The sequence below is a fragment of the Natator depressus genome, chromosome 1 (genome assembly GCF_965152275.1).
Source record: "Natator depressus isolate rNatDep1 chromosome 1, rNatDep2.hap1, whole genome shotgun sequence".
Lineage (NCBI taxonomy): Eukaryota > Metazoa > Chordata > Testudines > Cheloniidae > Natator > Natator depressus.
Genome location: NC_134234.1, coordinates 165,424,998 through 165,497,086, shown reverse-complemented (window position 1 = coordinate 165,497,086; position 72,089 = coordinate 165,424,998). Strand labels below are relative to the sequence as shown.

The following is a 72,089-nucleotide window of genomic DNA, read 5'->3' as shown; positions in this document are numbered from 1 at the left end:
TCTTATGCTGTGCCCATCAGCACAATATTTATATCCTAACTGTAGTTAAGGTTTTTGGATATGTAGTAAGGTTTATTTCTTTGTATGCATAAAGTTGTGAAGTTTTATCTGGGTGTGAATAGACCACATCTTTCTCAATAGATACCACTCCAGATATACCAATAGAATACCATCAAGTCAAGTTAAAGGTCTTGATCCTTGTCTTCAGGGTGTTTAATGTGTGGTGCCCAGCTTTACAAAAGATTGCCTATAGCTCTGGAATGAATAACTCCATAACTCCACTCCCCAGGTGCAATTAAATTTTCCACCATAAGGGTAAAACAGGAGACAGAGCTTTCTCAGGGGCCAATCCAAAATTGTGGTATGAACTACCGCAGAAACGTAAGGCCGTTACAAAAGTTACCATTTTCTATTCCAAGCACAAGGTATGCCTTCTCTAATATAAACACACAATAGCATGTACATAAATAAATAAAACAAAACACATATACACATACCACTGCCAAACAAAACACTGCATTGCACACAATTTTCTTCCTGGGGAGAGGATGAGAGAACAAACCAAATTTGACAGATGTTAATCATGTTGCTTAATGCGCTCCTGGAAGCCACTGATATATTGCAATAATGAAGATGATAGCAGAACATTTATAGAATAAAATAGAACTCGAATGAAATAGGCACTGCAATCACAATTAAGTATGCAATAGTAAGCCACCAGTCTAGAGTAGTGTTATCTAGTTAATGTTTGACGAGTGCTTGAAACACATAGATGCACTATGTAAAATATTCTTAAAGATTGAATAGCCTTTTCAGCAGTTGTCTCTTCAGTAGCTAGGAAACAGTCTCCATGGGTGAAGGCTAATTTTTGACATTTGCAAAGAAAAGGGTTTGGGTTTTCCTTTTTACACTTGCAGACTGCTGATGGCTCTACTTTAAACCCAGGAAGCAGGAGTATTGATGATCAGGCTTGATTTGTTGCCTGCTATGACACATATACAGCTTTAGTTACTTTAACATCAAGAAATGTGAGATTGTGGTGGAGTTATTTTAAAATTAAATATCAGAGCTTGTGAGGCATAAATGTTTCCTACCATTTGTCTATTTAATAAACTGAAGATTTCAACAGAGATATTTTAACAACACACACTGTACTCTACAGATGTGGATATTTCATAACTAGCCAAGTTTACATACAGCTTACATCAGAAACTTGTTTTGCAGGCTCCTTTGTAGGCAGACAGTGAAGCTTAGTTACATATAAGCAAAGCTAGTGAAAGATAATCTTTAGAATATCTATTTTCTGCACTTCAGGCCTCAGGCCAACATTTAAAAGCAAACAAACAAACGGTTGCTTACCTGACGTGTAACTGTTGTTCTTTGAGATGTGGGTGCTGACATGTATTTCACTTAGGTGTTTGTGCCTAGTGTGCCAGGAGTCTGGGACTTTTCCCCCACCACAGCAGTACCCATCAGGGCAGCAGGCCTGCTCTGCTCCTCCTTGTGGCCCTTCCTGAGTCTGTATAAGGATAATACTGCCCTGAGCCCTCTCAGTTCCTTCCCCCTGGAGAGACAGCCTAGGACTCCAGTGAAGAGGGGATGGACACAGAGGTATGGACTACACGGCTGCAGCCATAGTTACATATCAGGTATGTAACCATTTTTTCTTCATCGAGTAGTTGCAGACGTGTATACCACTCAGGTGACTCATGAGCAGTACCCTCTGCAGGTGGTCCAGAGTCTTAGTTAAACAATGACTGTAATACTATGTGATGCTTCCTGGGGGTACCCAGGGTTGTGAGGCACCTCACTATCACCTGCCCTTAGAGTGAGGAAGTCTTGTCTGTGCCTGCTGTGGGTCAGTTCTCCAACACTACCAGCCTCTGGCAACACAAGCCCTGCCTTCTAGGCCTCCCGAGATCCCACTCTTTCTATCTACAGGTTTACAATAGGCACATGCCAACCCAAGAGCCTCTCCGTGGAGTGTCACTCCACTGGACACTGAGAATTCACAGATTCACTATTCCCAAAGGACTAGTAAACGCCAGCTTACACCTCAGGATCACCACTCCATTCAACATACAGTGCTTAGATAAGTTTATAGTAAAAACAAGAAGTTTATTTAACAAAAAACAGAGATTCAAGAAGAAACACATATAATTAATGGAAACAGATGGTTACATATGAAATAAAATCACAACACACTTTCTAGAGCCTAACCTGAACAAGAAATTCCCGTCTCTCAAAAGTAAACTCATCCAAAGTTTGTCTCCCAGGGTAAAACAGCCAGAATGGCTGTGATACTCCATTCATAAGGTATCCTAGCTGGCAGCTTGTTCCCTTGGTGAAGGATCCAGAGTCTCTCTGTTCCTACAATTATTGTCTCAAAATCCATTGTCTTCACATGCATTTGGTAAATACATGAAGAGCCAATGACAGGACAAACGGAAGTACCATGTACTGGTAATGGCACACACCACCCCCCCAAAAAAGAAACCTCAGGAATTTTCTGTGATAGGGTAATAAATACCACCGGAGTCAATGGTATGGTACTGAGAATTTCCCACCTCAGAACAGGAGAGACACAGGTTAATGTCCTAGCTCCACCCTGGATATGTGGGTCTTGATATCACTGAATCCTTGGTCTGGACAAAGAGGAGTACAAATCTCCCTTTGATTTTTGACAGCTGCAATCCAATTTATGGATCCTTTTACAAGGAACAACTGAAGAAGATGAATGAACACTTACCCTTCTTGGGGGAAATTCAGAGTTTTGGTGTCTGTGTGGTGCTACTATAGAGGTGGAGGGTGCCTGATGCTGACTGAACAATCCAGTGAAGGCACTCGTGCAGAGGCAGGCCTCATAGCCAGCTCCATCAGGTGCTATTTCGAATGAAGGTCCCTAGAAATCCATTTTCTCTTTTAAAAGGAATGACAGACTTTGTGCCTTTCCACAATGTGCCTGTAGCAGGGTTGTCTATTGGATCAGAGGCCTAAAGGTCAGGGCCTGCTGCTCTAGTTTCTCTTTCAGTTTAATGTGTCAGGCACCCCCACAGGGTTCAGCTGTGTCGGCTTTCTTATTGGTAACCCCCTAGTTGTGCCCATCCCACAGCTAGGTATAGGGGAATTTGGGGTGGATTGGAGCACCCAGGCCCTTCTTCTCTAACAGGTCCCAGACTAGGGCCCGGAAAGTGTGACAGCATGGGCTGGCTTACACATGGCCCACCTCCTCTTCAGCTTCCCCTGGGCCACTTCCTGCCCCACCTGATGTCTCAGTTTGGGGCATGATTAAAGTCCTTTGCTCCAAAGCCCCAGAGTCTCAGGGCTGAGATCCCTGTGGCATCTCACACATGGTTGTCCCTACCTCTGGGTTGAAATTTCAAAGGAGGTGTGGGAAAGACTCACAGCCAGACCTCCTCAGCAAGAGCTTGTTCTCTTCCTGTCTCAGGGCAGTGCTTTCCCAGGAAATGGTTTCTCTTCTCACCCTGCCTGGGGTCCTGGAGCTCTTTTTATACTGCTCCTTTCCCCAGGAGCATATTCAGCAGTGCCTGAGCGGAGTCTTCCTGGTCCAGTACTGCTGCAGCCTTTTTGAGGGGTTTGTAAACCTCACCAAGTCATAGTAAGCAATGTCCCTGGGGGTCATTACTAGGAATAGAGACCTCACATGATAGGCAATGCTTAAAACTGAGAGAATGCCACATAACCTACTAAAACTAACAAAACTAACACTGTGCTACACTACAGGTGATAACTGCTAATGGTTTACACTACAAAGTCTCAGCAAGTGGCTGTGACCCAGGAAAGAAACTGTGAGGAGAGAACCTCATGGGGAGCTCCAGCTTAGGTTGCTGACAGTAAGAAGGAACTGAAGACAGTCAGGGTGGCACTACCCTTATATAGCCTAGGGAGGGACCATGAGGAGGCGCAAGGCATGCATAACTCCCCGATGAGTACTGCTAACAAATCCAAAAAATGTATCCAACTCAGTGCACTAAGCACAGACAAACCTGAGCGGAGTACACATCTGCACCTGCTCAAAGAAGAAGAGGGCCTTAAATCAGGCATCTAGTTTTTTATTTAGGCACCTACGTAGAGTGGGCAGATTTTCAAAGATTCCAACTTTCTAAGCACCTTCAAATTCCATTAAGATCTCCTGGGTACCGAGTGCTCCTGAATGTCAAGCCTCTCTATTTAGGTGCCTAAATATAAATTTGAGAGCCTAATTTTAGGTAACTTTTTCTTAAAACCTTGGCCTCAGAACATTATAGATGTGATGCTCTCAGCTATCAGAGAAGACTACCACAGGAAAAAACAAAAAAAGCTTCCTAGTTCTTAAGAGAAATGAAAAACAGATTACACCTGTTGCTTGATTCTTTAAGTAGTTACCGATTATATTATTAATTTCCAAATAATTCAAAATTAATTACTAATTCAAAGCAGGGACTGTAGGGTTCTAGTCCCTGAATAAGGCACAACAGAATTAAGGTTATTAAGTTCAATGTCTGGTTGGGAACTCTGATGTGCACCATGACAACACTCACGCTGAGGGCAAAGCAAAGCTTTAAACAATTTTATTAGCACAATTAGTAAATACACAATTGTTCCAAACCACATGAAAAAGTAGTAGTAATGTAGGATCAAGCTGATGTTCGTTCCTTATGCACAGTCAGACCTTCTCATGAAGATCTAGTGGTGGGAGGCAGGTAGTCATCCATGAAGGTATTACCCTGTTGCTGGCATGCCAAACAAGTCCAATGGTCTAGATCTCCCCCTTACATGGGGTTTGGCCTATTAAAGGGCTTAGGGGCTACCATGAATATTCATACAAATGCCCAGCCTCCTTTGACCATATCTATCTTCCTCATCCTCATAATGTTGGGGTGTCCTTATTCTATAGACCAGTGGTGGACAACCTGTGGCCTGCTGACCGCACACAGTTCAGTGGGATATACCCATAGGGTAACAGGTGCTATAAGAATGGCCACATTGGGTCAGACCAATAGTCCATCAAACCCAGTATCCTGTCCTCAGACAGTGGCTGGTGCCAGCTGCTCCAGAGGAAATTATTGAGTGATGCATCCCCTGTCATCCCAGCTGCTGGCAGTCAGAGGCTTAGGAATACCCAGAGCATGGGGTTGCATCCCTGACCATCTTGACTAATAGCCATTGATGATCCTATTCTCCATGAATTTATCTAATTCTTTTATGAACTTAGTTATAATTTTGGACTTCACAGCATCCCCTGGCAATGAATTCCAGAGACTGACTGTGAATTGTATGAAGTACTCCCTTTTTTTGTTTTACACCCGCTGCCTATTAATTTCATTGGGTTACCCCTGGTTTGTATGTTATGGGAAGGGGTAAATTACACTTTCACTTTCTCCACACCATGCATGATTTTATAGATCTCTATCATATAACCCTTTAGTCATCTCTTTTCCAAGATGAACAGTCCATCTTTTTGATCTCTCCTCATGTGGAAGCTGTTTCATAACCCTAATAATTTTTGCTGTCTTTCTCTGTATTTTTTCCAATTCTAATGTATATCTTTTTTGAGATTGCATGACCAGAACTGCATACAGTACTCAAGGTATGAGCGTAACATGGATTTATATGGTGGTATTATGATATTTACTATCTTATCTATTCCTTTCCTAGTGGTTCCTAATATTCTGTTAGTTTTTTGTCTGAGGCTCCACACTGAGCAGATGTTTTCAGAGAATAATCTGCAAGGACTCCAAGATCTCTTTTTTGAGTGGTAACAGCAATTTAGACACCATCATTTTGTAGGTATACTTTGGATTATGTTTTCCAATGTGCATTATTTTGCATTAGTCAATATTAAATTTCATCTACCATTTTGTTGCTCAGTCACCCAATTTAGTGAAATCCTTCAGTAGCTCTTCACAGCTTGCTTTGGACTTAACTATCTCGAGTAATTTTGTATCATCTGCAAATTTTGTCACCTCACTGTTTATCCCTTTTTTCCAGATCATTTATGAGTATGTTGAACAGCTCTGGTCCCACTATGGATCTTTAGGGGGACATCACTATTTACCGCTCTCTATTGTGAAAACTGACCATTTATTCCTACCTTTGTTTCCTATCTTTTAACCAGTTACTGATCCAAGAGGACCTTCTCTCTTATTCCATGGCAGCTTACTTTGCTTAAGAGCATTTAGTGAGGAACCTTGTCAAAGGCTTTCTGAAGGCCAAGTACATTATACCCACTGGATCCCCCGGGGCCATATGTATGTTGACCCCCTGAAAGAATTCTAATAGATTTGTAAAGGTAAATCATGCCTCACCAAAACTAGGTTGACTCTTCCCCAACAAATCATGCTCATCTATGTGTCTGGTAATTCTGTTCTTTAGTGTAGTTTTAACTAATTTGCCTGGTACTGAAGTTAGGTTTACCAGACTGTAATTTTTAAAAATTGGCATTCTATTAGCTAGCTTCAAGTCATCTAGTATAGAGGCTTATTGAAGCGATAAGTTACATAACACAGTTAGTAGTTCTACAATTTCACATCTGAATTCCTTCAGAACTCTTAGGTGAATACCATCTGGTCCTGGTGACTTCTTATTGTTTAAATTATTGATTTGTTCCAAAACCACCTCTTTCACCACCTCAATCTGGAACAGTTCCTATATTTGTCATGTAAAAAGAATGACTCAGCTGTGGAAATCTTCCTCACAATCTCTGCTGTGAAGACTGATGCAAATAATTCATTTAGCTTCTCTGCAATGGCCTTGCCGGATTGAGTGCTCCGTTAGCATCTTGATCGTCCAGAGGCCCCACTGATGGTTTGGCAGGCTTCCTGCTTCTGATGTACTTAAAAAAATTTTGCTGTTAGTTTTTGTGTCTTTTGTTAGTTGCTTGTCAAATTCTTTTTTTTTTTTTTTTGGCCTGCCTAATTTAACCTTTAAACTTGCCACAGTTTATGCTCTTTTCTGTTTTCCTGAGTAGAATTTGACTTCCAATTTTTAAAAGATGCCTTTTTTGCATTTAACCAGCTTTTTTACTCTGTTGTTTAGCCATGGTGGCATTTTTTGTCCTTTTATTGGTTTTTGTTTTTAATTTGAGGTATACATTTAATTTGAGCCTCTGTTTTTAAAAAGTTTCCATGCTGCTCACAGGCATTTCAGTCTTGTAACTATTCCTTTTAATTTGTGTTTAATTAACTTCCTCATTTTTGTGTAGTTCCCCATTTTGAGGTTAAATGTTACTGTGGTGGGCTTGTTTGGTATTTCCCCCACCACACAAATGAGGATGTTAAATTTAATTACATTCTGGTCGCTATTACAGAGCGGTTCAGTTATAGGCACCTCTTGACCCCGATCCTGTGTGCCAAAAATTGCATCTCCCCTTGTGGGTTCCAGGACTAGCTGCTTCAAGAAGCAGTCACTAATGATGTCTAGAATTATCATCTCTGCCTCATTATCATCTCTGTCCTGAGGTGACATATATCCAGTCAATACAGGCATTGAAATCCTCCATCGTTCTTGAGTTTTCTATTTTTGTAGACTCTCTAATCTCCCGCAGCTTTTCACAATCACCATCACCATCCTGGTCAGTATTATATTGGTATTGTTGGTATTATATTCCTACTGCTATTTTCTTAATATTCAAGTATGGAATTTCTACCCATTGAGATTCTAGGGTACACTCTGATTCATTTAAGATTTTTACTATATTTGTCTCTAAGTTTGCTTTCACATAAAGTGCCACTCCCCCACCAGCATGACCTACTCTATCATTCCTATATATTTTATACCCTGTTATTACTGTGTCCCATTGGTGATCATCATTCCACCAAGTTTCTGTGATGCCTATTGTATCAATGTTCTTATTTAATACCAGGCACTCAAATTCACCCACCTTAGTATTTAAACTTCTAGAATTTGTATACAAATACTTGTAAGATTTGTCAATATTTGTCTGCCTTCATGTGATGTTCATTTGACTGTTTCACTTCAGTTCCTACCTGTACTTTATCAACGTCTATCCTCTCTTCTTTACTAGGACATAGAGAATCCCCGTTAACAAATCCCCCCAAGAGATGTCTCTGGGCATTCTGGCCCCAATCCAGCAAAGCATTTAAACATAACGTTAACTTTAAGTGCCATTAGGTACCATTGAGTTCAACTAGCTTCCCTTTTTCCCCCCTCATGCTTTAAAAAAAATAATATCACCTCCAGGCAGGGACAAGGCCTGCAAAATATCAGCCCAATAGTTGAAAGATGTTTAACATTATGAATTGCTAAAATCAGGTATTTAGAATGGAAATGTTCTGGCCAGATTACCCATAGCTATTGCTAGCACTCCAGCCACAATAGCTTTTTTCCCAGGAGGTAAGGGCATGATTTATTGGCTGAATAGCACATATATTTTATATAGAAAATGTGTGTAATTCCGCTTTGGTAATTCTTCATCAACTTTAGTAATTTTAATACTCAGGATGTATAACTCATTGTTTATATACCATCCCAGCACTCAGACTGCATATTTATAAATTTTACCGAACAATCAAGATGGAACCTAAGAGCTACTACTCGGATGCCAACTGCAACAAATCCATCAACTTTAAATACTCTCTACATTCAGCTACACTAATCAAGTGCCTTTAAATGAAAATCTCCAGCTAGCTGGCAATAATCATTCTGTATGATGAAACTGAATTTTCTTTTTGATTCTCTTGGAAATTTGGAATATCCATCAGTATTAAGAAAATGATTATGCCTATGTACATTTATTTTTCTTGGATACAAACATATTTATCCTGAAGTGGCACTACCAACTCAACCCAGATTTTGCCCACCCAGCAATCTGTAAATGGGTAAGTAGGAGCAGAATTTACAACCAGTTCTTACTTTCATCTTGGGATACCCAATACTCTTCTCTCCTTGCCTCTATCCCCTCCTCCCCACCAGAGGAAAAACTGCTTTCAATAAATTTATATCTCTGTTTAGAAACATGCAGCCTGCTAAATTCCTTGCAGATGTGTCCATGTGCCACTTTCAAGGAGATATCAGCATTAGGAACTAACACCGATAAGCCAGTTAAAATGATGAAAATAGGATTTCACTCAGAACACACAAGGTGAATGATGTCAATGGAAGGCACTGCCAAACGTGAAATTTTCTGCATTTTGCTTTCAGATGCTGCCATTTAGCTGGAAACTAGTGCTGATGAAATGCAAAGAGGTTGTTTCTCTAAGGGATTCTAGATCACTCACTAGGTTCCTGGGCTCCTGTCAATCCTGTAATCTAAGTTATGTCAACCAACATCCCTGCTGTTTTGAAACACAGATTTTTATAGTGCTTCCTGGAAAAAAGGCAAAAAGGAAAAGTAGAACGAATATAGGCAGTCCTTTATTGTAGCCATTACACCTCCTGAAATGGTGTGCTCCACAAGACATTCATATATGCACTCTGGCAAATTAAGAGCCAAAAAATACTGTTGAGAAAGTGGTGGGGCTTTTTTTGAAATTACATAATTTTTTAAACAAATTTTAGAAATTTAGAAATTAGAAATTTTCTGATTTTTCAATTGAATGATTTGTAATTAAAAAATGTCCTTTCAGTTTCGTACTAAACATTCCCTTTTAGATTTGAATGTAATGTAATTGAAATGAAGTATTGTTGTTTCTTTTCCTACCATTCTCCACTGGAAAGGGGGAAAAAAGAAAACACGAAGAGAAAAGGTCAGGGAATAATTTTTTTTTTTAAACCGTGAAATTGAAATGAGTATTTTTAGGGTACACACACACACACACACACACACACACACACACACACACAGAGAAGAAAGAAAAAAGAGTGGGAGAAGGGGCAGAAACAAACAAAACAAAAACCAAAATATTTGTCTTTCATTTTGATGCAAGAAATTTTTTTCAGAGGGAAAAAAATCAGGGAAAAGTAAGGAACTCGCAGCCCAAGGGGAATTATAGGACCAGCGTGACTCTAAGCCACCTTTCCACCCTCCCTATATTGGATAACTAAGTTAATATTAATAATTGCATTTGTTATCGTGTGCAATTGTCTTTTAGCATTATTGCACCCTACAACTAATATGACAGGTTTCAGAGTAACAGCCGTGTTAGTCTGTATTCGCAAAAAGAAAAGGAGTACTTGTGGCACCTTAGAGACTAACCAATTTATTTGAGCATGAGCTTTCGTGAGCTCCGATGAAGTGAGCTGTAGCCTATGAAAGCTTATGCTCAAATAAATTGGTTAGTCTCTAAGGTGCCACAAGTACTCCTTTTCTTTTTACAACTAATATGTATTTTTGGCTAGAACTTCTTTAATCAAGTACACCAAATGCTTTACTAGCGCAATATTTATTCAAATATCTATCTATCAGAACAATCTTTCAGTGCAGAGCTCCTTGAGGTCAATTCCAATTTACACAGTCAGTTTGAAAGCTTCATCAGGTTGATGCAGTTTCCCATTCTGTCATTTGATCAGTTCTGTTTTCAATAGTATTCAATCCTCAGTTATCCAATAGCTCTAAGGGAATTTTCAACTACTTTATGTAAGTCCCAGTTAAGAGATGAGTGATGCTTTTTGTTCATTTATTTATTTTGTTTTGCTAAAGTTGTTGGCATACTGTAGTGTTTACTTATTATTATTGCAATCGCTGAAAAATGTCCTCACTTATTTAATCTGCACTTGCTAGGAACCTAGTGTTCTCTGGAACTTAGAAGCCGGATAGCTGCTCATATACCACCACGATGAGAGTGCAATGGAGAACAAGAGCTGGTTGGAAAATGGCTGCAATTTTTCCTGAAAAAATGTCAGATGATGTTATAAATTTTAAAAAATGTTTTGACCAGTTCTAAGAAGAACCTAAATAGAATAGAATACAATAAGAGAGCCTGGTTTTAGTCACGATTCTGCAAATGACTCACTGTATAGTTTTGGGAAAGGTCACTTAGGGTATTTCTTCACTGCACACTAAGCCCAGCTCTAACTCAGGTTTGAGCCCAAGCTCCTCTTCCGTCCACACACAAATCAGCCTGATTTGGGTCAGCAAGCACTCAGGACCTGGGTCCTAGAACCCAGATAGGGGGTCAAAGTCAGAGTCCCACTGAGTCTGGGGTTTAAGCTTTCTCATTTTACAGTGTGGATGCAGCATAAGCCACAGACCTGAGTCAGAAGGTCTGCTTAGTGCAGACCTGTAAGCATGGCTGAGACCCAGGTCCAGCAACTGTAAATTCACTGTAAATTTTTACAGTGCCATGTAGATGCTCAAGCATGGGCTCAGAAACACTACATCCACAAGACTGGGCCCCACAGACTGGAGCTTAGTGTGCAGTGTACACATACCCTCTGGGTCTCAGTTTATACATCTCTTGCATAAAATGTGAATTATTACATCTGGTCAAATTAGGATTCTTGGTAGGTGTTTTTCTTCAGGGGTAGACCTACATTAGCCTTGATACATTTATGACTGCTTTGATCCATAAAAATACTGAGTTTCAAAGTAATATATAGTACATTCTACTTGAAAGAAAATACAATTATGGTATTAAAGGCCAATGCTACCAAGTCCTGAGCACCTTTATATTGATGAGACTTGAAATGTACTGCAGTCTTTGAGAAGCTTGGGGTTAATGGGAATTAAGGACATACAAAAATATTCAGGAGGAAGTTGGCACCTAATGATGAAAAGTGGAAAAAGAATTAAGTGTCAAGTCTTCAGAGTCACTGAATTTTCAGAGTTATCTAGGAGGTGGAAGTACTGATTGTTGTCAGCCCACAGCATATTGTGTCATGCAGATCTTTTCTCACAGCATAGATCATCCATTTTAATATATGACATCTCCCTAACTGTGCATGATACGCTAGGTAGCATAGTAGAGGCAACAAAGATTCTGCGCTGAGTGCTGCTTACTGTACATGACCCTATTTGTCCTCTTCTGACCATTCAAGTTGGCTCGTGTGAAACAGAGTGAGTGCCAGGGTTCATATTTAACAATTCTTTTGCTACATTTCTGAAAAAAAAATTGCAAACCTCACTTGAAAAATGGAGAGTTCAGATACACTGGGAAAAGACTTGACATTCAAACTTCTTAAAAGCTGCTGTATAGTTCAAGCAAAGAATTTGCCAGAAGGCTGCAAGTGTCAGTAATATTGCACAATCCAGATTTTTTTTTACATGGAAAAGTGATGGAAAATCCTGCTTTAAGAAGATTCAGGCACTGATTCTTAGAAACAGGCCTTGGTAAACAAAATAAAAGCAATCTCTGGGACTCCAGTGACCTCCTTCTCTAAAACCAGGACAGGTGCTTGGACTTAAAATTGAAGCTATCATTTTACTTCAAACACAGTGGGCCAAATTCTGCCCTTCAATAGTTGTGCACAGCTTTCTTGTCAGTAGCCAGAATTGGGTGCAACAAAAGCAAATTTGTGGGGAAAATAGAGTTTGCAGGGGAGGAAGAGGAAAGGAGGAAATAAGAGAAAGGGGCTGTCAATATCGATAAGAAGAAAGTGAGCAAGTGGCATCTTAACCTCAGATCCTGCAACAGACATTCTGTGGGTAGCCCTCACTGAACTGAATGGAGCTTCATGTAGGTGTAGGGGGCTACCAGCATGGAGCTACTTACATGAGCCAGGTCTAAAACATCTGGAAGTAAGGAGCCAAGGTCTGTCCTCAGTTACATCTGTATAACGCAGTTGACTGCAATGGAGCTATCTGGATGTCTCTGAGGACAAAATTTGGCCCAGAAAATACATCTTTAGACCAAAAAAACCTATGTAATCATCTTATTACTGTGTGTTCTACTTTTGTATTACAAGATGAAGAGACATATACATTTTCCAGATAAAAGGGAACATTCTCATTTTCATTAGAACAGTTTTTCATATACCTTTCAGAGAGGGATATATTATAACTGAAGTGAATTAGTTGTGCTGCAGGCTGAAACTTAGCAAACAGGCTCTCAGCATGGTCATAGTTTCACCCCGCTGCTGGCAGAACCTATTTTTGGCATGTGTCTTACCAGATTACCAGATTCCATAGTATGCATCCGATGAAGTGAGCTGTAGCTCACGAAAGCTTATGCTCAAATAAATTGGTTAGTCTCTAAGGTGCCACAAGTACTCCTTTTCTTTTTGCAGATTAAATGTGCCATTCCTTTGTAATCAGTGCAATATCAGCCTGTATTGTACAATCAGTTCAGTAACATGAGATGTGTTTGCCAGACATAACCAGTGTGCTTTGCAGCAGTTAACTTGTTAAAACAAAACAAAATACGTTGCAGGGGAGGAAAAGAGACGTTTGGGAAGAATTTTATGCTCTCATCTAGATAGGCCTTTCTTAGCAAAACCAGCCAGCCAATGTCTCAGTTGCACAGCACCGATTGCTTATTCACAGTCGTGATTCGATTCCCTCACTGAGCTACCACAAAATAAAACATGTTATATTTTGTTAAGTATGTGGTAACTACATGGTGAATACAGTGGAAGATATGATTCTCTTACACAGTAACTTGTGGTGACAGTACCATGTTGTTCTGTGAGATAATAGTAGGGGTCAAAGATCTGCATTGTAAAGTGGGTTGGAGGAATGCAGTGATCATTATGGCTCTAACACAAAAATCAGAACCAAACAGTTATGCCACTTCTATATAATTTTTGCCTGATTGTTATTTTTAAATATTACAAAGACTCTGAGGATGAAATTCACCCCTGTGCAGAGTAGAAGCACAAGGCCCACGCGCCACTTAAATCCTCACTCAAAATCTACTTTGAGAGCTTAAGCAGCACCAAAGTCGCTTGTGAGAGTTTTGGGGGCAAGGACAAAGAAAGAAGGAACCCTTCAAATGAATTTTTCACATGTTTTAAAAGGCAGAGCCTATTCTCAGACATTCTTATTTTACTGGTAGTCGTCCTCTTCGGTTCCTCTTGGTGCTTGATTCCATTTGAGCTGTGGAAACCTTAAGCAACATTCACTTTATGTGGGGAGCTGGGGCAGGGGAGTTGAGCCAAGGGGTGTTTAGAATATTATTTATTTGGTTTGTATTTTTATGTTATCTTCAGTGCTAGAACCGTGTCTTCCTATATGCTTTGAGCTTAGCATGAAAGGACCCTGATTTTGGTTGAGATATCTTGGCACTAACACAATGCAAATAAGCCAAAGTGAAATTTAGGTGCCCAAATATGAACATAAATGGCTTGTTTGGGGCCCTCATGTTTAAAAATGGATCCATGCTGCTAGGACTATGAAGGGAGATGGGGAGAAGGAGGGCACCGGAGGCCAGACCTGGTGCAAAGACAAATGGGTTCTACATGAGTCCCTTGGCATCCCAAGGACCCAACTAGATCCCTAGAGATTTTCCAGGTTTAGAGGCACAGTGCCTGCTTCCTATTCTGCAGCAGGGATTTTACAAAGTGATTGTAAAGATCTTGGGAGCTAGAAAGTCCTATATTGCTGTTAAGTGTTTTATAAAATGATTATACTTATAAGATATAAGTATTTTTCAATTCTTAGTATCAACACTCTTGATTCATTTTAAAAGGTTGGCTACGATGTATCCGTGTCAAGACTTTGATCATGTCTCCCATCTAGACAAGCGCTGCTTCCTCTTCTCCAACCTCTGTTTCTCACTCCCATCCAGTGAAAAGCTAATGAGTATGTGGGAGTAATTGCTAAGTGGTTTTGATCAGGGCTATAGTTGGTCAAAAATGGGAACTGAAAAAAGATCATTTTATTCAGAATCTTACCCTTAATACACATATACCTCCATGGAAACCAAAAGAGCACACAAGCAATATACATTGTATTGCTCATGAGACGTATAGCTAGTGCTCTTCCTTCAGGGCATTTAAGACAGAAATGTTTGTGATAGACACCTTATAACTATTAAAATAACAAGGAGTCCGGTGGAATCTTAAAGACTAACAGATTTAATTGAGCATAAGCTTTCGTGGGTAAAAAGCCCACTTCTTCAGATGCATGAAGTGGAGTGAAAATTACAGATGTAGGCATTATTATACTGACACATGAAGAGAAAGGAGTTACTTCACAAGTGGAGAACCAGTGCTGACAGGGCCAATTCGATCAGGGTGTATGTAGTCCACTCCCAATAATTGATGAGGAGGTGTCAATTCCAGGAGAGGGAAAGTCGCTTTTGTAGTGAGCCAGCCACTCCCAGTCCCTATTCAAGCCCAAATTAATGGTGTTAAATTTGCAAATGAATTCTAGTTCTGCAGTTTCTCTTTGAAGTCTGTTTCTGAAGTTTTTTTGTTCAAGTATGGCTACTTTTAAATCTGTTATAGAATGTCCAGGAAGATTGATCCGATTTGTGTCCATTTATTCTTTTACTTAGAGACTGTCCGGTTTGGCCAATGTACATGGCAGAGGGGCATTGCTGGCACATAATGGCATATATCACATTGGTAGATGTGCAGGTGAATGAGCCTCTGAGAGTGTGGCTGATGTGATTAGGTCCTATGATGGTGTCCCCTGAATAGATATGTGGACACAGTTGGCAACGGGCTTTGTTGCAAGGAGAGGTTCCTGGGTTAGTGTTTTTGTTGTGCGGTGTGTGGTTGCTAGTGAGTATTTGCTTCAGGTTGGGGGGCTGTCTGTAAGCAAGGACTGGCCTGTCTCCTAAGATCTGTGAGAGTGATGCGTCATCCTTCAGGATAGGTTGTAGATCCTTGATGACGCGCTGGAGAGGTTTTAGTTGGGGGCTGAAGGTGACAGCTAGTGGCGTTCTGTTCTTTTCTTTGTTGGGCCTGTCCTGTAGTAGGTAACTTCTGGGTAGTCTTCTGGCTCTGTCAATCTGTTTCTTCACTTCCGCAGGTGGGTATTGTAGTTGTAAGAATGCTTGATAGAGATCTTGTAGGTGTTTGTCTCTGTCTGAGGGGTTGGAGCAAATGCGGTTGTATCTTAGGGCTTGGCTGTAGAGAATGGATCGTCTAGAAACTGTGCAGTTTATTCAGCTGCCCCATCAATTTTTAAAATGTCTCATCATTATGTTAATAATTTTAGCTTATTGTTAGCTTAGAAATAAAACCACACAAGATACATTAACACAATGATATGATTCAAACCCATGAAAACAAGGAAATGAAATCTAAGACAGTGCATACTCCATAATTAAGGTTAAAGCTACCTTCCCATCAGAATGAGTCAAAAACTGGCATGTCCATGCACTACAATATTTAGACATTTGTTTCCTTCCTGAAACAGGTAACAAGTTTAAACATCAATTATTTTTGTAGAATAGAAAGTTCTGAAACATTTCATTTAAAAAGTGACAAAAAAGTTTTGTTTCAGCTGAGTTTGACATTGGCCACTGAGCTGCCATGGTACCTCATGCTTAGGTGCTTCATGCCCCCAGTCTCCTCTATACCCCTGGCACTCTGTGGATGAGTTGACCTGGGACATCAAGGGAGTCCCATGAACATAGTGCATCATGGAACATACTGTCTCCAGCCCAAATAGGACTCAGCAGACAGAAATTCTGATTTTTGCTCAGCTCTTCTTTCAACAAAGGGCTGGATTCTGACAAGCTTATTCAGCATGAGTGGCACTTTATTTCCTAAGTAGTCCCACTACAACCAATGAGACTACTTATGCAGTAAGGAATTAATCTGTATGAGTAAGGTGTCAGAATCCGGCCCAAAGATTTTTTGGCCTATTATGCCAGTCTTCGTTTAAACAACTTGTGTAGTTAAGGTGTCACTCAGTGCTGGTAAGGGCAGCATAGGTGGACTGTTTCTGAATCTACTCCTAACTGATCCCGATTGTGCCTTTGTATTACGAAGGTCTCAGAACAAGTAATCTTACACATTGTGGGTCGAATTGTAACTTTGCTCCAGGAAGAGTACTTGGAGTGGCTGTGCAGTGGCCAAGAAGAGGTGGCCTGGGGCATTCTGCTTCCACAGGGCAGAATACTTAAAGTTTAGGGAGTGCCTAGGGACATAAGTTGTATAGTAGTCCTTGACTGGCTGCAGAAACTGCTGCAGAAATAGTAATACATGATCATGTAATATATGACTCTACTATAGTGCATATGCATGAGGGGGTAGAGTTAAGGTTGCATGAGCAACCTTTAGATTCTGCATTTCTCTAATTTTGGTGCTTCACTTAGCAACCCTAATGTTCCTTTTTTTAAAAGTGGAATCTATATACAATGCCTAGGTGCTAGAGTAACAGATGTTTTAGAAAGCTGATAAATGTTTAAGAATTGCCCAACTACTTTTTTCCTTCTCTCATAAAAAGGAGTGTTTAGCTGTTTAAGTTATTTAACCAGTTTACTTCTGCAAAATATGCCTAGTACATTGGGCAAGTTACCCCCATTCTGTGCTGCTGAGTAAGTTTACTATGCCTAATACTGTACAGTATATATACTGACATTCCATTGATTTCAAAGGATTGTCTCTTGTAATTCAAAAACACAAGTAGAAAATTAGTCTATCAACCAAAGATCGACTTAATAAACTGAGATCATACATGCCACATTTCTGCCCAAATCACATGTATTCACCTGTCATATTTTAAAACTCTGAAAGATAGCATTCCTAATGGGAATTATATTCATATAGTAATGAACAGCTAATGCAAGGACATACTGATTTATTTCCAGTAGAACGACTTTTCTGGCACGTAGGAAGAAGGATTACTATAATGAATGTGACTATTCTTATACTGTACATGTTGAAGCATGTTAAAGTGCTTCACTTGCATAAGCCTCATAAAATAAAGCAGGAATTACAAAAGCTAACATTGGTCAACTGAATGAGAGTTTAAAAGGAAGTATAAACAGGATGTGCTGATTAAATCCAAATAACAAAAGATACTGTTTTCTTAGGTTGTTAAGAGTGGAATGCAATGTAAGCACAGTAGATTGGGTTATTTAATATTATACAGACAAAGTTCTAATAAAAATCTGGCAAAATATAGATATATAAAAATGCCCTTTTACAAAGTTTCATTTGTTTTTTATGACCTTCCAAGCCACCCTCTCTATAAAATATTAACTTGTAAATGGTTAAAGGAGCTACAGAATCTTCCCAAATGATCAATTAACACCTTCCCCTCCCTCCCTCTGATTGTAATTCAGCTGTATTTCTTTTATATAGTCTTTAGGCCAGAGTCTCAGCTGGTATAATTGTACAAATAGGAATATGGCCTTATATAAATCTTGCCCCCTACCTTTAAAATATAATTAATTCCTCTCTCTCGCTCTCCCTCTCCAGAATTCTGGTTTCTGCTTCTTTCCATGCTAATCATCAAATCTAATGACCTTTTAATAAAAGCAATTAACAGACCAACCGTCTTTTTTTTTTTTTTCTGTTCTGTGCTTGGTGACAGTAATAGTGTAGCGGCATGTGCTGTTTTTCCTGTTGTCAGGGGAGAGTGTGAATGGGCCTGCATTGCTGCACTGGGCCGTTGCCAGGTGTCAAATGATTGTGTGTTCCAGACGCTAACACAAAGTAATCTACAAACATAAATAATCACACCATTTTGTTACTGCTAAAATAGATAGCTGGAGCCACCACTATAGTTATACTTTAGTATTTATTATTTTCATTGCAGTTTAAAAACACCCTGGCTTTCAGACAGCCATTTCCCCTTTTCTCTAGTGGCATGCCAGGGAGCACCTAAATGTCACAGAACGTAACTATGACACATCGACCGTCACAGTTGGTGTCAGAATAGAAGAGACCCCCTGTCCCTCCTGAACTGACCACAGGAAAGGGGGCGTAAATTGCCATTGGCACCTCTCTATGTCAAATGGGCAATCAAATGGTGAACTGCATGCCCCCTTGCCTGCTGTTGGTCCCTGAAAGGAAGTTCAGCCACCTGAAGCTGAAATGCAGTGTACTGAAGGCAGGTAGTTTATCAGCAGCGTTAAGAAAGCTAATGTTTTCTCAAACTAGATCCTGTGCATGAGTGGATGTAGCCATCCAGACCCAGGTCAATGAAAGCCAGCTATAATTTGGCAATTTGATACCTGAGAAGTACTGGGTCCTCTTTCAAAGGCCTAAGACTCTTAGTTGTTTGCCATTTGCCCGCAGTCAAACACCACAGCCAGTACTTTTTATCTTGATTGAAGTGGAATCTCAGTAGTTTTCCCCCATACTGTCCTGTGATTACTGTGGTAAATACTCACTAAAAACTTACACCTCTCTGTGAGATCTTGGAGGAAGCTGGCCCATTATCTAAAACAAATGTAAGAATGAATTTTAATCAAATGAATGGTCTTAACAAAATTAGTTTGACTCTAGCATTGTTCAGCATATACAACGTGTTCAATTTATACTATAAACAGAAAAATGGATGTTTAGTCATCTCTTAATAAATTTTGACCTGAATGGACAAGAAAATATCATGCTTGCAGTGAGGTTGTAGCTCCCAAGATATTAGAGAGACAAGGTGGGTGAGATAATATCTTTTATTGGGCCAACTTCTGCTGGTGAAAGAGACAAGCTTTTACGCTTACACAGAGCCCTTCTTCAGGCCACCCTGTCTCTCTGAGAAAATATTAGATACTTTACTGCATAAAATGATTTTTGGGTTCAGAAACATACCACTGTAATTTTCAAAACTTTTTGAAGAAAATAGAATAAGGTAAACCTTATTACTTATCAAAGTTCAACAAGAAATCCCTACCTAATAAGATTCCTGTGTGCAAAAGGGACAACTATAATCTTCTATAAGTTTAGAAAAATTGAGAAATTTGTAACTAGCAAAAAGACTAAATATCTTTTAAAGAAAAAATCCCTCTCTCTCAATTAAAAGATTATTTAATAAACTACTTGCCTTTTGTATATGAGTATGATAAATACATACATTTTCCAACAAAAGCACTGTGCATATTGTCAGTGGAGAAGATGAAAAATATTATTCAAAATATCCATCTCTTGGAATATGTAAGCACCAAAAAATTTGCGAGTAAGAGAGAGAACTACTGTACATTCGGAATTCATATAATCAGTCTAGACTAAATATTTTAGAAATCCATACTCAAATTTACATTTAACAAAAATTCCCCCTAGGTTTAGCATATTTAGTGAATTTCCTTTCTCGGATAGCAATGGTGCACAAAGTTGGAAAGTCAATTCAAAAGGTACACACTATACCAGATTTTCCAAGCTTACAGGAAATTAATCAAGCTCTAAGATTACTGTACTCTCCTCACTGGCCTGCATGACACCCCTAGCGCCCCCCCCTTTACAGTGTTTACAAAATGAAACCGCTAGAACCTTCCTCGTAGTCCATCATGTTGACCCCATCATCCATTGTCCCCTTGGAACACTTCCAATGACTCTCCCTTCTCCACTACTCAGCGTTTCTGGCAATCATCTTCAAACCATACATATTGTCCCATCTACTTAGTCTATTTTTGTGTTGAATCCCCTTTTGTTACCACCCCTAATTATGCCAGCCTTCCTACTGGATGTGACTGCTTCTCCCACAACTACCTCCATGCTTTCTCTTACCCCATTCCCTCTGCATGGATCAAGCGTCTAAAGTGGCTTTTCACAATTTAAATCCCTAATTAAGACCCACTTTTTCAGTCATGCCTACAAGAAACTAGCTGATTAAGGTATCTAAATAGTTATTTCAGTTATTTATCCTATGAGTTGACTGTTCATTGTGATAAGGAAGGAAATGGAGGGTTTGGGGTATAACGTGACTGGAACTACAGCTGAAAATGCTGGTGTGTGGAGAACGGAAGGTGATGATGGTGGCGGGAGGGCAATCTAGTGTATTTTACTTTTAAAAAAGCAATAAGGCAATCAAAGTTAACATTGGTAAGAAATATACCTATACTCTCCTGGTCTGTGTTGCCAACCCCTCTATGAGCCATTGCAGATGTCCAGGACCTTACAGGTTGTCTTCCCAGTGGAGGAGAAATCACTAACACAGACTCTGAGTGTACACGACATTTAACTCACTTTATTCTCTCTCTTTCTCTCTCTCTCTCTCTCTCTCTGTCTCTCTCACACACACACACACACACACACACACACACACACACGAATAAAATGATCAAACTGCAGGCAAATCAATCTTCCAGGATTCTCAGCCCAAAGCCCAGTTCCCAGTGAACAACTCTGCCTCAAGAACTGACTGCTTCTTGCATAGCTATTTGTCTCCCATACTTGCCTCTGCAAATGAAATCTTGGCATAGTTCAGAACAAAACCCCGTCTTCCTAAGAGTCAAAACTTGCTCACATATTAAGAAAAAGAACTTGGATGACTATGTGCAACAGTAACAGCTGCTACCACCTGCCATAACAGTACACTAGGATTCCATCTTACAAGTTTTCTTGTATTCAAAATGGCCACTATGTGCCATTATTTTTGATGGGTCTAACTCAGGCAAGTTGGTCATCATTCCCTACACCTGTACGTGTGGAAGTGAGGCTGCCCCAGTAAGATGGCTACCAACACCTACTGTTATCAGTGAGACTGAAGTCAATATGCCCTCGGGGGAGATGACTGCCACTCTATAGTTATTGCTCTAGCAAGGGCACTATGAGAAGACAGGGGAATGTGATGAGCAGAAGAGAGGACGAAGAGGTCAAGTGGGCCGCTGATGGAATGCAAGGGAATGTCAGGAGAGCAGCAGGAGACTGAGGCTGTGCAGGGCAATGGGGGTCAGGGAGAGGTGCATGTAGGTGCAGGGAGGAGAACTGAGGAATGTAAGAAATAGAGAGAGAGAGGTAAAGAGAGATAGAAGAGACTTAGGCGAGATGCTGAGAATACCGATAATGAAGGAGAGAGAAAGGAATAGAATGCAGTTCTCCCAGTCCAGAGGTTAGGACAGACGTGAAGTCCACTTTGAAGAAGCCAACAGGGATGCCCACAGTTATTCAAGTGCATTTAAAGTTGAATTTTGAATCTTAAATGCCCATATAAACATTGGGGGCAAGAGGCTTCTCAATAAAGGCTTGGAAACCAGAAGACAATTTTTAAAAATAAATAAAAGCTCATTATTTTGAAAGTAACCTTATAATTCCAGAGAGCCTGACTCATGATTTTTGAGTGTTTGGGGTTGGCCATCAGGTTCTGTGACAGCTCTACCACCCTAAACCATTCTCTCCCTCTTTCTCACAAGGCTTCCTTGTTCCAGTTCCACCTGTGCTGGCCACAAAAGTCTTTCAAAATAATTTTATCTCAAACACAAAATCTTGATAGCAAAAGTCTTTCCTCCCAATGTTCTCCTGGGTGTTCCATCCATCTTTCGCTGCCTGGGAAGGGGACCCCAGGTCATCTATTTCCCTCACAGTGTTAGAAGTCCACTGGCAAACAGTCCAGTCCAGTCCGTCCTCCCACACTTTCCACTCACAATAGGAACAGGGAGTTTTTTGTACTGTCCCCTCATTCCCAAGGGTTGTCTTAATTGGTTGGATGATTGATTGGGAAAGAGGAGAACCTTTCCCCACCCTACAATACAAGGCTTCTGGCCCTTAAAGAAACAGTAATCCCTTCTCACCAACACTAAGTCTTCTCACAGGACCACTTCGTCTCCCCCAACATGCGCCCCTGCTGTCCCCAGGGTCTTCATTCAGCTGAGGCTAGTTGGAATGGGGTGGCCTGGACCCCATCGCCCACCTCCATCTCAGTTACTCTTAGCCAGTATACACTGTTAAAGACTTTGTTCACTTTTGCTTATATGTTGTGTTTCTGTCCACAAAGCCCATTCTCTGTCTTTGCCTTTTTAGACTGTATGCCTTTTGGGGCAGGGACTATGTCTTTTGTGCAGCTCCATGAAGGACATTTATCAAAGGTGGCAAGAAGTCACCAATTCCCCTTGCAAGGTTCCCCCAAACAGTGGCAGGAGCTTATTACCCAACTAAATCATATCCTTAAGCTACAGGAAATTTCAGATGTACTACTACACAAAAGACTACCCTATAAGAGCAGAATAATAGTACAGACATGCAAAAGAGAAAGAAAAGGCCAGGAGGAAGATGATCTAGAGCAGTGCTTCTCAAGCCATCTGATGTGGGGGACCGGCAATTTTTTTTCCAATGTGCGCGCAGACCGGCAGCTGGTGGCTCGCGGACCGGCACTGGTCAGCGGACCACCACTTTGAGTAGCACTGGTCCAGAGGATGGAGGATCTGGAGATATTCAGAGATAAAGGTAAAAAATACATTTTTTCTGGGCCAGATTATGATACCCGTACTCATATTGAAAAGCACTTTACTCCACAAGTAGCCTTCTTGACTTTGCAGAGTAAAGTAGTATTCAATGTGAGTAAGCACATCAGAATTTGGCTCTTTGAAAGAACAGAGTAAGAAGGACTTCATTCAGGCCTGGGGAGGAGGGGAGCTTATCCCCTTATCCTTGACACTCAGGAGTTCCTAAAAGAGGTGCTTTCCCTCCTCCCTTCCTTTCCTTTCCCCTCCTCAAATGGATTCTCTCTCCTTGACAGGAGTGGGACTCAATAAAAAGGACAACAAGGAAAAACTGGCTTAAACTCGTGTTTTACACAAATAGTCAGAAAACAATATTGTATTTTAGAACTCCAAATGCAAAAGGAGAAGAATGACAGATTAGGTTCTGGCCATCTTTCATCCTGACATTTCCCTCATGTTCTCATATGGTGCTTTGTTGGCAAGGGAGGGGCAGGGAAATAGAGCCATATTCCAGCCCAGAGAGTTAATTGAACTGAGTTTTTAAGTCAGTGATGTGCCTGGAGCCCTGGCTGTTTAATGAAATGTTCTGTTTTCAAGTGGTCAAGACATATGAAAAAGATACTCAAATGCCTGGCACATTGACCCCATTTCTAACTCTGTAAACATACATTACTAAACCCTTTGAAGCCAAAATTAATTTGGCAGTTTTATATCTGAGAAGCACTGGATCCAAAAGTCTGAGGACATGATATACCCCTAAGGTTTAGATAAGTAATTATCCAGTGTGGTTTTCTATCAAAACTAGAGCCAGACTGCTTTGCAAACAAAATGGACTTAGCCCTAACATGGAAGAGGCAGATATTACTATTACCTCAACAGAGCACCACAGACTGAATTTTGCCTATCAGCCTAACAGAGGGCTAAGCCACAATATCATATTAAGCAATCTTATCTCCATATTTCTCTGAAGTTCGCGGTCTCTTTCTACTGTAATTTGTATAGCAGATGAGCCATAACTACTTAGATTTTCATGCTATGACCGGAAGTAGCATTTTTATTATTATCTGAATAATGACACACTGGCTGTCACTGCACAAAATGTAGAAGACAGCCCCTGCACCAGAATGCTTACAATATAAGACACTGATCCAATGGAAAGCCCATTGAAGTCAGTGAGTCTTTCCATTGACTTCAACTGACTTTGAATCAGGCCCTAAGTTACAGAGTTAGAACAGTAAACAGATCAGACAAACAGTACACTTGCTCATGGTCAAAGGGGTGCAAATTATTTTTAATGGGGAGTACGAGGGGTAAGAGGTTTTATTGTAAACCCCCCTCCCCCATTTCTTTGCTGGAATTATTGTGGAAAGGCCTCATGAAAGAAGTGTGTTTTTAATAAGAGATTGAATGAGTAAGGGGTTTCTGTTTAGTGCTCAAAGAACAATTGGTGTTCCAGATAAAATGGATAGCATGGAAGGCAGTCTGAAAAGGAGAATGATACATAGAGGTCATTTCAATAGGCAGCTTGGGAAGAGCACAGTTAGTTGGGAGAGAAAGAAGGAAAACATGAGCAGAGATGAAGACAGTGTTGAAATTGTGCATAGCCTAAAAGATGAGAACAAAAACTTTGAATTTGATGCAGAAGACAAGGGGAAACCACAGGAATATGAAATGGGGGGGAGAGGAAGATGGTTTTAGCAGCAGTATTTGGGTGGACTGGAAGGGAGAAAAGTAAGTAACAGCAAAGCCAAGGAAGTTCAAGTTATTGCGCTGAGGGCGGGCCAACAGACAGAAAAAGACTGCAGTGTGAATAGAGGGGAAAGAACACATTTTGGAGACATAAGCGCGGGAACTATGGGTGCGGGGCCTGCTACAGCTCCCCCAGGGCTTCAGCTACTGCCCCATGCGCCCAGGGCTCCGGTTACCGCCTGTGTGTCCGGGGTCCTGGCTGCCACCTCGTGCCCAAGGCTTTGCTCCCAGCCTCAGCGATGTGGGTGGGGACAGGGGTAAGAGGCCTGGCTTTCAGAACCCCCACTATTAAAAATGTTCCAGCGTCATTGTTTGGAGATGTTGTAGAGGAACAGGCAATAGGATTTGGTATCAGCCTATATCTGGGGGCGGGGGGAGTGGGAAGTTGTGTCCCCCAGTGGTCTGTACTGGGACCAGTGCTGTTCAACATATTCATAAATGATCTTGAAAAACGGGGAAACAGTGAGGTGGCAAAATTTTCAGATGATACAAAATTACTCAAGATTGCAGTCTGCTTTGGACTTAACTAAGAGTTACAAAGGAATCTCACAAAACTGGGTGACTGAGCAACAAAATGGCAGATGAAATTCAATAAATGCAAAGTAATGCACATTGGAAAACATAATCCCAACTATATCTACAAAGAGATCTTGAGTCATTGTGGATACTTCTCTGAAAAGATTCACTCAATGTGCAGTGGCAATCAAAAAAACCTAACAGACTGTTAGAACCATTAAGAAAGGGATACTTCACAAGACAGAAAATATCATATTGCCTCTATATAAATCCATGTTGTGGCTGTACCTAGTATACTGCCTGCAGTTCTGAACACCCCATCTCAAAAAAAAAAGATATTAGAATTGGAAAAGGTACAGAGAAGGGCAATAAAAAATTATTACGTGTATGGAACAACTTTGTAAGAGGAGACATTAAAAAAACTGGGATTTTTGAGCTTGGAAAAGAGATGATTAAAAGGGGATATGATAGAAGTCTATAAAATCTTGAATAGTGTACAGAAAGTGAATACGGAAGTGTTATTTTCTCCTTCACATAACACAAGAACCAGGGTCACCCAATGAAATCAATAGGCAGCAGGTTTAAAACAAACAAAAGGAAGTACTTCTTCACACAATGCATATTCAACCTGTGGAACTCATTGGCAGTGGATGTTGTGAAGGCCAAAACTATAAAAGCGTTAAAAAATAGGTAGATAAATTCATGTAGGATAGGTCCATCAATGGCTATTCTCCAGGATGGTCAAGGATGCAACCCCATGCTGTGAGTGTCCCTAGCTTCTGTTTGCCATTGGACAACAGGAGATGGATCACTTGATGGTTGCCTGTTCTGCTCATTTTCTCTGAAGCATCTGGCATGGGCCACTGTCAGAAGACAGGATACTGGACTACAGGGAACCACTGATTTGACCCAGTATGGCTGTTCATATGTGCCTGAGTGATGGGGAGGGTGTGAGAACTTTTACAGTGATGAAGAAGGGAGGGAGAGGGGAAAGTTTTAAATAAATAGAAGTTAGTTGGGGTAGGGTAGGGGTTGAGTTCAGTAGGGGAGAGTTATATCTGAGAATCATTTGTATAGAGCCAAATGAGTTTCAGAGAGCTCCCCTTGGGTGAATGTGTATACAGGAAAAAGGAACAGTCCAAAGTGAGAGCCCAGTGGAATGCCAACAGAGAGGGAAAGAAGAGAGATGGAGTCAATGCAGAAATGTTTGAGTTCTGAAAGACTCTGGAGGAGTCGGAATGAAGAAGACAATGTCAAGAGTTTGAGGATAAAGAAGAGACCCGCTGATTAAGGGAGGAGAAAATAATTGATCACGTTGGTAAAAGGAGTTTTAGTGATGCAGAGGGGTAGAAACTTGATTTAAGGGGATCCATGGGTAAGACAGAGTTAAGAATTAGAAGCAATGGAACTGGACCATGTGATCAATGAAGTTAGTGCCTGTGGGGAACAAGGTAATGCTTATGTGAGATATTTGGCAGAGCTGAAGCACGGAGAAGATTTTAAATGAGAGAAATCTTGAATTTTCTCCAAAGCCACTCAGCAGTGTAAAGAGGGACATTTCCTTTTGTATTCAGTATTGTGTCAAATGTGTTGCATTGATTCAATAGATGTGAATTGTGTCATTTCTAGTAAACTTCAGATTATTAGTTTGTATTCAGTATGAGCTCAACTGCGTTATGTAAAGCTAAGTTATATGTAGCTAGGGAATAGAACTGCCTGTCATTTATAAATAGAGCCAATAAATAATGCCACTTTTAGTCACTGGTTTCATACGTAGTGCTATGAGCATATCTTTTTTTAAGAAGCTACATATCAAGGCACGACATATGAAATGTTTCAGTTGTGACATATACGTAAGCCAATGTAATACAATGAGGCATATTATAAATATGCACATTCTTGCTATTCTTTACAACTTATGTAAAACATAAGTAAATGTCTCAAACATTTCTATTATATTAAATAGGCCTAAGTGAAAATTATAACTTCCATCCCATAGAAATTCAGATATTTCAATATTTCTTTTCACCTGGGTTCAGAACAAAAAAATTTTTTAAATAATAGATTTGGAAATGGCAAAACTCTTCATTTTGTCTTGTTCAACTGGTCCAAAACATTTCATTTCAACATTAAAATGAATCACCCTATATTGTTACATTGCCTGATGGGAGTTGTATTTTGAGAGTATGATGCTTCCATTCTATTTTATGGTCTGGAATCCCTGGCTGGACTACATCGGCATGATGCAATACAGTCAACCCTCTGACTAAGCTGACTGGTACATCATGGGAATCATATGACTGTGTGCATCCTGGGAGATGCAGTCTGCCCAGGGAGCCCCGTCGAGAGGTGAAAATGAGGGCACCAGGCAGGAGAATTATAACTCCTAACAGGCAATGCAGCACCATAGGGAGATGCAGTTTAATGTTGAACTGACTCAAAACTTAATATTTTAGGGTCAGGTCTTGCAGAAAATTTTGACTTAAAAAAACACTATATTTTCTGTTGAAAAAATCATTTTGATGGAAAATTCTCAACTAGTTCTAATTTGAAATTTCATATTATATACTGGAAATGACAGTTATTGGAATAATAAGCTATGAAAATAACTAAAGTTAACACTCAGTGGGGAACTTTGAATAAATGAAAGCTGTTGGAATGTTATTCCATTGGTAACAGTGATAAAATAATGTTACTGCTCTTGCTTAGGGTGAGATAAATGCAAAGATCCATATTTAAGAGGCTTCAATAAGAAAATTTTATATTATATATCTATATTATCTATTTCTATATCTGTATCTAGCTATCTATATATATGGGGCAACATCCTCAGCTGGCATAAATCAGTGTAAATCTATACATTTAAATGGAACTCCAGCAGTTTACACCAGTTGAGGATCTGGCCCATTAAATGGGTGTCAGGACTGCTGTATGTAACATTTCTATTTTGTTAACATTTTATTCATATTTATTTTATTCTCTAGTTCTATGTCATACCTAGAGAGGGGTGGGGAATTAGTAACAATTTATCTAGACCAGCAAAACACAAATACATGAAACGATTTTTTATGAAAACTCTTTAAAACAGAAGGAAGTGGAAATAAAGCTATTCATTTTCCCTCTGCTGAAAGCTATGCAAAAAAAGAAAAAATCATACGGCAGTGAAGATTTATTCTTGCTGCGTAATAAGGTAACAGTTAAGAAGGCTTAATGTGAACTAACTAATTGCTTGGTTTAGAAAAGAATTATGCTTGATAATGCAACTAGTACTGAATACAGTGTCAAAACCATTCAGATGAGTTTTGTTTAATTCATGTACTATTCAATATATACTCTGTACTAGACTGAAGGTATGTTGATAACATTTTTGCACTGATGTTAAACCAGTGTTTCATTAACACAGACGCAACACAACAACAAATCTTATCTACCTTTTTCCATCAAAGTCTGATGCATATCTTATGCAAGTATGGTACTAAAAGCTATAGGCCTGCTTCGTGGCCCTGCTCCAAATCTAACCTGTCCCACGGCAGCAAACTAACCACTGTCTGGCAGGTGCCCCTCCCTCAGTGCCAACCTGAGGAAAGCCTCAGTGCTGACTCTATACGTTGGCCAGAGGAGAACAGCACTGTGCACGCAGGTGTGTGTCTTAAAGCGGCAGGATGCCATGTTTAGTTTGATCCTTTATGCGATTACTGTTATAGGCCACTCTTATACAAGGTGTTGCAAAGCTGTTTTGTAAAACTGAAGGCACAGCTTTTTTTTTTTTAATTGCTCAGATTGATTTAAGACCTTTTATGAGCCATTACCTCAGAAAGATTTAAGTGTGGTTCTGGGAAATGAGTGAAAAGAGACTCATTTGTAATCTTTTAGAGCTGCAGGTGAAACTTCCATTAAATAGAAGGATTCATTAAAGTTCAAAATGTGAGGATGGCTCACTAAAACATAACTTGTTAAACTAGTAGATTAGCCTTTATACTGGTAAATCAGTGTCCAAGAAAAACCTGAGCAATCTTTTACTTTCTATTAATAAATGGCATAGTTCATCTCAAAAGTTCCTACTTGGTTACATATTGTACTGAATGTAGCTGCTTGATACTGTATTCATGGAAATCATGTGTTAGTCCAGACTCAAGTCAGGAAACACCTTAAATATCGTACATTTTTTCATTAAGGTTTGTTTTCCATATACTTTAGGTGGGGAGTAGAACATTCAAACAAGGAACGAATCTGTTTTCTATTGTTTTACACAGTATAATCTTATAACATTTGTAGCTGCAGTATAATCTCATGTAATCAATTTATGTACACCACTATGAGCTAGATTCTCCTCACCACCAAATTTTGCCCAATATAGGGGAAAGGAGGAAGGATAAGGCAGCTTCTCATAGCCAGCCCCAACCCAAGTGTAACTTAATGCTCATGTCAGATACACACTAAAGGGATGAATTAAGGCTGCCCAGAAAACCATAGTTCTGGCATTTCCTAACGCTTGACTGTTTTACTTTGTAACCTTAACATTCTTTTAACATTTTAAATGTAGCTCCTAGCTTTATTTTTAAAAACAAAGTGAAGCAATAAAAATCCAATGACCTGTTGCATGGGTCATCAGGAGCATTGGAAGCTAGGACTTTTAGATCCACAGCACATACTCCTTTAGCTCAAGCAGAAGTAACTGGCAGCAGTAGGCTATTATCTTCTGAGGATTAGCCACTAGAGCAGGGATCGGCAACCTTTGGCACGTGGCCCGCCAGGGTAAGCCCCCTGGAGGGCCAGGCTGGTTTGTTTACCTGCCGCGTCCTCATGTTTGGCTGATCGCAGCTCCCACTGGCCGCGGTTCGCCGCTCCAGGCCAAAGAGGGCTGCAGAAAGCAGCAGCCAGCACATCCCTCGGCCCGTGCTGCTTCCTGTAGCCCTCATTGGCCTGGAGCAGCGAACCGTGGCCAGTGGGAGCTGCGATCGGCCAAACCTGCAGACGCAGCAGGTAAACAAACAGGCCCGGCCTGCCAGGAGGCTTACCCTGACGGGCCACATGCCAAAGATTGCTGATCCCTGTACTAGAGGGAAATGACACAGATGCTTTGTTAGATGACAGAGGAATGTTGGAAATCAAGAATCTTGAAGACTCTTTGGCTCTTTTCTTGACTCTGGAAGGGAGTGGGAATTACAGGCAGAACAGCCAAGCATAGGGATATGGCATATCCATTCTGAAAGACTGCTTGACTAAGTGAATCAGACTTGGGTGTGCCATATTAGAGATCTATGGCCAGATTCTAGGCCCTACTGTAATGAGGGCAGATTGGGCCCCCACAAGAATATTCCCCAGAATATGGGCTTCATGCACCAGTGCTTCCTCTCGTATAGTCCCCAGTATAACAGCATGTCAGAGAAGGGAGCGGGAGCGGGCAGAGTGCTCCACCCTCCAGTAATTCTAGGATGCAGTGAAGCCAATAGGTAGCCATGTAAAAAGACTGGCGTAAGGTTGCTTTTACTTACACTTGGGGTTCATCAGCCCAAGACCAGCTCAAACTGGGAGGTCATGGTTTAAAGTCATCTTTATCATATATCCCGGATGCACCTCCTGAGAGGTTTAGAACAGAATCTGGTCCCTTGTTGGCATGGTACTCAGTGCACCTTCCCCAAGTGGATAAAGCAGATTGACACAGGAGGGGAAGCTCTCTCCTGAGCACTCAGTGAGATGAGGGTCTTAGCAGAAACCTTGAAAGTTGCCATGAAATGTAATTGTCTTCCTCTAGCCAGCTATGCTTAGAATCGAAAGTGTTAGGCAACCTTAACTATCATCATTATTTCACTCCAGAATTGTATAAAGTAATTCATGCCATATGTTACTTCTACATGCAGAAATTTAACAGAATGCCTCGAGACAATCATCTCAACAGACACAAATAAGACAGCAGTAGGATCTTAAATATTGCAAACAAATTGTTGTTTCTTTCTAGTCTTGTCTTGATTTTGACACCTCAAACAATCAAAATGCCACTAAAATCTGAGATGGTGGCAATGGAAGATGCTGACTTTTTCATGTGGAAAAAAAATGGCAGCCTTTGGCTAAATGTAAAAACAAATTAACCTTCCCCCAACCACCACCAAGACTATGCACAGAATATTATCTCTACAGTGACACTGATGTGCATAGTATTTTACAAGGAGACGGGTGGGGGGGGGGTGGAGTGGGGAGGGGGAAAGAGGGTCTGTGATCTTACAATTTAAGGACCAGATCCTGCAGAGCCTTACCCATGAATAGCCCTGTTAAAGTCAGGCTCAAGAGACACTTGAATTGATTGTAAGATTTAAGCATAAGATAATTTAGACACAACAAGCATGGGGAGAAGATTAATATTAATGAAGTGAAGTACTTCGGTAAATCAGCTGCCTTTTTAAAATATATATATCTATTATATAATTTCTCCTTCCAGTGCATTGGGCATATAAACTAATTACACAGTGATAAGAGAAAACAACATTCATGTGAGATAGAGTTTAATTAACGCTGGGCCAGATTTTGCAATTCCCCATGGTGTTTTTCCATTTATTTCAATGGGGGTTTGAATTAAATCTATAAGAGTTGCCAGAATAAGGACCGCATGTTTAGGCTTATTATTTTCAAAGGTATTACCATACAGGCATTGTACTGTTGGGATGAACTGACAAGCATTATTTTGTTTCATGGTACTATGATTGGGCTCTTAACTCATGCACTCATTTTATTTTCTAAAATCTCACATCTGCCATATGATCATGTTGTTAAAGGATTATCAGAATTATTCTCAAATAAATGTTGGGCGCCTAATCCTCCATTCACTGCACAGCCAAAATTGTAACTGAACTCAGTTGGTAGTTTGGAGATACGTGGGATGAGAGCTTGGGCCTTTTATGGTTTTAGATATTTTAAAATTAAAAGCCATAGTGGTATATTTTAAGTCTAAAAAAATATCTTTTCCCAGTTCAAAGCAGCAGAATCTCAGGACCTGTTTTCATTCCTGGGGTATCCATCTCAGACAGATTTCATTCCTGTTATTTGCTAATTATTTTTAATAGAACTATCAGTCTCCAAATAATTTGTAGCAGCATCCAAAATTTGCAAATCTGTTCACAAAATGTTGCAGTTTCTACTCCTGAGGGCATTCTGTGCCAAAAAATTAAAAATTGTGCACACAATATTTTAAAATTCGGCAAGTTTTATTTGTCAGTAAATAAATGTGGAGGCTCCAGAATGGCACTCGGGAGCACAGGTCACTGGCTGCACAAAGGTGGGAGATCACTCTGCAGCCTCCCCATCCCTCACTGCAGGGAAGCAAAGAAATCTTCGGGGGACATGAATTCTGCACACACACACACTGGTGCAGAATTCCCCCAGGAGTAAGTTTGTGGCAATTTTCTGTCTGTACTGCAGAGCACAGAAATATTTCAAAGTGACCAGGATCTGAAGTTTCTTGTTAAAGCTTTTGAGGTGAAGTTGGCTTACAAAAGCTATTTTTCCAGAGATTGAGACTCGTTGGCAGATACAATGAGCGCTAGCACTAGCACAATGTTAACGAAAAATATATTTCCTTACCGATTGCAAGGAAACAATGCATATTTATCCATTAACTGTTATGTTTCCACAATAAGAACAAAGAACAAGAGGGAGATTTTCAAAGGTACAGAGGGCAGTTGGGTACCCAACTCCTACTGAAAATAATTCAACTACACAGGATTTTAAATATTTAAGGGGGAAAATCACAAAGTAAATGTATGTTAAAAAGTATCCATGTCCTCTCTCTTATGGTTCCATAAATATCAGATTATTATATTGCCAGACTTCAAATTGTATCATATTTATCATATTTCTAAATTCATATTTCTGTCATAATTGTACCAAGGAACATGGGACTTAAATGTAGTTTGTCACATAGATAAAATGGAGCCCTATGCAATCTGTCAAAGAAACATGTGAAATGGTTGGAATGGATTTGACTGCTGTGCATGGCAAGTAAGAATGCTAGTAAACCTAACAATTACAGAAAGAGGCAGTTAACCATTTTACCATTTAAGATTACTTTTGGAAAACGTTGATGTCCCTGATGCAATTTAACATATTTTAAAAATGTTTTCAGCACCTGAATATTCAAAATGACTCTGTTGGCCCAGCAACTCATGCAAAAATGTGTAGGTCAAAGAAGAGGGACACAGTGAATCAGACGGTTAGCCCACTGCATAAACATATAAAGCACAACGTTATACAAAGAGCAGATTGGACCAAGTCTACACAGATTGGACCAAGTCTATACCAAGTCTATTGGACCAAGTCTAAACAGTCAAACAATGGACCAGATCTTCAGCTGGGGTCCATGGAGTTGCTGTGATTTACCCCAAATGAGGATTTAGCCCAGTTAATGGACAATGTTTGACTCAGCCCAAGATGTTTGTCATTAGATGGTGAGGGGAAGGGAGGAAGTAAAGAATACATGATCATATTATTTCAATGTAGGTTTAAAATATTTAGTTAATATGTTATTGATCTGTATGAAATGAAATCAGAAGGAAAATAAAGAGATGAAGGTGAGAAAGGAGAAAGTGGAGTAAGGAGACGAGATACCAAATAAGGACCCTACCGGACTAGAGGATGAGGACCTAGTATAAAATGTATTCAGAAAGGAGCTTATATAACATGAAAATATCCTGAAGTATCTCTCAGGACTGGGAGAGCAAGTCTCAGGTACTCCTTTTCATAGACAGGGAGATTATATCTTTTGTCTCCCTCTGCACACTTTTACATCATAGGCTGGGTGGTACATGATCAGCCTCATGAAGGCCCAGGAGGCAGTCTAACAGAAGGGGTAATGTGGGAGCTTGGTGTTTGAGATGCGGATGCAGATGACTGTCCATCATCCTGGCAGAACCACATGATGTACAATAGTGATGACTGTGGGTGTAGCTGCATCTCCAGCAGGTTGGATTCTGGTCCCAGTTCAGCAAAGTACTTAAGCCTGGGGTTAACTGGCTGCATAATGACTGCCTTACTCACACTGAATGCGACCTTGACTCTGTGACTTGTTCCACTGAAGTTAATAAGGCAACTCATGGAGTAAGGGGCTATGAACCAGATTAAAGGGATTGTAACATGGCCCATATAGAATGATACTTCATTTTGAAAACCCAGGCCAGTTTATGATTTTGTATTCTTAAAATTGGAGAGGGAAAAATGCTGGATTTTGCTCTGTGTGTAAAAGAAAAAGGATTTGATTTAGGGACTGTGAGTGAATAAAAGCTACCTTGGTAATTGACCCTGGTCTATGCTTCTGACATCGCTGCAGATAAGTAAAAAAGTACAAAGAGATATCCAAATTAGAATGTGATAATGATGCGTGCAGTACAGAGATTAGATTAGAATGTGAGACTGTTACTCTCGTGAAGTATACAAATGTCAGGTACATGTGACTGGAAGGATTACAGAACCTCGGTACATTATGGTAATTAATGAAGAGGGAGGAAAACAATGAAAAGAACATTGCAGACTATACCAATAGAAATCACAAGAAATGTGCTTGTGTCCCTTGAAACAACCCGAAGACTATAGCGACTGGGGCTCCATCTACACTGCACACCACCTGTGGTGGTGTAGGGTACATGCCACAGTCAAAAGGGAGCCTTTCTCCCCTGTTTCCCTTCTGCCAGAGTCTTTCACTGAGGCTGGGAAAGGCTCCAGCAGCAAAGAGGCCCTATACTGCTAAAAATAGCAGTGTAGACGGGGGTGATGGGGAGACACTGCTTGGGAGTGTAGAGAGCTGTGCAGGGTCAGTGTGTCTTCACTTGCCTAAGCAGAGTCTGCACTGCTATTTATCCCTCTGTTGGGGCCGGGGAGGTGCTGTGTATGTACTGTACATGCCCCTATAAGAAGTGAGCAGTATAGACATTCCTTAGAGAAAAGAAGGAGATGAGTAATTACAGCACGCAGCCAGGATAATATATTAACAGCCACAGAAGAGGTGAAATGTTGTAGGGATGGGGGGTCTATTGTTTAAAAAGCGTCAAAGAAAACTGCCAGAATGAGGAATGATTTATTTCTCTAAGTGTGAAGATGCATCAGAATCATGCCAGAAGAGATTCTCTTTTATTTATATGAAACGATACAGAGCAAAAGACTACCATACTGTGGTGGCAGATGGAATGCTGGACTAACCTCATTCTAAAAATAACAATAGCTAGTTCTACTTAGCACTTTTCATCATTAGATCTCAAAGCTCTTTACAAAAGAAGTATTATTATACTCATTTTACAGATAGGGAAACTAAGGCAAAGAGATACAGTGACTTGTCCAAGATCACCCAGCCAGCAAAGGGCAGAACCTGGAACAGAAACCAGGCCTCAGGACAGTGCCCTAGCCACTAGAATATTAACAGATACTATTAACTCTCTGGGAAACATGGGAAGGTGGACTGTAGAGGAACTATAACACTGTATGTAAAAAGGAATAATCCCAGAAACTACGAAACAGAAACAGACCTCTCAGCTTAATTTCAGTGCAGAAGTTACTCGCAGTGTCAGGCAGATACACATCAGGGGAGCACCTCGGTATTTGTAATGATTTTATAAAAGGAAAATACTGTGAATGCAGAAGGGCAGAGGCAAGTCACTCCAATAAAGCATTTTAAGTCACACAAAGAGTTGATGGGGTAACTGTCTCGGTCAGGACATCATTTACTAGAATTGGGAAGCCATGTTTGACAAGATGAGTGTCCTCCACAGCAAGCTGGTCTTGAATTCTACACCAAGGCCCTTGATTTTTTGTGGCAGCTGCGCCCTTTTGAGTGTTTCAGGCTGTATGAAGATTGAAGTAAACACCTCTGCATCAGTTTACATTCTGTTTATGTTTGGCAGGTTTTCTTCACAGTGACAGGAGTAGGAATGTAATTTTGAATGAGAGCTTAGATGGTAGACATAAATACTCAGCAAGTGGTGGATTCCACAGCAAGTTCAGCATTCATGGACTCACAGAATATATAGGACCCTAGCATGTGATAAAGCACCAGGTAACGGTGCAGACTGGCAGTTGCTCCAATTTTCATGATCTGAGAAAAGATCCGCGAATCTTCAGCACAGTGCTTAACAATGGAATAAAAATTACTGGGCTATATCAATGCAGTGATGGTGAAAAGTTTTTTCTGTCCCCTGTACTATAGACAGTGAACGACTCACAGGGTTACTTTTAGAATGAAACAAGTAAACTAGTATTTTACTGTAGTTAATCTGTCAAGATAAGAGAAGCATTCTGTGTTTTTGAAGAAAATAAGATAAGTGTTTTGACTCTACACCCATTGAAGTTAGAGAGAAAACTTCAATGGGAGCAAGACTGGGCTCTGCAGTAAGCCACAAAGATGAGTATCCGAGATAGTTCATATGGACATTTTCCAGGGTAACTGTATATGTATTCACACACACACACACACACACACACACATTGTCTTTCCCTCCCACCAACACCCCCCCCCCCAGAAAAGTAGAATCAGACCCCAGCTCAAAATTAATTTATCTGAAATAACAAGAGCCTGTTGATGTGCTTTCAGCCTTCACTTTTTAACATGATGGTGACAGGACTGGAAAGTGAAACTCAGGCAGCTGGCTCACTGACTCAATTTCTGAGTTTGTAAACACGCATGAGGAAACACTAAAAGCCAAATTAATTTGGCAGGTTTATCTCTAAAGAGCCCCAGTACAAAGAGTTTGAGGACATGATATACCCTTTAATTTGTAGAGAAGTACTTGTTCTCAGGCTAGGGATACAGCCGGATCACAACATTCATATACATGTTTTCTACAGCTGAGTCTGTTTTTATTAGGAAATAAGAGAATTTCAAAAGTGGCCTAGAGCAGTGGAAATAAGGGAGAACTATACAGTAGTAAACAAGTACAAGAATTAAAGGTGCAGGACTTAGCGCAGAAGTGACAGAAGACCTAAGGGTATGTCTAGTTTGCAATCACAGGGTGTGATTTCAGCTCAGGTAGGCCTACCTGAGCTAGCTGTAACTGAGATAGTTCAGGTCCAGGAAGCTGCAACAGCACAGGTTTCAGCGTGGGGCAGGTCACACTGAAGCCCATGCTGCCGCACCTTCACTGCTCCAGTACCCAATTTAGCGAGACTAAAGCTAGCCCAGGTATATCTTCTCCAGATGGAATCCTGTCCCAGGACTGCAGAATAGATATACCATTAGTGTCCAGTCAGTTCTATGCTAAGTCCTGCATATTTAATTCGTGTATCTGTTTACTACTGTATGGGGCAAAGCAACCTTCTGAGATGAGAATAAATAGAACTATTCTCCTTGGGAGAGTCATGGGGCCGTACTTCATTTACCCTGTTTACAAAATTTCCATAACGACTACAGTGGGAGTCTCACAAGAGTAGTGAAGCTTGTATAGGGCTCTTACTCTTAATGGAAGATAGTTATGTACATCAGTAAGAAAATGGTCCCATATAGTATGCTAGGTCAACATGTGCAGGATCAAATGGATCAATGGAGCAAACTGTTCATCTTAACTCAAAATCAGAGAAGCTTGCCTGTACTCCGTTTCACGAGTAGGAGGTGGAGAGGGGCAATCACCTTTTATCCTGTGTGAATTTTGTTTTTCTTCAGTTAAAAGCTTCCACCCATTGTGACAGTGAAGATGACCTTCCAAATATAAACTGATGTACTACAACCTTTGAGTCTTCAGACAAATAGTCGTAATTTATATACATATTTAAATTAAGCAGAAAACCCACATTTACTTACAGCGCTATGAAAATGATGTCTTTAGTTTTATGAAAATAGTATCTCTTTTTCCTTTAGTTTGGGAGATACTGTGCTTGTGATCATAAGAATTAAGATAATTTGTGGACAATATCCTGCAAACTAGATTGCCTAATTGTCTACAGAAAAAAATGTTTTCACACTGAAATATTTTCTTTCCGATAATGCATTTGGTAAGTAGCTGCCCTTATTATATAATGTTTTCAGAAACTTCAACAGAAAAACTAGAAGCTAGTCTTCTATGGATCTGTTTATCATCATCTTACTAAGATATCCTACTTATGGGGAAAATGGATCATGAAACTTTGAAACTTCTGGTTTACACGTATTGCCTGCAAGCAACATATAAATAGCACAAAAGTGATTGAACACTAAGGGTATGTCTATGTTGCCTATATTGTCTAGTGCAGGGGTTCTCAGACTTTTGTACTGGTGACCCCTTTCACACAGCAAGCCTCTGAGTGTGGCCCCCCCTTATACATTAAAAACACTTTTTTATATATTTAACACTATTATAAATGCTGGAGGCAAAGCGGCGATGGGTGACAGCTTGCAACGCCCCATGTAATCACCTCACAACCCCTTGCGGGGTCCCAACCCCCAGTTTGAGAACCCCTGGACTAGAGGGTGTGATTTCAGCTCAAGCAGACACCCGAGCTAGAGTATATATATTTGTGAAGGGTCTGGTAGTGATTCCTTATCCATAATACAGGATACTCACAGCAGGATGTACTCAGGTACTAAGAGAGTTCCAACGCTGTCAGTAGCAAAACGCTTTCTTAATTCAGGGCCGGGCTGTGGCACATCCCTTCATAAGAGCACAAGCACAGGAAAGTTGAGCTGTTCAGAAATTTTGTGTTCAAAAAATTTTCAATGGAAAATTGGGCCTTTGACTGAATTAATTTTTGTGTGTGTTAGCTTCCAGCAGAAAAATTCAATCTCCTGTCAAAGAAAACAAAAATGCCGAAAAAGAAGGGGTTTGAGCCAACAATTGAAACTTTGGATTTGAAAATGTTAAAGTATTTTATTTTAATATCTTTGATTGAAACTAAATGTTTCAAACATGCCTGAATCTAGCAGTTACCTTCAACTCATTTAACATTTAAACCACACCCTCATAAGCCACCCCTGTGCCCAATGGAAGTTGTAGGTCAGTGCCCCATTCTCCCTATGAGCCGGACTCCCCAGACAGACTATATCTCCCATGAGGACTATATCTCCCATGATGAACCACAATGGGTCAATAAGAGGAGAAGCTGTGGTGTACCAAGGGATATGTAGCTGGATCAGGGAGCATAGCTCACAGGAGAGAATGGATATGTGAGGCACCCTAAAACTCTTGCAAGTCACCCTGGAAGTGCAGGCAGGCAAAGTGATCTGGCTCAAAATATTTTCTTTCCATTTTCCCCAGTGAAAGTTTTCAGTGAGAAGTCAGAATTTTCCACAGGGGAGAAAAAAAACCAGCACTGTTTTCCTACTAGCTCTATAGAAACCGCACAAAAAGCTTTTGCACCTTGTGCAGGGGCTGCTGAAAGTGTGGCTGGGAGCAGATCCTGCAATTTATCAGTGCTCCTTCAGATACTAGCTGCCAGAAAGGGACAGGAGAGAGCTGGGCTTCCTCCAAACAGTCCTGTGATAAGAAGCTGTGAGAAAGGATGCAGGTGCCTGACCATGACCCCTCCAAATGCACTGGCCAGGCACAGAGGACCTAATCCAAAATTCATTGATGTCCATGTGCTTTGGATCAGGCCCAGAGTGAGCTGCATGATGCACCCCTCCCCAAGGATAGGGCAGTGCTATACTGGTATGTGGCAACCTGGAGTCAGAAGTCTAGTCCCTCTGCACCATCTACACCATTTCTGAGATACAAACTAGCCTTAACTGTCAGTGTATTCCAAGCTAGTTTGTGGTGAGACATGTTTCTTACCTTTCAGATTATCACAACGTTGGCTGGGGAAAAAAGGGTGATTTTCCTTTGTTAACTTTTGTGAACATAAAATCAGATATTTTGCAAAAACTGTAAAAGTCCTTATTTAGTCTTTCACTCCATTAAAAAAAAAGTGGTTATCTTGGCCTAAAATAGGGCAGTTGGGTGTCAGATATCAGACTTTGCCTCTGCAGCACAGTAAGTATTTTTACAATATTTAATTTACCTCCACCTGCAGTCATTACATTGCTTTAAATGAGAGGCCATTGTAATAGTCCTTCTGGGAATACAATTAAAAGGTCTGAGGTGAAACAAACTTTTCAAACTCTAGGAAACAAGCCACTCTTTCATTTACCTGCAAATTAGCAATTTTTCACACTTCTTGACCCTGAAAGCATGCATTAGTATTACAGTGGAGAATGAACCTACCAAAAAAAAAAAAAAGCAGAAAATTAAATCTTGGAAATGAGGAATTCTAATAACTAAAAGGTTTGGGAAACCACAAATCTTCTAAAATGTTGTGTAAAGTTTAACATTTAGAACCAGATCACTGCATTAAGTTTTCACTAAGGGCATGAACTTTTCCTATGTGTGGCAAGCCCTGACCTGATCGGCAACTGTGGGCCTGATTCAAAGCCCATGAAAGTGTTCTTTTTATAGATTTCCTTGTACTTTGGATCTGGCACTATGAAAAGGAGAGTGAGACTGATTTGAGCTATCTCTGCGGTCAGGATCCTGGCAAGGAGAGTCAAGACCAATGGTCAGAGCAGGGTCAAACCTGAGGCTGAGAGTAGCAGAGAAGTTCATAGTCAGTTCCAGGCTCATGTCAATACTAAGGATCAGAGTCCAAATCAGGTTTCAGGGCCCAGCTCAGCAGACAAGATCTAAATCAAGCCAAGGTCAAAGCCACACATTTAAGAGCAGGAGTAGTCATAGCAGCCACAGAAGATCTGCACTGTTACTTGGACTGGAATGCCCCTTGGGTTTATATAGGGCAGGGAGCCAATCAGGAGCCAGGAGGCTGCTGCCTGTCAGGCCCCTTGAGGCAGGACTCCCTGTGATCTGTATCCACGGCAGGCGGTAAGTAGTGGAGTGTGAGTTTGTTACAGCTGCTACTGGGTGCTAACATTGAGGCATTTGCTGTCTGGCAGATCTGTAGGTCCAAGTCTGAGACTACCTGGGCCTTACATTCCACAACTGAATGGCAGGGCATATGGCAATTTGCTGCAGGGCTTTTGCTGCCTGTGCCCGTTACCTGTTTGGGGGTGTATGGCCAGTCATTATTGGTGGAGGGGCCTTGGAACTTGATCCATCCTTGCAGTTCACTGGAGTGGATTTTTCCTCTTTTTAGAAGATGGTTGAAGTAACATCTTTTCAGAAATGGCTTTTTCTTAATTTGAGACTTCGGTTGGGTGAATGTATGTGGCAGAACTTACTTTGTAAGTGGATGAGAAAGACCTGGTTGGGTTTGATCTCTGCCAACATTTGGCAACAGCATACTTTGCTCAATAGGCACCGTGTGAGGCCCAGCTCCTGCAAAGACATATGCACACGCTTATCTTTAAGCAGATGAGTAGTCCTATCAATTTCAGTATGCCTGGCAGGATCAGGGACTACTAGCAATTTAGGTATTTTACAGCTTCAAAAGACAGTGGGGGAGATGCTTCACCATTCCTAAACCAACATGTCTAAGTGGATTTTCAAAGATCTTTTATCTGTTTATATTGCTATCTCTGATAAAAGTTTGGGGCTTCCAGGAGCATAAAACAAGATGTAAATGTTACCTCAGTGTTTTTCTCCTCCCCCATCCCCCAATTATTTCCACTGATTTAAAGTGAGCTTGTTGTAACCTGCTAAAGCTTCAGGCCAAATGCTATAGATGCCTTGCAGGTCAGGGGCTATTACTGTCAGACACTTCTTCTCCAGGAGCATCTCCCAAAATCATTCTAGTTATTTTATCAATTTATTATACTCATGTAGCTTTTCATCTCTTTCCACTTTTCTTTAGTTCCCAATGAAGCTGAGATCAGTCTCAACCCCTAGTAGACTTCTATATGCACGAACTACTGAATAGTTGCTACACAAAAGGGAAACCTCCACACAAGGGACCAGGACTGAGATAGATCAGCTGTGTCGTATAGCGAAGGTTGCACAGGCAACCTTAATTCTGGCATTTCCTAGCTTTTGAGTGCTTAACTTTGCAACCTTCATGTTCCTTTAACATATAAGTAACATATATGCATATGTAAAGCTGGAAAGAAATACAAATATTGTTTGTGTAATGCTTTAAAAATGTAAAGGGTTATATAAATTCTAAATATATTTATTATGACTTCAGAGTCACCAACGGTTCTTAGGTATTTTCACCAAAATCTTTATTTACAACCTAATTTTTCTGCCAGACATTTGAACAGTTCTATCAAGAGAAAGGTGAAAACTCCTGTGACATTGTCTGATTAAAATATAACCATGCAAATCATTATTGCTGCCACTGTTATATAATTGCAACGAATCTTAAACAAAATATAACTCATGGCCAGAAAGGGTTAAACAGCTGGCGGGCTAACTAACCCAAAACCGACCTTTAAAGACACTAGGAATGGTAATTAGGGCCATTCATGGTAAATAGGCTTAAACTTTGAAATGCAAACCTATGTTGTTAGAATTAGAGGTAATACTAATTGTGTGTATCTTAGATTAATCCATGTAAATAGAAAGTTCCTGTCTGCCACCATAGCTACTAATTCAGAGATCAAAAGGGAATATTAACATTTAGATTAATCTTGGGTGAAATAATGTCATTGTCTGTATTTCTCTTTGAAGTTTGTGATAGACTGCCTAATGGATAAATTGCCCTATGCTAATCTGTGTAACTAATTACTGGTGGTGTTTAGAAAACAGAAGTTTACATCAAAAGCCTATTGTTTACCCAGGACTGTAGGGTCAAGTGAATGCTAGAACACTGTATGAAAATACCCCTGGGTCCTGATCCTGTTTATCTCAGATCTTCTTGATGCCTCATCAGGGGAAGCTTAAGCCACCAGATTGGTATCCCAGTGCTGACTGGTCCACCCTGAATAAGATATTCGACTTTGGACTATAACCTATGAACTATTTCTGAAAGAACTCTTTGCAGCTACAAAGCTCACCATCTCTGCTCAGACAGACATACAGACAGAGACAAACACCTACAAGATCTCTATCAAGCATTCTTACAACTACAATACCCACCTGCAGAAGTGAAGAAACAGATTGATAGAGCCAGAAGAGTTCCCAGAAGTCATCTACTACAGGACAGGCCTAACAAAGAAAATAACAGGACGCCACTAGCCGTCACCTTCAGCCCCCAACTAAAACCCCTCCAACGCATTATCAAGGATCTACAACCTATCCTGAAGGATGACCCAACACTCTCACAAATTTTGGGAGACAGGCCAGTCCTTGCCTACAGACAGCCCCCGAACCTGAAGCGAATACTCACCAGCAACCACATACCACACAACAGAACCACTAACCCAGGAACCTATCCTTGCAACAAAGCCCGTTGCCAACTGTGCCCACATATCTATTCAGGGGACACCATCACAGGGCCTAATCACATCAGCCACACTATCAGAGGCTCGTTCACCTGCACATCTACCAATGTGATATATGCCATCATGTGCCAGCAATGCCCCTCTGCCATGTACATTGGTCAAACTGGACAGTCTCTACGTAAAAGAATAAATGGACACAAATCAGACGTCAAGAATTATAACATTCATAAACCAGTCGGAGAACACTTCAATCTCTCTGGTCATGCGATTACAGACATGAAAGTTGCGATATTACAACAGAAAAACTTCAAATCCAGACTCCAGCGAGAAACTGCTGAATTGGAATTCATTTGCAAATTGGATACAATTAACTTAGGCTTGAATAGAGACTGGGAGTGGCTAAGTCATTATGCAAGGTAACCTATTTCCCCTTGTTTTCCTAACCCCCCCCCCCAGATGTTCTTGTTAAACCCTGGATTTGTGCTGGAAATGGCCCACCTTGATTATCATACACATTGTAAGGAGAGTGATCACTTTAGATAAGCTATTACCAACAGGACAGTGGGTTTGTTTGAGGGGGGGGGGAAGAAAACCTGGATTTGTGCTGGAAATGGCCCACCTTGATTATCATACACATTGTAAGGACAGTGATCACTTTACATAAGCTATTACCAGCAGGAGAGTGGGGTGGGGGGAGAGAAAACCTTTTGTAGTGATAAACACCCATTTTTTCATGGTTTGTGTGTATAAAAACAAACATCTTCTGTATTTTCCACAGTATGCATCCGATGAAGTAAGCTGTAGCTCACAAAAGCTTATGCTCAAATAAATTGGTTAGTCTCTAAGGTGCCACAAGTACTCCTTTTCTTTTTGCGAATACAGACTAACACGGCTGTTACTCTGAAACCTGTCATCTCTGCTATGTATCTGAACCTCAAGAATTAAACTAATGTCTGTATGTATATTGATCTTTTAACCATACTCTCTCTCTTTTCTTTTTTAGTAAACTTTAGTTTAGTTAATAAGAATTGGCTGTATCTGTGTCTTTGGGTAAAATCTGGAATTAACCTGGGAGGTAATGTGTCAGACCCTTTGGGATTGGTAGAAACTTTTCTTTTACATGATGAAATAAGATTTTCAGAAATCTTTATCATATTTGACTTGGGTACCTGGATGGAGGCCTGAGGCTGGGTACTTTAAGGGAACTGTGTTATTGACTTCTGAATAACCAGCGAGGTAATTAAGAAGATGTTTTATGCTGGTAAATCTAAGGGTATGTCTTCACTACGAAATTAGGTCGATTTTATACAGTCGATTGTGTATGTCCCCACTAAGCGCACTAAGTCAGCGGAGTGTGTCCTCAATACCGTGGCTAGCATCGACTTATGGAGCAGTGCACTGTGGGTAGCTATCCCACAGTTCCCGCAGTCTCCGCTGCCCATTGGAATTCTGGGTTAAGCTCCCAATGCCTGATGGGGCAAAAACATTGTTGAGGGTGGTTTTGGTCATGTCGTCAGTCGCCCCGCCCTCTGTGAAAGCAACGGCAGACAATCGTTTCACCCCTTTTTTTCCTGGGTTACCCATGCAGACGCCATACCACAGCAAGCATGGAGCCCGCTCAGCTCACAGCTGCTGTTGTGAGCATTGTAAACACCTCGCACATTATCCTAGAGTATGTGCGGAACTGGGCTAAGAGACGCCAGCATGAGGGTGATTGTGATGAGGACATGGACACAGACATTCCTGAAAGCATGGGCTGTAGCGATTGGGACATCATGGCAGCAGTGGGGCTGGTTGATACAGTGGAACGCCGATTCTGGGCCTGGCAAACAAGCACAGACTGGTGGGACCGCATAGTGTTGCAGGTATGGGATGATTCCCAGTGGCTGCAAAACTTTCGCATGCGTAAGGCCACTTTCCTTGAACTTTGTGAGTTGCTTTCCCCCGCCCTGAAGCGCAGGAATACCAAGATGAGAGCTGCCCTGACAGTCGAGAAGCGAGTGGCGATAGCCCTGTGGAAGCTTGCAATGCCTGACTGCTACCTGTCAGTCAGGAATCAATTTGGAGTGGGCAAGTCTACTGTGGGGACTGCTGTGATCCAAGTAGCCAGTGCAATCACTGACGTTCTGCTATCAAGGGTAGTGACTCTGGGAAATGTGCAGGTCATACTGGATGGCTTTGCTGCAATGGGGTTCACTAACTGTGGTGGGGCGATAGACAGAACACATATCCCTATTTTGGCACCAGACTACCTTGCCAACCAGTACGTAAACTGCAAGGGGTACTTCTCACTGGTGCTGCAAGCACCGGTGGATCACAAGGGACGTTTCACCGACATCAACGTGGGATGGCCAGGAAAGGTGCATGATTCTCACATCTTTAGGAACTCCGGGCTCTTCGAGCAGTTGCAAGAAGGGACTGACTTCCCAGACCAGAAAATTACCATTGGGGATGTTGAAATGCCAATAGGTATCCTTGGGGACCCAGCCTACCCCTTGCTTCCATGACTCATGAAGCCGTACACAGGCAGCCTGGACAGTAGTAAGGAGTAGTTCAACTATAGGCTGAGCAAGTGCAGAATGGTGGTAGAATGTGCCTTTGGATGTTTAAAAGCTCACTGGCGCTGTTTGCTGACTAGGTTAGATCTCAGCGCAACCAATATTCCCATTGTTATTGCTGCTTGCTATGCGCTCCATAACATCTGTGAGAGTAAGGGAGAAATGTTTTATGGCGGTGTGGGAGGTTGAGGCAAATCACCTGGTGGCTAATTTTGAGCAGCCAGACACCAGGGTGATTAGAAGAGCACAGCTAGGCTGCGCATCAGAGAGGCTTTGAAAACCAGTTTCATGACTGGCCAGGCTACGGTGTGACAGTTGTGTATGTTTCTCTTTGCTGCAAACCCGCCCGCTTTGTTGATTTTAATTCCCTGTAAGCCAACCACCCTCCCACATTCGATCACAGCTGGCAAAGGAAATAAAGTAACCATTGTTTTGAAACCATGCATTCTTTCTTTATTAATTAAAAAAAAAGTGAGATAACTGATAAGGTAGCCCATGTGGGGTAGGGTGCGGGAGGAGGGAAGGACAAGGTCACATTGCTTATTGCAGCCACACTACAAATCAAAATTGTTTGAATGACAGCCTTCTGTTGCTTGGCCCATCCTGGAGTGGAGTGGCTGGGTGCCCGGAGCCTCCCCCCGCATTCTTGAGTGTCTGGGTGAGGAGGATATGGAACTTGGGGAGGAGGGCAGGCGGTTATACAATGGATGCAGTGGGGGTCTGTGCTCTTGTTGGCTTTCCTGCAGCTCCAACAGATGCTTCATCATGTCTGTTTGCTCCCCCATTAGCCTTAGCATCGCCTCCTGCCTCTGCTCTTCGCACTCACTTAATGCTTTCCTGGCCTCTGCCACTGAATGCCTCCATGAATTAATCTGGGCCCTATCAGTGAGGGGGGTGTGCATAAGCTCGGAAGCCATGTCATTGCGAGTGTGGTTTTTCGCCTTCTAATCTGTGATAACCTCAGGGATGGAGATGAAAGGAGGAGCATAGAAACATTTGCACCTCGGGGGAGATAAAGAGGGAGAGTAAAATTTAAGATGATACATTTCTGAGAACAAAAAGGAGACTCTTTCACAGTGAATCAAGCAATTCACAGCAGACAGCACATGTGCTTTAGGTACAAGGTCGCATTATGGCTTTTATATTGAGCACCTGCCTGTATGGTGACACATCACAAACAGCTGGGCAACAGAATTCGATTTCCAGGCAGCCATGGTAAGCCTTTTGCTACATGGGGTTGGCTTCTTCCACCTTCATAACATGTGGGAATGGTTTCAAACTGTAGTGCCATCCTTTCCCATAGGAAGCAATGCCGGTTGGGTTTCACATTTAAAAGGAGTGTCTGTGGTTTTTGGGTGGATATGCAGCACACACCTCCCCACACCCCACCGCGTGGCTATTCTCAGCATGAACAGGGTCCTTTTACTGTTCCCTTACAAACATTCCCCTATTTCAACCAAGTGACCATGAATGATATCACTTTCCTGAGGCTGACACAGAAAGATAAAGACCGAATGTTGCTTGAATGTGACCAGGACCATTCGCTGACATGCTTTGTGCTGTAATGATTCCAGACTACTTGCTACTGGCTTGGCATGGTAAAGTGTCCTACCATGGTGGACAAAATAAGCCTTCTACAAAGGCTTTCAGAGTACCTCCAGGAGAGCTTCATGGAAATGTCCCTGGAGGATTCCCGCTCCATCCCCAGCCACATTAACAGACTTTTCCAGTAGCTGTACTGGTCGCGAATGCATCCCAATTCTTCAGGGCAAATCAAACATTAAACACTATTGCTTTTAAACCCTGTACTGTAGTTACAAATGTGCACTCACCAGAGCTGCTTTCTCTGGCTTCAGGGTCGGGGATCCCGCCTTCGGAGGATATTGAGTCCAGGGTGATGAAAAGGTCCTGGCTGCCGGGGAGAATGGATTCACCACTTGCTTGCTGCGTGTTCTCCTCCTCCTCCTCCTCCTCTTCTTCCTCATCCATAAAATCCTTCTCCCTGTTGTGTGAGACCCCCCCCCCCCTTTGCAGGTGTCCACAGACAGTGGTGGGGTAGTGATAGGGTCCCCCCCTAGAATGCCATGCAGCTGATCATAGAAGCGGCATGTAAGGGGCTCTGACCCGAAGCGACCATTTGCCTTCTTTATCTTTTGGTAGGCTTGCCTGAGCTCCTTAACTTTCAAGCAGCACTGCTGTGTGTCCATGTTGTAGCCTCTCTCCACCATGCCCTGTGCGATTTTGGCATATATATTAGCATTTCTTCTTTTTGATTGGAGTTCGGCCTGCACAGATTCTTCTCCCCATACAGCAATTCGATCCAGTGTCTCCCTTTCGGTCCATGCTGCAGCTTGTTTCTGATTCTGGGGGGACTGCATGGTCACCTGTGCTGCTGAGCTCGCCATGCTGACCAAACAGGAAATGAAATTCAAAATTTCCCGGGGCTTTTCCTGTGTACGTGGCTAGTGCATCAGAGGTCAAAGTGCTGTCCAGACCAGTCACATTGGAGCACTCTGGGATAGCTCCCAGAGGCCAATACCATCGAATTGTGTCTGCACTACCCCAAATTCGACCCAGCAAGGTCAATTTTAGTGCTACTCCCCTCGCCGGGGAGGAGTACAAAAGTCGATTTTAAGAGCCCTTTAGGTCAACCGAACGGGGTTGGTTGTGTAGACGCATTCATTTTAAAATCGACCTAACGTGGCTAAATTCAACCTAACCCCATAGTGTAGATCACGGCTAAGTATTGAATTATCCACCAGTTTTGGGGTTTGTCTGCCCCATTCTTTGAAGTTCCCCCTAATTGAGTGACTTCAGCTGGCCCACACTGGGACCCCAGTCACAACTCCTTTCACATATAGGGTGTGTACATTAAAATGTGCTATTTATTTAATAAGAACAGGCATTTATTAGTTATTAAAGTCTATCCTGGCTTTTGAAAATAAGATGACTTCAAATACACACGAAAAAGGTGTATGTGATTTGCTGTTTTCAAGGCTGTTTTCAAAACATTAAAAAATGATAAACCTATTTTATATGCCAGTGTTAACTAATCTAATTTCTAAAGGGAGTTTGACCACCCAGAGAGCAAAGATCAATCTTTGTGGAAAGAGTTGATATCATTTGTCAAATTTGTTATAATATATTAATAATATAGTTACATTCCTAAACCTGGAAAGCATCCAGCCTGTTTGTGGTGATCCGAAGGGTAGAGAAAGCCCTGTTCCAGGCATAGGGGGTACAGGACCAAGTTCCAGTTATCGAGGGGAGAGGAGAAGGGGTCTGACAGAGGTGCGTCTCTCTCCCCGTCTCACTCCACCACCAACTCTCTGTCAGACTTATCAGTCCAGGATACTGTCTGTGGATGATGTGGTCTACTCTGTGTTTCCATAGCTGTTTGTGAGCACTCTGGCCCCTCCATCCCATTGGCATAATCACTCCAGCATCCTAGATGGACTTGTTCAACTGAGGATAATGAGTTGTGCAGTATTTATCATGGTTGGCACCTATACTGCTCTCTCCTGCACCTCATTGAACAAAGTGAAGGATGAGTCCCAGCTCAGGAGAGGTTGTATACTGATTGCTGTGTTGCCGAAAGACTGCTAAATGTGTGCCCTAGATTGGCATAGCTTAAAATTTACCCCTAAATTTGTCAAGCTTTTTGAAATTCTTCAAAATAATGAAAGTTGATATATAAATGTAGAATATTAAGAGCAGGATATTATATGTGACATTGCTAAGGAATCTAGTCTATGTATGTGTTTTGCAACAAGTGCCCATGCACGTATAAATCTCATTTGAACACAAGAAAGAAAGGGACTGAAATTGCCTAGAAGCAGCTATTTTTACTCAGTTTATTTCTAATATCTGTGTCTAAATGACATCAGATGCCTCCTTCCTTTTATGAAGCAGCTGTGAAAGGTGTCATGTCAGGGATGGTTACATAAAATCTTGTTGAATGCCTTTGGGAATACCAGAAGCTATAAAAACAAACAAATGCCTTTGAGTTAAAGGCCATGAATGTTCAATGAACACACTTGTCATTTTCTTCCACCTCTTTTATGGTAGGGAGCAAATCTTTCAAAAGGAAGACAAGGGTTTTCATGGATGAGCACAGCATCAGGCGGGAGACTAGAACTATGATTCAATTCAGATATTGAAGAATATATAAGGTGACACTGAAATTAGTACTTGTATTGTAAATGCTCCTCTTTTGCCTGAGGTCCTTTAAACTTCCTAAAGTGAAACTCTTTGATTACAACAAAATTAAGCTCAAAAGGAATTTTCTTATCAAAATTATTGCTGTAGTTATTCATTCAAAGGGCTTTTTGCTTGCTGAAAATCCACAAGGGTGGTGGAATGTTTCTCTGATGTTTTATTCTTTCCCTCATCTCCAAACTCTGTTCCCATTGAAGTCAACAGGAGTTTTAGCAGGATCTTCAATGGAAGCAGAGTTAGGACAAAGCTGCATGCTTTTAAAAAATCCATCCTGAACCTATTAAAGTTCAGCAAAATAACATAAGAACAAGCAAGAGGGGGACTGTAATGCAGATGCTTATGTTTCCCTCATGACTGTGATGTCTTAATGGCTTTGGCACTACAGAGGAATATGCACTCTGTTCTTTTGCATGCTGGGCAGACAGATGTGCATGGAAACTGAAGTGTCCAATGTCCATAAATTAGAAAACAGAATTAGCCTGTCAGGGAAAGAGTGTTATTAATAAATGAAATGGATAATTACATCTTTCACCCAAGACCTCAGTGCACTTTACAAACACAAAGTAAGGCTCACAGTAACCTTGTGAGGTACATAATCAATTACTGTGCCCATTTTATAGAAGGGTAAAGAAAATTGGAACAGAGAGGATAAAAGATCGTTTATCCTCTCTGATCCAATTTTCAGAGAGGATAAGCAATCTTTTATCCTCTCTGTAAATCAGTGGCAGAACTGGGAATATAATTAGGAAAACCTGACTGTTGGTTCATCCTGGTCTAACCAACAAGACAACCAACATTTCTCTTGAAATATCGTGGCACTGTATAAAGCAAATTGCCCAGCAATCTGAGCTGGACAGAATCATCTGTTTTCACATATGGTACAAAACCTGCTCTTTGAGAGTTTCAGGGATGTGGTTAGAATGTTGTCATTCTCCCAGATTTGTGTGGTGTTTTAGACATTTCCCAGAAAATATATGTTGTGAGAGGTGCTATGTATAACAGGAAGTAAAAGAATGAATAATTACGTAAAAGTGAAACTCCATCCTGAAACAAATGGCAGATGTTGACACACTCCTCTTCTTTTATCCCAAAAGGAAATAAATAGTCTAGCTTCCCCCCCACACACACACACACATACACACACACTTTCTTTACCCCAGTTGCTCTCAAAAGCCAGCTGCACATCCTGCACTCACAGCTTTTTTGTTGTCTTTTCTACAGTCAGATTGCAACTACTTTTTTTTTGTCTTTAGCCCTTTTCAAACCATTCTCTAGAGCAGGGGTGGGCAAACTTTTTGGCCCGAGGGCCACATCGGGGTTGCAAAACTGTATGGAGGGCCGGGTAGGGAAAGCTGTGCTGCCCCAAACAGCCTGGCCCCGCCCCCTATCCAACCCCTCCCATTTCTCACCCCCGCCTATCCCCCTCAGAACCCCCGCCCCATCCAACCCCCCTGCTCTGCTTGTCCCCTGACTGCCCCCTCCCGGGACCCCCGCCCCATCCAACCCCCCTGCTCCTTGTCCCCTGACGCCCCCTCCCGGGAGCCCCACCCCATCCAACTCCCCTTGCTCTGCTTGTCCCCTGACTGCCCCGATCCCTATCCACACCCCTGCCCCCTGACAGGCTCCCCAGGACTCCCACACCTTTCCAACCCTCCCCCCCATTCCCTGTTCCCTGACTGCCCCCCAAAACCTCTGCCCCATCAAACCACCCCCTGATAGGCTCCCCAGGACTCCCAAAGCTATCCAACTGCCCCCTGCTCCCTGTCCCCTGACTGCCCCCCCTTACCATGCCATTTAGAGCAGCATGTCTGGCAGCTGCACCGCCTGGCCAGAGCCAGGAGCCCACAGCCTTGCCACCTAGACATGGCTGCAGGGGAGGGGGAACAGCGGGGGAGAGGCTGGGGGCTAGCCTCCCTGGAAGGGAACTCGAGGGCTGGGCAGGACGGTCCTGTGGGCCAGAAGTGGCCCGCGGGCCATAGTTTGCCCACCTCTGCTCTAGAACCACAAAGGGCACACACAACCCCCAAAAAGCTTTGCTTTGCATTGTAGGGCAAGCATCAAGAGCAACTGTTTGTCCAGTGAACTGCCATGCCGATAGGTTATTTGAGTCCTGAATTTCCATTGCTTCATTTTGATATGGCTGCTCTAGGAGAACATCCAGAAATGTTCCTCAACATCTAGCCCTGGGTAGAAAATCAGCAAACGTAAACATAAGAAAGTGACAGCACCAAGTGAGAATGTGTAAAGGTAGTTTGTTCTGTTCTAGAAAAAAACAGGTTGAGTGTAAGAGAGAAAGAGAGAGAGAGAAATGATGATGGACTCTCTGTGAGTTCTGTAAAAAAAGCCATTGGAATGGATAATTGCACTGCTCTTGTATATGGTCAAAAATGAGGAGTATTGCCCATGTTTGGAATATACACTCAGCTGAAGTCAGACAAACTCACACAGATGTCAGAGCACAAAGGTGAATTTCAGACATACTGCCCAGATAACCAACCTGTCCACCCTACCTCAGAAGATTTGTGTGAAAAAGATATTTGCATACTGAGAACAAGATATTCAGAATAATGTTTTCTGTATTATAACCTTATCTGCAAATTGGCATCGCTCTATTGAATTCAATTGAACTATGCAGATTTACACCAGCTGAGGATCTAGCTCTAAGGGAAGGTCTACACTTTGAGCTTACATACTTGCTCCCTGGCAGTGCGAGCAGCCACCTGAGTATGTACACATCTGAGACTCTAGGCTTGTATTCAGTGCAGGGAATTTGGAGAGGGATAGGAAAAAGGTTTTCTTCTTGCATTTCAAGTGGGGCAGGTGCACTCATTTTGTTCTTACATTCTGTTTTTCAGAGACTATCCCATTTCACCATCCATTTTCATTAGCGCACTGTTAACCTTTTTACTACAACCCATTGCTAGTCAGATTTGGTTTTCTAAAACAACACTATTTTTCAGTTATACAAACACATACAAAAATGTCTAATGCTGCCAATTTATTTATTTATTCATTTTACATTCTTGTATTCCAGAATTATTGTAGCCAATTTACTCATGGTAGTAAGATTTTCAACAATCAAATTACCACTGGATTACCATGGAGGTAGGAAGGGTAGTAAGTTCAATGTATGGTTCAAAATAAAGAGACTACCTCTCAGGGCTGGCCTTACTGTGAAGCAAACTGAGGCAGCTGCCTCAGGTGCCAGACTGTGTGGGGGCGCCACTAGGACCCAGAGTGTAGAAAATTGTGTCTGCTACTGGTGCATATGTATTCTCTCTGCTCTAGATGCTGTGCTGGAGGAAGGAGGGCACAAGAGACATAACAGGCAGGCAGGAGAAAAGGTGAGAGGGAATAACAGAAAGCAGCAGGAGCTGCAGGGAGAGAGAGGAGGAGGAGCCTCTTATGAACCTCTCTAGCACTTGCAGGAGCCTGGACTGTTTAACACCAGCTTCTCAGGGAGCTTCCTGTTTCCTGCTGCTTCCCTGAACCCACTTGAGGAGAACAGGCCGTCAACTGAAGTAGTAGGAGCCAGTTAGGCCCTTAAGACGCTGCTATCTTCCCTCACTCAGGCCCTGCTACCAGCCTGCTTATTTGTCCCCTTCAACTGAGTGTTGAGAGCCACTATAGCTGGCACAGAACAGCAGTCATGAGTGAAAGAAGAAAACGCCACTCTGGGGCAACATTCAGAAAAAGAAGAAAGCAAAGGAAGTTTTCCTGTCTAAGCAGGAAGGAGCTCTCCTGAGATACATAGACACAAATATTCACGGTCAGCCTTCCGGCCCCAGTGGGGATGTGAGTGGTGAGGAGATGCCTGATCTTCCAGTTAGTCAGAGTGCAGGTGACCTGGCAGCTACTGAAACATCCATATCTCCATCTCAAATGGATGTAACCATGCACATTCCTGAAGAAAAGTGTAGATCAGAGAAGAGTGTGGTGGAGGCGCAAGAAAAAGCTGCTGCTGAGTTTAGTTCCTGAAGTCTAGATGATCCAGGACTGTGGACCCACTTGAGCAGTAGCCTGTACTGCTTCCTGTACTGTACTTCCTTGTACTGCCTGGGCCACAGCAAGTGAAAAACTTCATGTTCCCCAAAGACAATGAAAATAGAAGTTTCCATCCAACACATTACTGGTCTGAAATCTCTAATGATGACAAAGTGGAGAAGCCAAGGCTTATGTACTCAAAAACCCAGAATGCTGCATACTGTTTTTGTTGCATACGCTTCCAGTCTAATGTTCCAGCCACATTGGGTTCTACAGGAACAAAGGACTAGAAAAATCTGGCTAGAAATCTGGCGTGCCATGAGAAGGCAGCAAATCACCAGAGAGCATTCCATAGGTGGAAAGAGCTTGAGATAAGACTAAGGTTACAGGCCACCATAGATGATCAGCATCAAGAGAAGATTGCATCAAAGTTTCTTTACTGGCAAAATGTTCTGAAAAGGCTCTTCGCCACTGTGAGAATGCTTGCTACCCAAAACCTAGCACTGCGTGGCACTTCAGATCAGCTGTATGTGCCAAATAATGGAAACTTCCTTAAAATTGTGGAGCTGATGGCTGAGTTTGATGCTGTACTCCAGGAGCATCTAAGAGGAGTCACCACCCAAGAAATGTACACACACCACTACCTTGGAAAAACAATTCAAAATGAGATCATACAGTTACTGGCAACAAAAGTCAAACAGAAGATTGTGGCAGATCTGAAGTCAGCAAGATATTACTCTGTTATTCTGGACTGCACACCTGACATCAGCCGTACGGAACAAATGACTTTAATGGTGCATTTTGTAACAACAACAGAACCTAGTGAAAATGTCCCTGCAATGGTGACCATCAGAGAGCATTTTCTAGAATTTATTGATATTGATAATACTACAGGAGCTGGTATGACAAATGTGCTTCTTAAAAAGCTGGGAGATACGGGAATTGCAATAGCTGACATGAGAGGTCAGGGCTACGATAATGGTGCCAACATGAGAGAAAAGAACAGAGGAGTGCAGACATGGACCCGAGAGTTAAACCCTCGAGCTTTTTTTGGTCCCATGCAGTTCTCATTCATTGAACTTCATGGTCAGTGATGCAGCATCAGCTTCTAGTGAGGCTGCTGAATTTTTTAAAGTAATTCAAAGCATCTATGTATTTTTCTCTGCATCAACTCATCGATGGCAAATTTTGAAGCAACATCTGGGAACATCCTCTCTGTCACTGAAACCACTGAGTGCCACATGATGGGAAAGTCGAGTGGAGGCGATAAAGCCTATCAAACACCAAATTGGGAAGATAGATGATGCCATAGTTGTCATTATGGAGGACAATGCTATGACAGGAACTGTTCATGGGAGAACAGTGGCAGAGGGAAATGGAATCACCAGAAACATACATAACTTCACATTTCTGTGTGGCTTAGTGTTGTGGCATGATACACTGTTTGAAATAAATGTTGTAAGCAAGATACCTCAAGGTGTTGACCATGATATATCTGGAGCAATGGAACAACTGGACAAAGCAAAGTCATCCCTACAGTCTTACCGGTCAGATGAGGGATTTCAAAACGTTCTGAAGAGTGCACAGAAGTTAGCAGAGGAACTTCACACTGTAGCTATTTTCCCACCCATTCAAGAATACAAGAGTCACCGAAGAAGAAGACATTTTGATTACGAGGCATGGGATAATCCCATAAGAGACCCCAAACAACAATTCAAAGTTGAATTCTTTAACCAGGTGCTAGATTGTGCAATACAGTCAGTTGAAGAACGTTTCATGCAGCTCAAGGAACACAGCAGTATATCTGGGATGTTGTATGATATTCCAAAACTCCTCACTATACCTGAAGAAGACCTACACCAGCAATGCAAGGCACTAGAGACAATGTTGACACATGATGACATGTGTGTTATTGACGCGAGTGATTTAGGTGATGAACTGAAAGCCCTTTCAAGATACATTTCAGCAGGATCAACTCCAAAGGCTGTTCTGGAATATATGTGCACAAATAAGATGACGACCCTCTTTCCAAATGCTTTTGTTGCTCTGCGCATACTTCTAACACTTCCTGTAACAGTTGCCAGTGGAGAACGCAGCTTCTCCAAGATGAAGTTAATAAAAACACATCTCCGCTCCACAATGACACAGGAGAGGCTGGTCGGCCTTGCAACCATCTCAATAGAGCATGAGCTGGCCCAGACTGTGGACCTTCAGGAAGCAGTTCAAATCTTTGCAACCAAGAAGGCACGGAAAGCACCACTTTGATTATTCAAACAGATAATAATGCCAGTGTTTACTATGCAGACAAGAAAAGTTACATTTGCTGTTCAGACGTTTGAAAGTTAAGTGTTACTTAAAATTTTTGAACGAGGCATTTTAAATGGTTAGTTCTCCTTTATTGGGGTAGGTAGCAGAGCAGTACCATGAGAGGAGTAGAACAGAAAGAAGGCAGAATTGAGACCTTTCAAAGTTTTGGCCCAAGCAACAGGGCATGGGGGCATCATTTGAGCTCCCCACCTCAGGTGCCAAAATGTTGTGGGCCGGCCTTGCTACCCCTTCACACACAAATAGCCAGGGAGCCATATTACATACAAAATAACACTAAAGGCAAAATTCAGAGGTGATGTGTAAAGTGGTATGGATTACACACCCTGACGCTTATCTATTTAAATCACAGTTGTATAAAGGAATCTTAACTGATTCTATTTGTAAATAGATTAAAGTGAAAGTAAATGTGAGGGCAGATTCCTTTAAATTACAAACTCCTGTTAGTTGCTTTTTTCATCTCTTTGGACCTTTAGCCTGTGATTTTACATGAGTACTAGTAGCTGAAAGTCTGTGTTGTCACATGGGTATAATTTGTAAAGTCATGTATATAAGAGAGCTGAAAATGGCTGAAAACTGAAAATATTGGACAGTAACAGACCACAGATCCCAGTGATGATTAAACCTGGTGATATTCTAAACAAAAAGAGCTCTCAACCATGTTTGTAATTGTTTCCTTTACTTCGCACTGACTGTACAGACATTCTAGACTTAAGAGTGAAGTTTTCCATTATTGTGTATGCTAGTTATGTTATTGGTGTGAATGGTTGTGTTCATTTGTGTGTGGGTTGCATAGTTGTGAGGATTTGTGCTGGTGACAAAAAAAGGGTGTGTGCTGCAGTGAGAGACTGTGTGTTTGGGGTTATTGTGTTTGGGGTTATGGTGTTCAGTTGTGTGGGTGGTTGTGTTGGTTTGTGTGTGAGGGTTGTGCTGACTTGTGCAGATGGCAAATGAGGGGTGTGTGTGCTGCAGTGAGGTAGTATGTGTGTTTGGAGTTATTGTGTATACTGAATGTTGGTGTGTGGGTGATTGTGTTGATTTGTGTCTAGGGGTTTTGTGCTTGTATATTTGTGTTGATTTGCGCACATGGCAGTTGGGGGCATAGTTAGACCAACTAATCCACCATCTGTGCAGACCACATACAACCAAATAAATTGTTGCATGTAAATCAGCTATAGAATAAGGGTAATGATTGGTTGAGTTACCTATGAAATCACAATGGTCTAGGGTTCTTGGCATAGCCTAGATATATGTCTTAGTGTAGCTATCTGCCATATGGGTGTAATTCTTAAAGTCAAAATGGCTGAGGACTTAAAAACTGAATATTAACAGACTGCAAAACCCAGTGATGATTCAACCTGGTGATATTCTAAACAAAAAGAGCTCTCGGCCATTCTTGTAGCTGTTTCTATTGTGTCACGCTAACATATATTTTAGGCTTCAGAGAGACATTCTTGGAATCTTATTATGTAGCTAGATGCCCCTGGACTAAATGACCCAAATTCAGAGATGATGCATACAGAAGGATGTTAATTAAGACACCTGTAAATGGGCGCAAATCTACATGAGTCTAATTAAGTCTAAGGGAGTCCATACGAAGTGTAAACTGGTATAACATTGATGAGGGTAAGGCCGATAAAGGTGTTGTTTATACCAGTTTATCTTTGTCCAGAATTATTTAGAATCCCCTCAGAGTAATTTTATGAATTCGAAAACCCATTTTTTTTTCAATGAGATTCAAATTCAGATTATTGAATGTGATAAAACCTTTCCTTTAAGCATATGATTGAATTAGTAAATAACAGTAGGTGGCAATGATAATACTTTGTATTTTCATAGGGATTTCCATCCAAGTATCCCAGAGCTCTTTACAACTATTAAGTCAGATAGCCTGACTACTGTGACATACAGTAACCAAGCCACTGAATACAGAGAATAGAGCACAGAAGTTGTATGATTTGTCCAAATTAAAGATAGGTGTGATAGTCATGTAACTGACAATCTTCTGTAAAACATTCATTAAGAAGTTCTTGAATATTATCAGAAAAGCTCTTGTTCAGCTATTAATGTTTATCTAGAACATTATATTAAATGTGCGCTGTCTTCTTTAAAAGTGTAATAATATGGAAAAATAAAGTTTAAGAGCCAAATTCTCTGCATGTGTAAATGGACTCAGAGGGCAAATTCATCAGCTATGTAAGAAGATGCCAAATGCGTTAACATCCTTTTGAAGTAAATGGAGCTGCACCTACTTATTGCATTGATGAACTTGGCCTCAGGACCCCCTGCTTTCAGAGTTACTGGATATAATTTGGTTTGTTTTCACGTCTAGTTTCCCCAGGCTTAGTGTTTAACATTCTATATAATTTCATGTTCCCCAACCCATAATATCTATTTCTGCCAGTTTGTAATGTAATTTAGTCTTCTTGGGTGGGTTTATTTTAGTATGGAGGAAGAAACACATGTGCTAATTTATATGTATGTGCTATGGTTATAGGAAGGGGTTTTTTTCATCCACCTCTTTGAAGATATTCTATACAATTCATTTGTTTTTGTATGTCAGTTCATAACTTTAGTTTTCTAATCAATTTGCACTATATAAATAAATAAAATTCAATGAACCTCCTCCTTTCAGGAGGAAGAAGAGAATTTGGAATAAAACTGGTCAATTCAGTGGTTTTGAAGAGCTCTTACTTAACAAATCACATTAGTTTATTTTTATCAATTATTAATTATAAATTAATCTGTAATCTATAATTGGTGTAGGTATCGTGTTAGGCATAGCTTTATGGTATTTTTTTTCAATTGCTCTGGAAAACTGGTTTCTCAGAAGTGCATAATTATTTATTTCATTTTCATGACTTTCTGTCTGTGGTTTATTGATGAATTGTCCACTGTAATTAGATATCTGTAAATGTAATGACTTTCTTTTTCCTAGGCCAGTGTGGAGAAACTAAATGAATTCCTTGCATCAATCTTAACCGTTGAGGATGTGAGGGAGATTCCCAAACCTGAGCCATTCTTTTTAGGTGACAAATCTGAGGAACTGTCCCAGACTGAGGTGTCATTAGAGGAGGTTTTGGAACAAACTGATAAACTAAACAGTAATAGTCACCAGGACCAGATGGTATTCACCCAAGAATTCTGAAGGAACTCAAATATAAAATTGCAGGACTACTAACTGTCATCTGTAACCTATCATTTAAATCAGCTTCTGTACCAAATGACAGGAGGATAGCTAATGTGATGCCAATTTTTTAAAAGGGCTCCAGAGGAGACCCCAGCAATTACAGGGGTAAGCCTGGTTTCAGAGTAGCAGCCGCGTTAGTCTGTATTCGCAAAAAGAAAAGGAGTACTTGTGGCACCTTAGAGACTAACAAATTTATTTGAGCATAAGCTTTCATGAGCTACAGCTCATACTGGTTGAAACTATAGTACAGAACAAAATTGTCAGACACAGAGATTAACATAATTTGTTGGGGAATTGTCAACATGGTTTTTATAAAGGGAAATTATGCCTCACCAACTACTAGAATTCTTTGAGGGGGTCAACAAGCTTGTGGACAAGGGGGCTCCAGTGGATATAGTGTATTTAGATTTTTCAGAAAGCCTTTGACAAAGTCCCTCACCAAAGGCTCTTAAGCAAAGTAAGCAATCCTGTGATAAGAAGAAAGGTTCTTTCATGCATTGGTAACTGGTTAAAAGATAGGAAAAAAGGGTAGGAATAAATGGTCAGTTTTCAGAATGGAGAGAGGTAAACAGTGGTGTCCCCCAGGGGTCTGTACTGGGACTAGTCCTATTTAACATATTCATAAATGATCTGGGAAAAGGGATAAACAGTGAGGTGGCAAAATTTGCAGATGAGACAAAACTACTCAAGATAGTTAAGTCCCAGGCAGACTGCGAAGAGCTACAAAAGGATCTCTCAAAACTGGATGACTGGGCAACAAAATGGCAGATGAAATTCCATCTTGATAAATGCAAAGTAATGCACATTGGAAAACATAATCCCAGCTATACATATAGCATGATGGGGTCTAAATTAGCTGTTACCAATCAAAAAAGAGATCTTGGAGTCATTGAGGATAGTTCTCTGAAAACAACCACTCAATGTGCAGCGGCAGTCAAAAAAGCAATGTTGGGAATCATTAAGAAAGGGATAGATAATAAGACTGAAAATATCATATTGCCTCTATATATATCTATGGTATGCCCACATCTTGAATACTGCATGCAGATGTGGTCACCCCATCTCAAAAAAGATATATTGGACTTTGAAAAGGTTCAGAAAAGGGCAACAAAACTAATTACGGGCATGGAACAGCTGCCATATGAGGAGAGATTAATAAGACTGGGACTTTTCAGCTTGGAAAAGAGATGACTAAGGGGGATATGATAGAGGTCTATAAAATCATGACTGGTGTGGAGAAAGTAGATAAGGAAATGTTATTTACTCCTTCTCATAACACAAGAACTAGGGGCCACCAAATGAAATTAATACACAGCAGGTTTAAAACAAACAAAAGGAAGTATTTTTTCACGCAACACACAGTCAACCTGTGGAATTCTTTGCCAGAGGATGTTGTGAAGGCCAAGATTATAACAGGATTAAAAAAAGAACTAGATAAATTCATGGAGGATAGGTCCACCAATGGCTATTAGCGAGGATGGGCAGGAATGGTGTCCCTAGCCTCCGTTTGCCAGAAGCTGGGAATGGGCGACAGGGGATGGATCACTTGATGATTACCTGTTCTCTTCATTCCCTCTGGAGCACCTGGCATTGGCCACTGTCAGAAGACAGGATAATGGGTTAGATGGACCTTTGGTCTGACCCAGAATAGCCGTTCTTATGTTCTTATCCAACCTTTAAATTTCATAATAAAGTCTATGTTAAAAATAAAAGCTTTACAAATTGAGCCAATGTATTTTTAGGTAAAATATATTAACCATCGTTAAAACTGTAATATTTAACTTGTGGTCTATGAATAAACTCCTAATTTATCTAAATCAAACTAAAATGGTCATGATTTTTAAACAAATGGAATGGTCATACATACAGGGTATCTGGCTTGATCTTGATAGGATCAGATTTATGCTCATTGCATTTGTTTACTTATCAAAGTTAATTAAGGTCATAGAACTTTTTTCAAAAATATTAAGGGTATACAGCAATGACAAAATGAAAATTGACTTAATCCTAGATTTGTGTGTTGAATCTGCCCACTAACGAGGCTACGGGTTATAGTAAGCACAGAAGCAAGTTTATTAAGTATTTTCCCATCTCTACAAAATATTTTGTGTTAAAATATTATCGTGAACAGTTATTTTTGTGACATCACTGATATTATTTGGGTTGTAAGTAGATGTAAGCCTAGACCCTGAGATGTAAGCCTGGATCCTGTTAAAGTCAGTGACAAAACTCCTATTGATTTTAATGAGGCCAGGATTCCACCCTTCTATCTATTATCATAATGATGCCAGTGCTTGTTTTCATTTTATAGTTCAACTTTAAAAACACAAGATCTTAAGACCTCAGTTCCCACTGAGCTTCCTCCCCCCTCCTTTGTTTTGGGCTACTTGTGATGCCGTTATTCCCATTGGTGAACAGTTACTTGTACAAGTAGTTCTGCTGATGTCAATACAAGTTCTTGAGGGCTAAATCATGGCTCAGCTAGACCACTGTTTGAAATGCACCTCTTAAGCCCCTGCACCAACTACCTACGTGACAGGTAACAGCGTGGATGGGGAAGTAGGCTCCACAGAGCTGCTACGTGCTCTTGATGTGTGCATGGAGCTTTGGTTCCACCCAAGTTGATGTAGCTGACAGCATAGCTGTGACAGTGCGTTGGGTAGCATACTGTGTGCTTGGGATAGTCAAAGAATGGTTCACTCTCTCCATAGAACTGGAGGGAGACCTGGAGGGATTTTATGAGACTGAGTTACTCCTGCTGAGCAATTTCAGAGGAAGCACAACACCCCAGTGCCCCTACTACTGGACACATCATAATGTCATGATCTGGTCTTACGTATGTGCCCACCAATGTGTATAAGCACTTCACTAACTGGTCTTTAAACTGTAAACTCTTACTGGCAAGGACTGTCTCTCACTATTGCTCTGCATAGAGCCTAGGAGAATGAGGCTCTAATTTTAGTTGGGGGCTCTAGGTGCTACGCTAATACAAACAATAATTAATTGTTCCTGACACTATATTCAATGGCTTTTTAAATATTTAATTTTGATTATTATTAAAAAAAACATTTATTTTACTCTTTGAAGCCATGTGCCTTAATAATTTGAAACAGATTATGCCCTTATGTCTTAGTTGCAGTGACATCTGTAACTGATGAGCTTACACAATTCCATGCATGACGTTTGCTATGCTTGGCAAATTTCCTCTGAGATATGTGCTCACTAAAAGATGAGCTCTTATTTTGTAAATTTGTTCATGACTGAAATTCTTACCAGCAGCCCACAACTATGGGGTGAACTGAGTGGTTAATATTAGGATGAATAGTGGCAAGTGGTAATATTTTTCCAGGGTGAACGATTGGCATGATTTGGGCAACAGCTTCAGTTACTTAGCAGATTAAGGGCTTTGATTGGAATTCTTTATCTAAACAAGGGGAAAGGCATACGATAAGTCTCCACTGAAGCACAAGACACTGTTGTGTGCTTCCAGATTTTTCCAGAACATCACGTTATTAGCCCAATTATTTCAAGGTTTGCCAATCTAGGGGGAAAAAATGTGTTCACAAAACATTCAAAAAAATCTGAAAACTACCTGTCATAACTTTATCAAGGCTCTACAGATACTGTTCACATGCTTTGATGCAGAAACTTATAGGTGTGCGTTATTTGTTTACAATCTAAGTTCAGTCACACGCGGAGTTGCGCAAGGGCATGGCCCCGAGGCTGAAACTAACATTTTTACTTTTGTCCCATATGTGAATTGAATTTGCTTGGCAATTTCTTTTCACGTTTCTTGTCCTGATTTGCTTACATTTGGGACCACGGACCCCTTTATAGAAAATAAATAGCTGTTCTGCAAACATCCTAAGTGTTATTCTTACTTGTGCCCTGGAACTTGCTTAAAGTAATATGTTCTAAGAGCTGCTTGATTTGTAGCCTAGCAGGCAAGAAATTGGAAGCCTTGATCTATTTTTTATAATCCTAATCTCTTATGATTTAGAACTGAACCTAATTTATGATATATTTTATATAAAAATGCTTTAGATCCCTATGTGAGATGAAGTGTCAATCTGCAGTGGGGACTATTTTGTTGGATGTCCGTCTGTGATGGGGAATTTAAAGGAGCTAATTTTTTTTTCTGATTTCAGCCCAAATACTGAAAGAAAGAGAAGATAATTGGTAGAAATCAAGCAAGGATTCGTATGTATAGATGCTCAGGCAGAAGTATTTTATATAGCCAAATTTTGTACAGTGTTTGGAGAAAAGCAGTATTTGTTTAGGGATAAAGATGCAGCCAACAAATTGCTGAACACTGAAGCACAAATGGAACAAAGTTAAGACTCCTTGATGGAAGAGGATCTCGAAAACTTATCTGATAAAAATGAGCATATGTGAGCCCTTTCTTTTGTTTGTGTTATAAGATGCCTACTAGAATTGAAGCCCAGCTTTGAGATGCGGCCCTCACATTCAACCTAAATTTCTGAAACTGAAAAGATGAAGCTACTGTATCTATCTACGAGGCTAGATTGTGTAGCTAGTTCTAGGCTGAGATATTCTCTAGGTTGCCTAAGTGATTTGGATGCCCAATTGCCCTTAAAGTTAAAGGGAACTGTGTATCCAAATCGTCAATGTGACTTGGAGAATCTCACCCACAAGAAATCTGAAATGTATGCAAAAGATGTGCTTGATGTTGCTCAGATTTATTTCATATTTGGAAGTTAAGTTCTGATTGTTACACTGTTACAGTCATTAACAGCAGGTTCTCCAGCTCTGGCTGTTATGTGTTTCTGTTTGCAATGTCAGAGTTTGATACAAAGCATCCTCTGGATCCCTGGCCTTGGCTCAGCCACATCTGTGCTGAAGATATAATGCAGTTGCCCAGAAGGCCACATCGGTTTAGGCTGTGTGTACCCTTCTCGCATGTTTGCATGCAGGAGGTGAACTTGGTGAATTTTTACATTCTAGGAAGGAAACAGTACAAACCTGTTAGGGAGAAATAGTCCTCCTTCTCCTTTCCCTCTCACGCAACTGTGGCTGCCTTGATCAATAATCTGGCTGCTTTATGGCAGGCTACCAAATGTCAAACCCCATTCAGCTTTCTACAGATCATGCACTTCATGCTGATACTTCTTTGAGAAACATGGGAGAATTGTTAGAAAGCTAACAGTACAAATAAGAAACATTATTTTTCTTCCTCATGCTTTATGTGAATCTAGTGTGACCAGATGTCCTGATTTTATAGGGACAGTCCCGACATTTGGGGCTTTGTCTTATATACGTGCCTATTACCTCGCACCCCCGTCCTGATTTTTCACCTTTGCTATCTGATCACCCTACGTGAATCCCTCTGTGGTTTTCTTCTCTCCTGCCTTAATTTCATCTCTCTTCATTTTATCTATGGTCTTTAATCCATTTGGTCATTGTTAGCTCCTTCAAATGCCATATTTTTTTCCTTACAGGTCACAGCCAAGACTATTTTTAACTAAATGAGTTTAATTTAGTTAAACTCATTTAACTAAATGCTAGTTTTCCTAAACTCTACATTTTCTTTGCACACATCACGGACATATGCAGAAAACGGCATGCAATTGGAAAGATTATTGAGACAGGCTTTGCTTATACATCATTGTAGGTCATTAATTATGGAGCCTCAGGCAGTTTACACACGGGATATTATAACATTAAATTAAGCTCACTTATAAACCCCACATTAGTTAATTCTGCTTCATTTTATTGCTATCACGCTTTTGGGAGTTTGGAATGTTTGGGAAAGTAAAGGAATTGCACCTCTTTGTATTTAATTGTTCCTGGGAAATTCTGATGAATAATGACATTTATCTTCTGAAATAAAATCCTTTTTAACATATTAAAGAAATATGGCATATCATACTGGAGTATTATTAACAGAGTACAGTAGTACCCCAAGGTTCCAGCTGTGATGAGGACCCCATTGTGCTGGGCACCGTAAAAAACAATAGTAGAGATCCCTTCACTAAAGACTTTACATGGTCTGAAGAGAGGAGAGAGATGAAGGATGGAAGGGAACAGAGCAGAAGAGAGTGGTGAAGTGACTTTCCCATAGTCAAGTAGCAGCTTCCCAAGGGCGTGTCTACACTGCACACTAAATCCGGGCTCTGAGTCAGGTAAGAACCCAAGCCCCGTTTCCATCCACACACAAATCAGTCTGACTTGGGTCAGAAAGCACGGAGGACCCAAATCCTAGGACCCTGCTGGGGATGGGGGCCTGAGCCTGAGTCCCGCTATGACTCAGATTCAAGCCCTGTCGTTTGAGGAGGAGTCAAACACACCTGGAAACTGAACCTGGAAACTCAGATTCAAGCCCCGTCGCTTTAGTCAAATGCTCCCCCTGCAGATCACCTCTGCCTGGCTGAGCTGTTTCAGAAATGTCAGCTTCAGACTGCTTGCCCCCTTTCAGAGTCTTCCCTGGGTTAACACAATGAACCGGAAGATGTCATTTGCTATATATGTGGAAGTCAGGCTGTGTGAAATAAGCTCCTTTGGAGGGGGAGAGTGTGACAGGGATACCTTCTCCATGCTTTGGACCACACAACCAGGCTGGACACTTTCCAGTTTATATACACCAGCGTATTATTTATTGGGTCCACTCCACCAGTTCACCATTACAGCCTTGAGCAGCAGCATGCAAATGGACATAACCTTCCCCCTAATCCCACTCTCCAGGGAGGAAGAGGGAAAGAGCACTTACTCTTGAGATCCTGTATCCCCTGGCCACTACCAGCCTCCTCTCCTTTAACTGTTGCCAGCTGGTGGGTTGACTGTTCTCATTAGCTCATCAGCCTCCTGCCTAATTAAACCATTGAGCATCCATCTAATTGAGCATCCAATTAAGTCCACTCCAGGGGCAAATAGCTAGTGCTGTAGTGATTCAACCCCAACACACTTGGAAACTGAATCCAGTCAGCTTACTTACAGGTCAGTGTCCAAACCACTATCCACACTGAAATAAATAAGAATTAGGCCAAATGTATACAGCCCTACAATGATATTTAGAAACACCTATCTACCCATATAAATGGTCTTTGAATGGGATCATTACAACATTTTCTTGAACCTAACTGTAGTGTTAAAGGGTCTTTAAGATATTTTTTTTTTTAATTTTGAGAGCAATGGTGGAGAGGATTATTGTGGACTAATTTTCAAACTCGCGGACAGGATTTTTGGTTAACTTACTATAGTGAATCTATGCTGACAAGAGCTCCTCAACTGATGTTGTGGCAGAACTGAAGTCCAGCACTTTGAACCAACATGACAATTGTTGTGTGTGGTTTAGGGATAAATTTTAGCTTGTTTGAGCTAGACACTCTTTACCCCGCCCCTTATGCCTGACCTCCACAGACTTTACATCCAGATATGCAGGGGCTGCAATCCTCCACAGAAAAAGGGGCTAGGAGACTGGGCAGGGGGCAGATTACTCCACCCCAAAGTGCTGGCCAGCAGACCTGAGCTGGTGCACGGAGAAGGGGTAGTAATTTGCTACTGTTCCATAATTAGAACAAGACATGAACGAAGAGGGAATCGTGTGGAATTCGACATGTTAAGATTTTGTTTCTAATTGCATTGACTTCTTTATGCTGTAACTAACCTAAATTCAATGGAAATAGGCAGAAGTTGGCCATCCTTTATTTTTGGACGAGATAAACTATTCTAGCATATTTTTCTGATTCAGATTTTCCTCAGGCAGCTTATGCAACATTATTCAGCCTGCTGCCACCCTCTAGGGAAATGAGTTAAGATGCTGAGAGAAAAACATAGTATATTTAATGTCTAGCTCAGATACACTATGACTCAGTATACCTTGGTTTGGCCATTATAGAGAGGGGAGGCTGGCCATGACGTTTGGATTATGTATATTACAGAACCACCCCTCTCCCCACAACAAAGACACACCTCCCCCCACCAAAAAAAAACCACCAGTCACTCCACTGCATACACTTCACTTCTCTCCCTGGAGAGATGAGTGAGAGAATAAACAATTCATGACATATGTGTAGTCATATTGCTTAATGTGCTACTGGAAAGCACTCAACTGTTGCGGTAATCAGGAAAGTATACGGACCACTGTGAAACAGAATAGTCTGGATCCAGCTTCAAGCTTCCTCAAAGTGCAGGGAGGTTCCGAACCAGGCTCCTTTGTAATCCAGGACCTGCTCCAGCAAGCAGTTTCTTGCATAGGCATCCCACTCACTGAAGTATGGCAGGCGACCAGCTTGGCTTAATGGTGAAATCCTAGCAGATATTAAACATAAAAAAGAAGCTTACAAGAAGTGGAAGGTTGGACATATGACCAGGGAAGAGTATAAAAATATTGCTCAGGCATGTAGGAATGAAATCAGGAGGGCCAAATCGCACCTGGAGCTGCAGCTAGCAAGAGATGTCAAGAGTAACAAGAAGGGTTTCTTCAGGTATGTTGGCAACAAGAAGAAAGCCAAGGAAAGTGTGGGCCCCTTACTGAATGAGGGAGGTAACCTAGTGACAGAGGATGTGGAAAAAGCTAATGTGCTCAATGCTTTTTTTGCCTCTGTCTTCACTAACAAGGACAGCTCCCAGACTGCTGCGCTGGGCATCGCAACATGGGGAGTAGATGGCCAGCCCTCTGTGGAGAAAGAGGTGGTTAGGGACTATTTAGAAAAGCTGGACGTGCACAAGTCCATGGGGCCGGACGAGTTGCATCCGAGAGTGCTAAAGGAATTGGCAGATGTGATTGCAGAGCCATTGGCCATTATCTCTGAAAACTCATGGCAAACGGGGGAAGTCCCAGATGACTGGAAAAAGGCTAATGTAGTGCCAATCTTTAAAAAAGGGAAGAAGGAGGATCCTGGGAACTACAGGCCAGTCAGCCTCACCTCAGTCCCTGGAAAAATCATGGAGCAGGTCCTCAAGGAATCAATCCTGAAGCACTTACACGAGAGGAAAGTGATCAGGAACAGTCAGCATGGATTCACCAAGGGAAGGTCATGCCTGACTAATCTAATCGCCTTCTATGATGAGATTACTGATTCTGTGGATGAAGGGAAAGCAGTGGATGTATTGTTTCTTGACTTTAGCAAAGCTTTTGACACGGTCTCCCACAGTATTCTTGTCAGCAAGTTAAAGAAGTATGGGCTGGATGAATGTACTATAAGGTGGGTAGAAAGTTGGCTAGATTGTCGGGCTCAACGGGTAGTGATCAATGGCTCCATGTCTAGTTGGCAGCTGGTGTCAAGTGGAGTGCCCCAGGGGTCGGTCCTGGTGCCGGTTTTGTTCAATATCTTCATAAATGATCTGGAGGATGGTGTGGATTGCACTCTCAGCAAATTTGCGGATGATACTAAACTGGGAGGAGTGGTAGATACGCTGGAGGGCAGAGATAGGATACAGAGGGACCTAGACGAATTGGAGGATTGGGCCAAAAGAAACCTGATGAGGTTCAATAAGGATAAGTGCAGGGTCCTGCACTTAGGACGGAAGAACCCAATGCACAGCTACAGACTAGGGACCGAATGGCTAGGCAGCAGTTCTGCAGAAAAGGACCTAGGGGTTACAGTGGACGAGAAGCTGGATATGAGTCAGCAGTGTGCCCTTGTTGCCAAGAAGGCCAATGGCATTTTGGGATGTATAAGTAGGGGCATAGCGAGCAGATCGAGGGACGTGATCGTTCCCCTCTATTCGACATTGGTGAGGCCTCATCTGGAGTACTGTGTCCAGTTTTGGGCCCCACACTACAAGAAGGATGTGGATAAATTGGAGAGAGTCCAGCAAAGGGCAACAAAAATGATTAGGGGTCTGGAACACATGACTTATGAGGAGAGGCTGAGGGAACTGGGATTGTTTAGTCTGCAGAAGAGAAGAATGAGGGGGGATTTGATAGCTGCTTTCAACTACCTGAGAGGTGGCTCCAGAGAGGATGGTTCTAGACTATTCTCAGTGGTAGAAGAGGACAGGACAAGGAGTAATGGTCTCAAGTTGCAGTGGGGGAGGTTTAGGTTGGATATTAGGAAAAACTTTTTCACCAGGAGGGTGGTGAAACACTGGAATGCATTACCTAGGGAGGTGGTAGAATCTCCTTCCTTGGAAGTTTTTAAGGTCAGGCTTGACAAAGCCTTGGCTGGGATGATTTGATTGGGGATTGGTCCTGCTTTGAGCAGGGGGTTGGACTAGATGACCTCCTGAGGTCCCTTCCAACCCTGATATTCTATGATTCTATGATTCTATGATTCTAAGTCAGTTGGTGAAGGCTTGCTGAAGTGGGCCCTAGCATCTATGGAAGTTAGAGAAGGTCAATATAAAATTAATTTATGAATGCCAAAAACTAAATTATGCAATCTGTAAGGAAAGACAGACAAATTGTTATAGTCTGGAGTCTTATGAGATTTTTAGAGGCCCTGGTCTAAGCTTGGAAAAACAAAATCCAATGTCTAAAAAAAAATTAACTTTCCAGGATGCTCACATTAACTTATAAAAGCCAGACATGGTTTTAGTTCTGGAATTGAGCTAAAAAGTAGCAGACAAGCAAAAGACTAAGAATTTTTTTAAAATATTTTATTTGTTTCATAGAAATAGATCAAGCAAGGGATGAGGCGGTGATGATGCCAGTTTTCTGTTTGTCGTTAGCATTGTATTTCAAAGCGTATTGTTGTTTATAAATGCGAAGGCTTATGGCAAAGAGTGGTCATGATTTCAGATGACAGTTCTGAGGATGTCGGTGGAATTGTTGTTGTCAGGTGTGACAGATTGCCTTTGTACTCTTTAAGGAGAAAAGGGATCTCAATATTTTCAGGTAGAGGAGCCGCACCTGAGCCCCAGTTCTGCTAAGGGTTATGCTTAGGCATACAGTTACTCCAGGCAGAGTCCCATTGACTTATAAGCCCATGGCTTTTGTTTTGTTCTCTGAATGCAGGACACAACACCCATCTATAGTCAGCAATACCCTGATTATAGTGAAATATGAATTAGCAGCTGGAACTTAACATTCAAATAATGTTCTTTGTCTTTGGACATTGTCCTTTTCCCGTGTGAATAATTATTTTGTGTGTCATTACCTTTAGTGAGACAAACATAGGGATAAAGGACCCAAATTTATTCTCAGTTATATGGGTGCAACATACCTTTGCTTAAATTCGGTTAACAGTGGGACAAAAGAGACTAAGGGGATAATAACTACCTCCTAATAATATGGGGGTGGGAAGGGAGAAAAATGCTCTCGTGGATAGGGCGCTGGACTGGGATGCAGGAGCACTTGTTCTAGTGCTGGGCTCAGCCACAAATTTCCTGTATGACTTTAGGCAAGTCACCTAGTCTGCCCTGTGCTTCAGTTCCCTATCTATAAAATGTGGGTACTACTTCTCTAGCTCACAGCTGTGAAGATAAAAGTGCTCTGGAAATTTTTTTCTCTGTGGTGACTTAGGAGCCTCGGTCCCATTGAAAGTCAGTGAGGCCCAGGCTTGCAAGTAATTTAAGCACTTTTGAAAATGTTGCCTGACGTCCATCCATTAATGACTATGAAGCACTGTTGAGGAATTCCACCATGATTTCAACAATTTCCATCCCACCATCAACCTCAGCCTGGTCCAGTCCACACAAGAGATCCACATCCTGGACACTACAGTGCTAATAAACAATGGTCACATAAACACCACCCTATACCGGAAACCTACTGACCGCTATTCCTACCTACATGCCTCCAGCTTTCACCCTGACCACACCACACGATCCATCGTCTACAGCCAAGCTCTGCGATACAACCGCATTTGCTCCAACCCCTCAGACAGAGACAAACACCTACAAGATCTCTATCAAGCATTCTTACAACTACAATACCCACCTGCGGAAGTGAAGAAACAGATTGATAGAGCCAGAAGAGTTCCCAGAAGTCACCTACTACAGGACAGGCCTAACAAAGAAAATAACAGAACGCCACTAGCCGTCACCTTCAGCCCCCAACTAAAACCCCTCCAACGCATTATTAAGGATCTACAACTTATCCTGAAGGATGACCCAACACTCTCACAAATCTTGGGAGACAGGCCAGTCCTTGCCGACAGACAGCCCCCCAACCTGAAGCAAATACTCACCAACAACCACATACCACACAACAGAACCACTAACCTAGGAACCTATCCTTGCAACAAAACCCGTTGCCAACTGTGCCCACATTACTATTCAGG

At 41.4% G+C, this 72,089-nt stretch overlaps 1 long non-coding RNA gene and 1 pseudogene across 1 annotated transcript; both read right to left on the bottom strand.

Annotated features, from left to right (window-relative positions):
• Positions 1–17,982: 17,982 nt before the first annotated feature.
• Positions 17,983–41,549, bottom strand: LOC141983764 (uncharacterized). The gene is made up of 4 exons (XR_012638502.1): positions 41,530–41,549; positions 40,449–40,518; positions 38,888–39,108; positions 17,983–19,182 (listed from the first exon to the last, which is right to left on the bottom strand). It is a non-coding gene; the product is annotated as an uncharacterized LOC141983764 (long non-coding RNA).
• Positions 41,550–42,300: 751 nt separating this feature from the next.
• On the bottom strand, positions 42,301–48,565 carry LOC141982895 (myb/SANT-like DNA-binding domain-containing protein 7; annotated as a pseudogene).
• Positions 48,566–72,089: the final 23,524 nt, after the last annotated feature.